The sequence below is a fragment of the Eptesicus fuscus genome, chromosome 7 (assembly GCF_027574615.1).
Source record: "Eptesicus fuscus isolate TK198812 chromosome 7, DD_ASM_mEF_20220401, whole genome shotgun sequence".
Taxonomy (NCBI): domain Eukaryota; kingdom Metazoa; phylum Chordata; class Mammalia; order Chiroptera; family Vespertilionidae; genus Eptesicus; species Eptesicus fuscus.
The window spans coordinates 7958664-8030538 of record NC_072479.1 but is presented as its reverse complement, the minus strand read 5'-3'; the positions used below and the strand labels follow the sequence as shown (position 1 = coordinate 8030538).

At 43.1% G+C, this 71875-nt stretch overlaps 2 protein-coding genes and 1 pseudogene across 3 annotated transcripts in view; all 3 read left to right on the top strand.

Annotated features, from left to right (window-relative positions):
- The window catches only part of MEDAG (mesenteric estrogen dependent adipogenesis), a 16378-nt gene extending 16246 nt beyond the window's left edge, over positions 1-132 (top strand). The window contains exon 5 of the mRNA XM_008159460.3: positions 1-132. This exon is cut by the window's left edge and continues 1236 nt beyond it. The gene's annotated coding sequence lies outside the window, so the exon portion shown is untranslated.
- A 14298-nt stretch (positions 133-14430) lies between these two features.
- On the top strand, positions 14431-57612 carry TEX26 (testis expressed 26). Of its 2 annotated transcripts, XM_054719701.1 has the most exons (9): positions 14431-14516; positions 15730-15843; positions 18405-18486; positions 42160-42325; positions 43426-43512; positions 43592-43745; positions 49689-49865; positions 51905-52066; positions 57130-57612. In XM_054719701.1, the coding sequence occupies exons 3-9, from the start codon at positions 18437-18439 to the stop codon at positions 57189-57191; spliced, it is 858 nt and encodes a 285-aa protein (XP_054575676.1). In that variant the 5' UTR covers positions 14431-14516; positions 15730-15843; positions 18405-18436; the 3' UTR covers positions 57192-57612. The 2 variants fall into 2 exon arrangements, with proteins under 2 accessions (XP_054575676.1, XP_027992089.2); XM_028136288.2 differs by lacking the exon at positions 15730-15843 and having other exon boundaries at positions 14437-14516.
- LOC114228967 (neugrin-like) lies at positions 21769-26235 on the top strand (annotated as a pseudogene).
- Positions 57613-71875: the final 14263 nt, after the last annotated feature.

Sequence of the window (71875 nt, the reverse complement as noted above, 5' to 3'; positions counted from 1 at the left end):
TGAATCCCAAGTATACTTTTTCTATCCTTGAAAAAAAAGTCCTTGTATTTCAATAGCATTACCAATTGTCTTTTTTTATATTTGAAATGTTATGTACTATCTTTGTGCAATTAAAACTTTCTTATAATTCAACATATAATTGATTAAATTTGTGACCGTGTGTGTGTGTGTGTGTGTGTGAGAGAGAGAGAGAGAGAGAGAGAGTCTTGAGAGAGAGAGAGAGAGGGAGAGAGAGAGAGAGAGAGGTCTTTTCATTTGCTTTGTATATTTTCCTGGTATCTTATTAAATGACAAGGAGAATTGTGGTTTTCACAGCCACACTCCAGAGCCTTTTGAAGAGCTGGGCTATGCAGTATTTTGAGAAAAGAAACAAAATTTGATATGATCTTAGTAATAGAAGAGGATAAACAGTTGTTATTCAACTCAGTGCCAAATGAGTATTAACAATAAAATGAGTTTTATGCTAGGACAAACAAACCTTGGGTAAATATCAAATATTAAATGCTTTCCAAAGAAAATAAAAACTCCTCACAAAAATTGACAAAGAAGATTTTTTGAGAGTAGCTGAGTTAAGAAAACCCATCAGTAATCACTCCAGGAACGAACTAAAGGTCTAGACGTTTTCATTTATAAAAAACCAAAAATTTGTCAACTGTGAACCAAATGCATTCAGTCATTCAATATTCACTCAGCAAAATTTTATTGACTGCCTGTAAGGAAACATATATTGTGCTAATGTATTCTATTAGCAAATGTCACAGAGAAGTGATATTGGGCAATCTTTAAAATCGGATCTTCCTGGGTAAAAGTGGCCTCAATCTGGGTGTAAAATGGCCAAATTCAGCTATTTTAACAGTTTAAGATCAATGAAAATATACAGGACAACAGTGACCTAAGCAATTCATCTATTTCATTCATTCATTCATTCATTCATTTATTCATTCAACACATATGATTGAGCACCTACTACGTGCAGTTCACTGAGGTAGATGCTGGCATATAAAGGTACCTAAAGCATGGCCTGAGCTTCCAAGGAGCTTCCAGTCTTGTAAGAGAAGACAGGTGTATAAGCTATTAAGAATAATAAAATGAGTGCTATGAGAGAAGTTCAAAATGGCAAGCATCTACGATGCTTATGATCCAGTTTTGGAGATAAAATTGATGATGTATAACTAAAATTTAGTTTTAAAACAAATCTACAAGGGTTGATTTATCAAAATGTCTGATTTAGCTAAGCTCTCAGTGAAAGATTCACCTTGGAGGCTATTAATTTATTCCAACAAGAATGCAAATCTGAACATTATTTACAGAATGAGGGAGTGTTCTTCTCATTACCTTAGGGTGAAAGTTTGATTTTTGGCTGAAGGATAATATTGCCCAATGTGATTATCTACTTTAATCATCAGCTCAATTGTCTTTTTACTGTTTCAAATGCTCTATCTTCAAAGAGCAAAGTTATATTCCTCCTTAAGAAATTCAAGCCCTAGCTGGTTTGGCTCAATGTTTAGAGCCTTGGCCTGAAGGGCCCCAGTTCGAGTCCTGTCAAGGGCACATGCCTGGGTTGTGGGCTAGATCCCCAATAGGGGGCGTACAGGAGGCAGCCGATCAATAATTCTCTCTCATCATTGATGTTTCTACTTTTCTCTCCCACTCCTTCCTTTCTAAAATCAATAAAAATATATTAAAAAAAGAAATTCAAAAGAATGCACATCTATTTCTAAAGGGAGTCTATAAAGAATTTTAAAAATGCTACAAGTAATGGCAATGTCATTAGAATAAATTATTACTTTTGCAGAAGAGTGCATTCATTTAGATGGATAAATGTTGATTTAAAATGAGTGTTCACACTTGATATTCACCACTTGTATAAACTTTTTTTAAAAAATTGAATTTATTGGGGTGACACTAGTTCACAAAACCATACAGGTTTCAGGTGCACAACTCAATCAAACATCTGCACACTGCATCGTGTACCCATTGCCCCAAGCAAAGTCTCCTTCAGTCCCCATTTCCACCCCCTTTACCCACCTCCCTTTCCCTCTGGCTATCACCATAATACCATTGTCTGTGTCCATATGCTATGTACATACATATTTTTTGCTAATCCATTCACTTTCTTCGTTCAGTTACCCTCTCCCCACTCCCCTCTGACAGCTGTCAGTCTGTTCCATGTACCCATGCCTCTGTTTCTATTTTGTCAGTTTATTTTGTTTCATTAGATTCACATATAAGTGAGACCATGTGGTATTTGTCTTTCTCTGACTGACATACTTCACTTAGCATAACAATCTCTGTGTTTATCCATGCTGTGGCAAAAGGTAATATTTCCCTTTTTATGGTTATACTAGAGGCCCAGTGCATGGTCTCCCAATCCGGGACCCCTCGGGGGATGTCAGACTGTAAGTTTTGACCCAATCCCCACAGGCCAGGCTGAGGGACCCCATGCACAAGGCCTCTAGTATGCATATAAGATCTTTGGTTAATCTCTTCCCATTGGCACTGACCAATCAGTAAAAACCACAAACTTGAAAGACCACACCTGGACCAGGCCTGCAGGGGAGGGCAGTTGAGGGGGACCAGGCTGGCAAGAGAGGGCAGTTAGAGGTGATCATGAGACTAAGGACACACAGACTCAGATTCATCAGTCTGTTCCATGTTTCCATGCCTGTGTGCTGAGCATCTGCCCCCTGGTGGTCAGTGTGCAACATAGCTACCTGTCTAATGGTTGCTTAGGCTTTTATATATATAGACTAGAGGCCTGGTGCAGAAATTCGTGCACGGGTCGGGTCCCTAGGCCTGGCCAGTAATCAAAGCATGAGCATTTGGCATGGAAGGGCAGGTCCCAGCTGACCTCTTGGACCTGGACAGCACCTGGGCCCCGTGTTCCCCCCTCCGCCTGAGTCACGACGCCCCACGAGGAGATGTGGTGAGCGTGGCCAGACAGCACAGGCTGGGGCACAGCGTGGGCCTCTGGGCAGCCCAGTGGCACTGTATGGAAGCCAGGTGGGCAGCACGCTCTCTCCTGGCTGGCCTCGCAGACCGGCTCCTGCACGAACCCACAGGGAGCCCAACTGGGCCTTGCAGTCCCAGCAGCTGCAGCCCGGCTCACCCAGAAGAGGCCACACAGGTGCAGGGTGGGCTCCTCACAGGTGCCCAGCACCTGAGAGCAGACACCCCACATTCTCACCACACCTCCATCCCTGTCACCCCCAACCCCAGGGAGCTTGCAAGAGGTCACAGCGCATCGCTGATGCTCACCATGTTCTGCACCAACCCCTGGTGGTCAGCTCACATCATAGTGAGTGATCGAACTCCCGGTCAAGGGGACAATTTGCATATTAGGCTTTTATTATATACTAGAGGCCTGGTGCACAAAATTTATGCACTGGGTGGAAGGGGGGGTCCCTCAGCCTGGCCTGCACCCTCTTGCAGTCCAGGACCCCTCAGGGGATGTCCACCTAAGCCAACAGTTGGAAATCCCTCTTGCAGTCCGGGACCCCTTGCTCATTACCACCCACCTTCTCACTGCACCTTAGCACTCAGCTCACTGCTCCTTAGTGCTGCCATGGAAACAGGAGAGGCTCCCACCACTACCACTGCACTCACCAGCCATGAGCTCTATCTTTCTGTGCACTTGTCTGGGGCCAACTGCTCTCTTCCTTCTCACTTAGGGTGAGCAGCATGTGAGGGCAGAGCATGCTGTCATGGAACGCAGAGGGCTGCCCAGAGCTGAGGGGAGTGGCCGGGCCCACGGGGTGAGAGGTGGACACAGAGGACTCTATCTCACCCAATTGTGGGGCGGGCTGGCTGGCCTTCATCTGCCTGACCCCACCCAGGGAGGGACCGAGCAGGGTGTCCGCCTCTCCATTCTCCATCCTTCTATCTGTGACACCTGTCACCCTTGCCAGGCCTCCCCCAAAGTGAGTTCAGCTCAATCTCTGAATGTAAAAGGGCACGGGGAGTGGGGGCCTCCACTCCAGTGCCCCCTGATTCCCAGTGACAGGACCTGGTCGACAGGACCTGATCTCAGGACGGTGGCCACAGCTGCAGAACATAGATCTGTTTCAAGATAAGTTGGGAATGCAGACTTTCGTATAAGCCCCTATTCCAAAAGGTGGCAGTTCATTCACATTGTGGCAAAGACACCTTCAAGAGTAACATAAGTGGGTAAAGTCAGGGCCAAACCGGGCCATTTCCTCACCCAATCTCTCTGAGGTGCATGGACAGAACCAAGTCTCAGCTCTTCGCAGGACACTTCTGGGTTTTTTTAAGCCTAAAGAACAGTAGTCTGTCTCCATTCTTGTTCTTTGGGATTTTTTCATCATCGGATAAAAGGATACGTACATTGGGGCAATCCTCTCGAGATACAATATTCCAGTTGCACCCATGTGATGATGACAGCACCCCTCAGAGGGAGGGAGCCGACAGATGGGGAGCAGGGAATTCTGAAAACCAAAGCGATGACAGAGATGCTAAGCCTTTCCTTCACGCATCTGACACCCTCCTCAGGCGGCCTGCAGGCCGGGCGTCTGCTGGACCTTTACCACTTGGTGTCCTGGCAGGCAGCCCGGGCCCTGCTAGGCGGTGTGCAGGGCCGCCTGGGCCCGGGGGGAGTCGCCCCAGCCACTCCTGGTCCAGCTCCTGCACATGGGCGCTGGTCTCCGGGGGCCACACCGGGATGGCAGTGTAGATGCCTTCCATCTGCCACAGCAGTGCCCTGTCTGCATGCCCGTCGTCCGCCTGGGCCCGGCCCCCGCCGCTTAGGCATCCCCGGCGCAGGCCAGGACCTCCACGAAGTGGCAGGGAACTTGCCCCTCTACAGCGTCAGGACCACTTCCGGATGTTCCGAAAGCCGGAAGCAGCCTCACAGCGTAGCAGAGCCTCTCCGTCCCTTTCAAGGGTGACCTCCTGGCAGTCTTTGTTCCTCGGAGTGCGGTAGGTGAGCACCCCCATGTCCTCATTGAACAGCTCCTTGGCCATGTGCCTGAAGATGTGTGCCAGGGACCGTCAGAGCTGGCCCCTCGTGGAGCCTCACCTCCTCCTCCTTCATGTCTCCAAACAGTGTCCACGGCGGCATCATTGGAGGCGAGGTCACTTTGCTCCATTATCTGGATAATTTCACCTGAGGTTCACATGCAGTCAGCACCCTGGGAACTATGGAAAGCTGTGGGAACATCTTCTCAAAGGGCCTCCAATTTCTTGACATAACACGGGGCCACAATGACGTGGAAAATCTTGTCTGGGCACAGGTTCTGCCGTCTGGTGAAGTAATCCTTCACCAGAGAGCCCATGATCTGCTGGGGAGACTTAGCCGTGCAGAGGTGGGGGTGATGGGGTGACCCAGCACACGCTCTGCATATCGGACCCAGCCGGGGCAGGCGGAGGTCAGCATGGGTAGCCGGGGCTCTTCCTCACGGTGCTGGCAGTACCGACGCACAAATTCCTTCTGACTCCCCAGGATGCTGAAGTCCACAGCTATCTTCATGTCAAAGACAGTGCACCCCAAGGCTTTTGAGAAAGCTGCAGAGCCTTCTGGATGCATCAGTGACACTGAGGCTGAATTTAGCAGCAAAATACGGCAGAGGCTAAGGACACAGGGACACTGCTAGCACCTTGTGCTGTGAGGTATCACATCTCTTATTAAGGTTCAGACACGGAAGAAGTCCTTGGTGTTCTGCTGAGAAACTTGGACTCCTTCCTCTGAGGTCACACAACTGTCACACACCAGGCAGTCACTCAGAAACATCTTGGCATCGGCCAACGTATGGAATTTTCCCTTCTCTCCGTTCTCCTGAGCCGGACTCTGGACGTTGACTGCGGCATTCTCTTGGTCATCGGTTTTTGTTTTTTTACTACATTCCTTCGGTGTGCAGTGATCGGACTTCATCTGGAGCGGGACAGGAGGGGGCTAGAGTGACCTGGAGGAAGCACAGGGAGAGCAGTCAGTCACCACTGGTCGCCCCTGGCGCTGCTGGTGGTATCCTTTCTTCCTTGTGGAGTGTCTAGGGAGGGGAAGCGGCCGCAGTGCCTGAGGCTGAGTTCCAGGAGGCTGGCAGTGCTGTCGGGATCGTGCTGGAGGCGCTGGTCCGTTGGTGCCTGGCCTGTCCTCTGGAGATTGAACCTACAGGACTACTAAAGAAGCCAGTCCCCAGTTCTGCCCCGCCTCTGCCACCGATTGATTGGAGTCTGAGGGCCGAGAGGAGGGACCAAGAGGCCTGCCTTCCAGCTATTGCCAGTCCCCGCACCACTCATTCCCTGTTAACCATCCCTTGATCAATGGGAGCCTGCGGGCGGGGGGAGGGACCAAACGGTCTGCCTTCCACCCGCTCACCAGTCGCTACTGCCACGGATTCATTGGAGCCTGAAGGACCCCGGTTCCCCCATTAGCCATTCCCTGATCAATGGAGCCTGAGGGCTGGGGGATGGACTGGTCATCTGTTCGGTCGTTATGGAACCTGGGTTTTTATATATTAGGACTAGAAGCCGGATGCATGAAATTCGTGCAAGGGGCTTGGCCCTTGCAGCCCTGGCTGCCTCAGCTGGCCCTTGCAGCCCTGGCCATCCCTCACAGTCCCTCGCAGCCCCAGCTTTGTCTGGAAGGTCATCCAGATGGTTGTTCTGCTGTTCAGTCTAATTAGCGTATTATCTCTTTATTATATAGGTTATACATACTAGAGGCCCAGTGCATGAAATTCATGCACGGGTAGGGTCCGTAGGTCTGGCCAGTGATCAGGGCCGATTGGGGCCTTCTGGCTGCCAGCCGGGGTCTTCGCCTTCCTTTGTTCGGTACCACCCCCTGGTGGTCAGCACATGTCATAGTGAGCAATCGAACTCCCGGTCTCCCAGTCAAACTCCCAAGGGGACACTTTGCACATTAGCCTTTTATATATATAGATAAAGAGTATTCCATTGTGTAAATGTATCATAGCTTTTTTATCCACTCATCTATTGATGGATATTTAGGTTGTTTCCAGATCTTAGCTATTGTAAATAATGCTGTTATGAATATAAGGGTGCATATATTCTTTTGAGTTAGTGTTTCTTGGGATATATTCCCAGAACTAGGATCATTGGGTCAAAAAGTAGTTCATTTTTAATTTTTTAAGGATCCTCCATATTGTTTTCCATAGTTGTTGCTCCAGTCTACATTCCAACCAGCAGTGTACTGGGGTTCCCTTTTCTCCTCCTCCTTGCCAGCACTTATTGTTTGTTGATTTATTGATGGTAGCCATGCTGGCAGGTGTGAGGTGATAGCTCATTGTGTTTTTAATTTGAATCTTTCTGAAGATTAATGATGTTGAGCATCCTATATAATAAAGAGGTAATATGCAAATTGACCATCACTCTGACACACAAGATGGCTGTCCCATGTGGTCAAAGATGGCTGCCCCCATGTGGACACAAGATGGCCACCACAAGATGGCCAGCCGGGGAGGGCAGTTAGGGGTGACTGGGCTAGCAGAGGAGAGCAGTTAGGGGTGACCAGGCCTGCAGGGGAGGACAGTTGGGGGGGACCAGGCCTGCAAGGGAGGGCAGTTGGGGAGGGGGGCCAGGCTGGCAAGGGAGGGCAGTTAGGGGTGACTGGGCCAGCAGGGGAGGACAGTTAGGGGTGACCAGGGCGGCAGGGAAGGGCAGTTAGGGACAATTGGGCCAGCAGGAGAGCAGTTAGGCATTGATCAGGCTGGCAGGGGAGTGGTTAGAGGGTGATCAGGCTGGCAGGCAAAAGCAGTTAGGAGCAATCAGGCAGGCAGGCAGGTGAGTGGTTGGAAGTCAGCAGTCCTGGATTGTGAGAGGGATGTCTGACTGCCCATTTACGGGGCCTAAACGGAGTGGGATCAGGCCTAAACGGGCAGTCAGACATCCCTCAAGGGATCCCAGATTGGAGAGGGTTCAGGCTGGGCTGAGGGACACCTCCCCTCCCCCATGCACGAATTTCGTGCACTGTGCCTCTAGTTTTTTTATATGTCTATTGGCCAAAGATTTTACAGAGTAATGCATTGGTAATTACCCAGTGGCTTACCTGGCCAGCTTACTTCTTAAGAGTTCAGAAATGAGAAAAATACAAGAATCTAAAGTAACAGGATGGTTCAGGAGAGGTGACATTTATACAAGATTGACAAGAATTTGATAGAATCAATAGTCTATACTTGCTGTTATGGCTTTATTTGGATAAAATGTAAGTTTAGTGAATGGCTAGTTAAAAGCATAGTTTAGACTTTTCCCCACTACATTGGATTGTCCCAATAAAATAGAGAGTATTATAGAATTTTCTGAATTTTTAAATAAAAAGTTAGCAGTCATTCTTGGACTCCTTCACCATAACCTGTGCTAGTGGCATGTAAGAACTAGATGACTCAGGAATATCTGAGTCTGAAATGGTTAATATTATGGGTCCAATTGGCTAGACCATAGTGGTCAAACATTATTCTGGATGTTTCTATGAGGGTGCTTTTGGATGAGATTAACATTTAAATCTGTGGACTTTGAGTGAAGTAGATTGCTCTCCATAATGTAAGTAGGCCTCTCCCATCAGCTGAAGGCCTGAATAAACAAAAGAATGACCTCCATTGAGCAAGAGTGAATTCGGACAGATAGCCTTTGGACTTGAGCTTCAACATCAGCTCTGCCCTGAGCCTATAGCCTGAGACCCACTCTGCGGACATTGGACTTGCAGACTCCACAGCTATGTGAGCCAATTTCTTAAAATCTCTCTCTCTCTCTTTCTCAGTTCTATTTCTCTAGAAAGCCCTGAATAATACAGAGTTCATTACAAAATTTCAGAAAATGTTTTATGAGTTAATCAGCTAAAACAAAGGAGAAAAGGTAATATACTATTTTTATATGAAGACAGTCGAGTAAAAGCATTGTGTACTGCATAGTAACAGAAAGTCTTTTGTGCAAACATAATGACCAAGCCAGAGAAACTTCACTTGGAACATTCATATCCAGAGTATGTGGACATCACTGTAGATTGTCTGTGACCTCTTCTCTTGCTTGTGAAAAAAGAGGCCAGGATTTATTTAAAGTTCTGACCTGACTCCTTCACTCTTTTGCTTAACCCACTCCAGTAACTTCTCCTCACATTCAGGGAAGTCCAAGCCTCTCAGCAGGGCCTGTAGGGCCTTCTGCTCCAGCTGTCTTTCAGCTTTCTCCTCACTCTTTACAATCTGGCAATGCCAAGCCACTCAGGGGCTCTGGCGTACTTGGGCTGTTCCATGCCTTCCGGGGCCCTGTACAACCTTGTAGCACTGAGACAGGCCAGTAAGCCATGCCAGTAAGTGGAATAGGGAGATGGAGTCAGATAGCTGAACAAGCTGGTTGATCAATTTACAGCCAGATACAGAAGGTCACTTCCTTAGAGGAAACATTTAGGCCTCAGTTATATTTCAGTTCCAGGCCCAGAAAAGCAGCAAAACCAGGTGGGCAATCCCAGGACTAGCTGCAAACTAATGAGTGACCCCCACTACCCTGGCACTGACCAATCAGTAAAGACCACAACCTTGAAAGATCACACCTGGAAAACTGATAAAAATTCGGCTAAAACTCTCCCCTGAGCCCTCTCCTAAGGTTCCCACCTGTAAGAGAGAGATAAAACCCTCAAGACAAAGAACCTAGCAGGACTCAGCATGTGCTCTCCCTTTCCCCCCACAGGCATGCATCTCCTAAACTCTAAGGGTCCCCATGAGACTTGAAACCAGGGGAGCAATGGGCAGCAGCAGCTTGTCCCAGGCTTACACCCTCAACCTGTCTCCAAGGCCCCCTTTTCTCTGACTTCATGGTGAGCTAAAGCAGCCCAGCCTGGGCTCTCCTGCTGCTTCTTCTATGCTAAGCCCTCCCTTGATTCACTGTCCCCAGCCTTAATAAACATGCCCTCATAGTCACCTCGACTCAGGTTGTGAAATCTTCCCTATATGAATTCAAGAACCTGCACACTACAAGACAGCCCTGGGCAGACCCACTAGGGCCAGGTCCCCTTTTTGGTAACAGTGACCTCTCCCTCTTCCCCTGGCTGCCTCCCAAGCATCTGGGAGAACTCAGCTAAGACATTTCCTCTTCTAGAACAACCTCCCCAAGCTCCCATAATACCCAGGGTGTTGCCCTTAATGTCATATGCAGCTCATTCTAGTGCATAGTCGGTGTTTATGGACAGAAAGAAAAAAATGAAAAAAACAAAAACACAACCTACTTTATCATTGAAAGGGGTTGCTTCAAGCAATCCAAATTCAAAAGCAGGAGGCCTCCTGCCCTGTGCTGTAGTGCTTACAATAAAATATACCTGTCCCCAAAATCCATTTTAAAGCAGAAATAAATGATAAAAAGAATGAAGATCACAATAGCAGTAAGACAGAGGAATAAGACCTTAGGTTGGTGTGGCTTTACAACTTATAAATTACTAGAGGCCCACTGCACAAAATTCGTGCAGGGGAGGGGGCAGTCCCTCAGCCCAGCTTACACCCTCTCGCAATCCGGGATCACTGGCTCCTAACGGCTCGCCTGCCTGCCTGCCTGATTGCCCCTAACCACTCTGCCTGCTTGGCTCATCACAGCTAATCATTTGCCTGCCTGCCTGATCGCCCTTAACCACTCTGCCTGCCTGCCTGCCTGCCTGATCACCCCTAATTACTTGCCTGCCTTCCTGATCACCCCTAACTGCCTCTGCCTCACCCCCCGCTGCCGCAGCTTCGTCCAGAAGGACATCTGGAATGATGTCTGGAAGGTCGTTCAGCTGTCCAGTCTAATTAGCATATTACGCTTTTATTATTATAGATAAGAAATATTACTGATGATTACCTTTATTCTAAGAAAATTCAAATGGGAGCAGATCACCTAGAGATGGAAATAATGGCTGATGAGGCATTGTGCCTCTCTTTTGGGAAAGTGACAGTATCTTCAATTATTTAAGGGGTATTTGTGTGACCCTGCTATTGTTCCTGGAAGTTTAATATAGGGTAAAGGGTGAGAATAAATGCCGAATAGGCAAAGGGTAGGCTTTGTCTGTTGGCTCAGAGCTCCATCTATGCCCTCCTGTGCTTTCCTGTAGTTCAGGGGAAACTGCGTTTCCTAGATGCCCCTGGCAGCTAGCTTCTCACTGCGGAGCATGGACGCAGCGGAGAAGCTCCACTCTCTGCTCCTCACTGGGCTCAGCAGGGGCAGGGGCAGGGGCAGGGGCAGGGGCAGGGACAGGGGCAGAGGCAGGGACAGGGGCAGAGGCAGGGACAGGGCAGGGACAGGGGCAGAGGCAGGGACAGGGGCAGGGGCAGGGACAGGGGCAGGGGCAGGGGCAGGGGCAGGGACAGGGGCAGGGGCTGGAGCAGGGACAGGGACAGGGGCAGGGGCAGTTGCAGAGCAGGGGCAGGGACAGGGGCAGGGACAGGGGCAGCTGCAGAGCAGGGGCAGGGGCAGGGACAGGGGCAGAGGCAGGGACAGGGGCAGAGGCAGGGACAGGGGCAGAGGCAGGGACAGGGCAGGGACAGGGGCAGAGGCAGGGACAGGGGCAGAGGCAGGGACAGGGGCAGAGGCAGGGACAAGGGCAGGGACAGGGGCAGGGGCAGGGACAGGGGCAGGGGCAGCTGCAGAGCAGGGGCAGGGGCAGGGGCAGGGGCAGGGGCAGGGGCAGGGGCAGGGACAGGGGCAGGGGCAGCTGCAGAGCAGGGGCAGGGGCAGGGGCAGGGACAGGGGCAGGGGCAGGGGCAGGGACAGGGACCGGGGCAGGGGCAGCTGCAGAGCAGGGGCAGGGACAGGGACAGGGGCAGGGGCAGCTGCAGAGCAGGGGCAGGGGCAGGGGCAGGGGCAGGGGCAGGGGCAGGGGCAGGGTAGGGGCAGGGACAGGGGCAGGGACAGGGGCAGGGGCAGGGGCAGGGGCAGGGGCAGTGCAGTCCGCAGGCTGCTGTCTTCCGTGCAGCACCGTTCCAATGGCAGCAGCAAGTTCTCAGCAGCCTCAGCAGGTCATGGTCTGGCTCCCTCATCCATGAGAGTGAGAATGGCTTCTTGTAGCTATTAATCTCTAACTTCACTTTTTTTTTTCTCTTCTAGCCTTTCCTTTCCAACCCTTTGGTAACCTGTCCCCAATATTAAATTCTATCTGTTTGAAATACCTAGTGGGGCTCTATTTCTCCACTGATGCAGGTGAACCCAGAGCCCAGCCTATGCAAAGAATACTATGAATGGGGAGGAGGAGGAGATCATTGATAGGCCAGAAAAAAAAAAAAGAAGAAATCATATAATAGGACGTCAGGGACAACATGCTATGATTTATTTTTTTGTTTGTTAATCCTCCCTAGAGAATATTTTTCCATTGATTTTGAGAGAGAGAGAGAGAGAGAGAGAGAGAGAGAGAGAGAAAGACATCGATGTGAGAGAGACACATAAATTGGTTGTCTCCTGCATATGCCCTGAACAGGGCTGAGGATCGAACCTGCAACCCAGGTTTGTGCCCTTGAACCTGAGATCCTTCAGTGGGCAGGTGGATGCTCTAACCACTGAGCAACACTGGCCAGGGCCATGTTATGATTTCTGATGTTAGCAGTTGCAGGTGGTGATAAGGGTCAGAGTACAGCCTTGGAAATAGTGGCTGAGATGAAGTGAAAGTGTAGCTTCACTGTAATTGATGATTTTTTAACTGGGATGTGATGGTGCTACTTGGTTCACTCAAGTGACTGTCAAAATAAGGAACAATAATTCCAGGATATGAGATAGGGAGAAGGATGAGGGCATGTCAGACTGTGCCGCAGAGGCTCGGAGCAGGTGCTGTGTGTGTGTGTGTGTGTGTCCACTGGGGGCCTGCCCCCAGCTGCGCCGTGGAGGCTCAGAGCAGGTGCCCCTGTGTGTTGTTCTCTCAGGCTCAGGGCCACGCCCGGCCCCTCCTCCTGAGCTGGTCATGACTGTTATGGCGTCCTGACCTAATTTGCATATTTCTCTATTTCATATATATATATATATAGTGAGAAGTATTATTCATTTTACAGCCTGGTGAGGTAGGTGCTAATAAACTCATTTTACAGACAGAGAAACTGGGGCTCAGAGAAATCTCTGCTTTACCCCAAGGGCCCCCAGAGAGGAAATACAAGGAGTTCTCCATTCAGTGTGAACCCCACCACTTTACAGGTTACCCAGTAGGAGACAAATAAGACAAGTAAGATATTAATAAGAATTCACTTTTTAAATTCTATATACTCACTGCTCTATTTTAAGAAATACATTTCTCTTAAATTAAGCAATGGTAATTAGCTCTCCAATTCCAGACCTTGTTACTTTCTTAATTTAGATGCCACTACTAAGTCCTAACTTAGATTCATTCCTTTTAATAACATCGACAGAAGTCTATGCCTTCTAATGTGTTCCACCATTCATTGCTATAAAATTCGAGAGCCTAAAATATGTTCTATTCCATTATATGGATAAGACTCAACTCTCAGAACACGCCGGTTTTGAACATTTTAAAGAAATTCCCTGCATATCTACTTGGAATCCTTACTTTGATGCCTATTCTGTGTCCTTTGGCAACTCCCTTTGTTCCCCTAAGGTCCTGCATTAGAACAACCCTTTAAGGATGAGGAAAGGTGTGAATCCGTGGACCACTGGTGGTCTGTGAGGTCCGGAAGGTTGGCGACCGCGGGTGTAAATTACTTTCTAAACGTGCTGCCGGCAGTCTCACCTAATGTCTCCTCTTTACATCCAAGGGGGAAACATCTGTGTCCTCACCCGGAGGCATTCAATATTACTAAGCACCTACTATGTGTCAAACCATCAGCTAGTTGCCAAGAATATAAAGACAAAAACCTTCCACATTCTGGGAAAACTCTAACACATACGGGGTGAGGCAGTTTCCGCTGCAGCGGTAGAAGAATTACGAAACACGATGGATCCGCCCTACGGAGAGAAAGATCACAAGCTCGCCTGCTGGCTCCTGTTCCCAAGGACACTTTTCACTCTCCTGTCCTCTCCCAATTCCTGTGCGGGATGATCTGCCTGGGAGCGTGACATTGTCTCAGGAACTCTGGTTCTGGTTCTACCTGCACGAGATTCCCTGTGACTTTGTCTCCTGGCTCGGTTCCTACTTATTGCAAACATCTGTGACAATTTTGCCCTCTTTTGCTTAAACTGAAAGTTATGAATAAATGAAACTTTGCCATTGAAAACCTGACAATGCCTCTCTCTTCTATCTACTCCCCTTTTGTTCCTCTCCTCAAATACACAAGGCAGTGTTTAAGAAAGCTATATGAATTCATTAAATCAAGATACCCATATTATTGGAAGCACATCTTCTTGCTTTCCACACCCGGTTCCCAGCCTCTGCACTGCTTTCCTGGGCATGAGCATCACAGAACTGACCCGCGTCTCCATGGCGACGCGTCACAAAGCATCCAAGCGCCGGCAGCAAGCATGGAACGAGGGCCCTGACGACTCCCTGTTGAGGCAGGAATGGCGACCCTGACGACTGCCTGTTGAGGCAGGAATGGCACAGCCTGGGCCGGAGGTCCCCTACCCCTCTCAATGTGGCCGCAAGATTCGGCCTGGTAAGACTGTGGACCCTGCCAGCCTGCGCGGTAGGGAGGGATCTTTCCTGGAGATGGGATACACTAAGACTGCTTTGGTCTTTAAGGGTGTCTGTCTCTCCCTCATGGGTGGGACTCAATTTAAGGAGAGGCTGGGAGGGAAAATGAGAGGGTGTTCATGACATTGCCACTATCCAACCCATCAGCATTCTTTCTGCCAATCCCTTCCTAAAATGCTCAGCATAGCCCCATGAAATGCTTGGCTGGGGGATGGGGCAGGGAAAAAAAGGAACTAGTGCTTTTCCAGGGGGGGAAACCCAAAGGCAAGGCAGGAAGAGAGGTTGGGAAGCTCTGAAGACAGCAGACCCAGCAGGAGTCCCTATTCCCTGAGAAACAGTACAGAGAGTGGGGAGGTGCCGAATGCAGGACACAGCCCCCAAGGGGATCCACAGAGGCAGGAGTCACCCTCCCCTCTTTCCCCTCCCCGCTTCCACACACAGGTGGTTGTAGCAGAGGCTGAGAACTATGGCCTTCAGCTGTTGCTTGTAACCTTTGCTAATTGTTCTTTCAGAGTGATTTTGCATTTAACAGATGTAGTGCTTTTAAAACTAATTTTGCATGCAAATACGGCAAATTTACTAACTCAGCTTTTTGCATCAGTGGAGGGAGAGCCACTCTAGCTGTGATGCTGGTGGCACGAATTACTGTGTAGTCAGTTCCATTCTGGCCCTATGGCAATAACACCCCCTTGCAGCTTTCTAACTGGGTAATCGTAGTTCCAAGGTGGCTACAGAGCAATTGGCATTGTTCAACTGCAAATTCCCTAGAATAGTAGTTCCATGAGAATGAATGAAATCTGTTTTCCATTCCATTCAATCTCTTTTTAAATTGAGGATAGAAAATGAAAATAATTAAGAACAAAAATATGTGAGATACCCAGTTTCTATATGGTGGCAGGGCAAAGAGCAGGCACCCTGTCTAGGTTTCTTTCACTGTCTTCTCTTCCCTTCTTGTTGGGAAATGTTGGCATCCTCCAGATATACCCTTCTCAGTTTCCTTCCTCTGTGAGTGGCCATCCCTACCACAGGGCTTCAAGTCCACAGGCTTTCTAGTCTTGACTCTAACTGGGATGTTCCTTTTCAAACTAAAATATTCAGCTATCTACCAGATCCATTTGGAAGTCATGAAGGGTCTCAAACTCAGCATGCACAAAATTATTCTCCTGTCCTCCTAGACTTTGTGAGCTTGTTAAGAGGGTCCCAACTGCTCAGGACAGAGGCCAGCTTTTTGACACCTTGATTTGATCACCAGGCCTCATTCGTTCTGCTCCAAAGTTCCCTTCCCCTGGGTGAGTTTCCTCTTCACATTCAGACTGGGATCTCTCATAGCCACTTGTGCTACTCCATTTTCCCTTACAGAAGTGGCCCCCTTCAAAAGGTGGGCCTGATGTGTCACTGCCAGCTTTGTCCCCAGGTAGCCTGAGGTTGAGGATGCCTGCTATGGGCTAACTACTATTGAGCTATTACTATAGATTGATCTCTTAAGAATTGTGTTACTTCCAAAGACAGCCATAAATTACCACAAACTGATGACTTATCAACAAAAGAAATGTATTCTCTCACATTCTGGAGGCCCAAAAGCCCAAAATTAAGGTGTTGGAGAACTGTTCTTCCTCTGGTGTCTCTAGGGGAGAAGCCGTCCTTGCCTCTTCCAGCCTCTGGTGGCTGTCAGCATTTTTTTGGAGGTTCCACTCAAATGATGACTTCTTTGAAGAGCAGCACCTTCTCACAATTTCTTCCCACTTATTTGTCCATGCTTAAAATTCTCTTAACTTAGGATATTTCATTCTGCTGTTGGGATAAAATGCTTTAAAGCATAAAACGATTCTCACGAAAGCAGGAGTATCAAAGAATAAGGTCATTTCTCATAGAGTGGGATCTGAGCATGGATACCAGGAGTCTGTGTGAGCAGACATATCAAGTGTGACGTGTAGGGGTAAGGCTTTAGTTGGTTGGGGAAGCCTCTAGGTGGAAATGAAACTCAACCTGTATGAAGGCAGCAGGTAAATAGTCACATGAGATCCATTTGGATGTTATGGGTCCCGCTGCCCGGCTGGATCCATGGGCCTGTTCAATTAAACACAAGCCCTGGTTGGGAGAGATGGGGTGGTGAACAATAAGAAGTACACAGGTGTCAAAAATGAAATGTTTGGTCAGGGCTCTGTAAGCTCGGCAGTGGCATACAGATTTTAAGGATATTTGAAAATTTAAGAGGTATTTGAGAAAGAGCCTTGTCAGCCATTGTATTTAGGCTGAATGAGTGGGAGCAAACACACACTATGAAGTGGCTATAGTATTCTAAAGGTGAGATGATAGACCCCAGACAGTAGTTTATTCAAACATTAAAGGCCACATTTCAACCCAGTTTCTCCTGAAATGTAAAAAGCAACAGGTAACTGGCCAAATATGAAGAATTAGAGGACTGAATTAAATCTATATATATAAAAGCCCAGCAACCTGAATGGCGTAACGACCAGAATGACTGGTTGACCAGTTGCTATGATGTGCACTGACCACCAGGGGGCATACGCTCAACGCAGGAGCTGCCCCCTGGTGGTCAGTGTGTGTCCACAGTGGGAGCAGCCACTTAGAGGGCGAGTCCACAGCTGCTTAGCTGACTGTGATGAGCTGAGCGGCGCTCCCACAGTGGGCCGATCCCCGCAGGCCACGCTCCCCCACCAGTGCACGAATCTGTGCACTGGGCCTCTAGTTTAAAATATACTTTCCCAGGAAATTTGGTGGTGCTTTGTTGACAATGGGCAGGTAGGGCGGATAAATTCTGTTGTTGCTAGTGTCTGCTGAATGGTGAATTCTCAGTCCTCATCTTCCTGGACTCAGCCAACAGCACTTGCATACATGACCCCTTCCTCCTGTGAATACTTTCTTCCTTTGGGGTTCAGGACATTACATGCTCCTGGTTTTCCTCTTACCTCGCTGACCTCTTCTCAGTGTCCTTTCCTGGCTGCTCCTCCTCTCCATGTTGGCATGCCACAGGCTTCATCTCCTCTAATTATGCTTTCTTCTTTGTTGATCTCACCCACTCTCAGAGTTTTAAACATCTGTATCACAGAATCTTGCACAGTCATTACAAAAAATGAATTAGAGTTACACCGGCCGAGTTTGAAGAGTTTCCCATATTACACTGTTATATGACAGAGAAAAGGACACTTTGTGGGAATATGAGCCCACTTTTTAAACTTTTTTATTGAATTTATTGGGGTGACATTAGTTAATTATATAGATTTCAGAAGCCCATTTTTACAAACATTGGTGAAAACTAAAACCTCATACGTCAATGAATTTATACATGTATATGTAAACCAGTATATGATTATATCAGCAGGTATAAAAGTCTGTAAAGAAACAGCCATGGGCTACCTAGGAAGAGGGACAGGGAGGCAGGTGATGACAAGCAGGGAGAAGAAGGAATAAGGAGAAGGTTCCACACTGAAACCTGAAATAGAAACTCTGAGCCCCTTTGTGCATAATCATTTCATGTGTTTATAGCTTTGTCTAATGTGATGTATGAAAAGTTGGTCAGTAAATCAGAAATAGTGAGCATTTTAAGATGATAGAATTTCAAATAAACTTTCTGCTTTATATTTTCACGTATTGCTTAAAGGTTTTAAAAAAAGCATGTATGAATTCTCAAGAAAAACAATAGACTTATTTTTATTTAGGGAGAAAATTCAGATAATTAAATTGAGCTTTGTCTCTTAGTAGAGGCCACAAATTGGCTTTTATTCCTTTAGACTAAAAATTACCATCCAAAATGTTTTGTCTTGCAAAATTACTTTAATTATAAAATTGGTCTGACCCATTTAAAAGTGTTTTATTTTACCTTTGGCAGGTAATACCCACTGGGACTCCTATACTACCACGATGAAGACTGCATTTACACCTAAGACAGGAGCAATGCCTGCTTTAATTCGGTACATCCCTACTTGAGTCACACTTTAATTTGTTCATTTATATTCTATTAGGGGCCCAGTGCATGAATTTGTGTACCTTGAAAGGAACTGTGGGCCACGAGGCTGCAGTAGGCACAGGGATGGGTCTTGGCCCATCCTCCATGCCCCCGCCGGCCCCTCCCGCCATCTGCCAGCAGCCCCGCTTCCACCGCTTCTGCTCCAGCGCTGGCCCTGCTTGCATCTGCATCCGCTGAAGGCTGTAGGTTTGTCACAGAGCGATTGGGGCTGGTGCCAGCAGCAGGTGCAAGTGGGGCCGGCGCCATCAGCCGGTGCGAGTGGCAGCTGCTGCCCCGATCGCCCCTCAGGAGGACGGGGAGGTGGAGAAGCCCTCCAGGGTGATCGGGGCCGGCAGCCACTGCTTGCACCCACTGATAGCACCAAGCGATTGGGACTGGCGCTGGGCACTGGCAGCAGGTGTGGGCAGTGGCTCCAGTGCCAGCTGCAGGTGTAAGTGGGGCCATCGCCGGCAGCGGGTGTGATAGGCAGCTGCCAGCCCCGATCTCCCCTCAGGAGCAAGAGGAGGTAGAGAAGCCCTGAGGAGCGATAGGGGCCGGCAGCCGCCTCTCACACCCACTGGCAGCGCCGGGTGATCAGGGTCAGCACCGGGCACTGGCAGTAGGTGCTGGCAGCAGGTGCGAGTGCCGGCCAGGACCACGGCACACAGGAGCAAAGAATTTTCAGTAACTACCAGAGGCTCACCCTGATGACAGAGACCGGTGCCCCACCTTGTTCTGGTGTCTCCCCGCTCACCTACTCCACCACCCCACCAGGGCCAACACTCACCATGTTCCACGCATGTCTCCTGGTGGTCAGCGCACGTCATAGTGACAGGTTGTTCTGGTTGTTCCGCCGTTCTGTCTATTTGCATGTTAGCCTTTTATTATATAGGATTATTCAGAATTCAAAACAAATAGCAAGACTAACCAGAGAGAGCTTATGAAAAGTGCACTCAGGTAGGACCTACTGCATGCACAGTTCTCCAAGCACCAGAGAGCGAGAGTCCTCCTTTAAACAGTATCCAAAAAAACTCTTGCAGAAAAACTAAGAAAACGTACCCATAGGTTCTTCAAGTTACTGTGTGTCATAGCTTACAATAGAGTCATAAGTGTTCTAATAGAATTGTGCTGCCTAAACACTGAGAATGAATTGAATCTATTACCTGAGTCATAGTGGGCAGGCAATGACAACTGAATGAATGGATGAATAACTAATTGTTAGCATTTCTATCAACACTAGTGCCATAGTCCCCTTACTCTTACCTGCACTCTTCCACTTTTTGCTTCCTAAAGCAATGTTGGCTGGCAACTTCTTCAATTGCACCTGAATGGTGAGTGGGGTAATTTCCAACTTCACTGCTGCCTTTCTGAGCTCTCTGGTGGATGAGTGAGAGTGGTACTAGAAAAGCTCTGGCATCTTTCATGGCATCAGTGGCAGGTGGGAAATTAACAAGGGAACCCTTGACTTGCCTGTGTTTACTCTGTGAATTGTTTTCAATAAAGAGGATCTTTTCACCTTAAAAGTTCAAATTATCGAGAAGTCAGATGGAGTATTGGCAAAACCATGGCTGTGGAGTCAGGCAGAAATGGATTCTAACCTCAGCTCCCTGCTCTAACTTGTATCATCTCCACTACCCGAGGCAAGTAACAAGCTGTCTGGTCTGTGGCTCAGTGTTGTGGTTGGTGGTGGTTCTGAGAACAGAATGACAGAATGAAAGCACTGGCACAGTGACTAGAGCGAAGAGTTCCTCGGGGCTCCAAGACTTGACTTCTGAGTTATTGGCTGTCCCACTGAGTCCCATTATGTCCCTTCCATTATGTCCCTTCACTCGGAGATTTATCCTCTGACGGTAAGGATTCTGCCAGCTCCCAGATAGTAACTGTTGTCTAAAGAAAAAACACTTGGGATGAAAGCCAAAAACAAATGGGTACTAATGCAGTCTAGGTCAGTGGGCCTCACTCAAACTGAAATGTTTAAGTTTTCATCATAAACTTAAATAGTTACAAACGATAAAATGTCAAGCCCATCCTAAATATTGACATTAAAAAATAAAACTGTTAACTCATTTCTTTGAATATAACCAGGGGGTAATCTAAACACTTTAGCAGATTGATATGCACTATATGTTCCTTTTTTTATATGATCCTTTTAAACAATGCGCAAACAAGCTCTTCTTTCATAGATAATTGATTTCATTAATTTTCCTTCTTGAACTTTTATTCCCACTCTACTTCCTCCATAGAATTTTACCCTGCTGTAATATATTTTGGTTTAAAATCAATTTATTGATCACTTCATTATACTTCCTGGCAACTATCTATAATAATAATAGAGGAATATGCAAATTGTCCAGGACACCATCACAGTAACAGTAATGACCAAACAGCAGCAGGCTGTGTGGGGTAACCAGGCCAGCAGCGGGGGGGGGGGCAGTTGGGGGCGACCAGGCTGCCAGGGGGGGCAGTAAGGGGTGACCAGGCCAGTGAGGGGGGGCAGTTTGGGGCGACCAGGCTGCCAGGGGAGTCAGTAAGGGGTGACCAGGCCAGTGAGGGGGGGGGCAGTAAGGGGTGACCAGGCTGATGGGGGTAAGTTAGGGGTGACCAGGCTAGCAGAGGGGAGCAGTTGAAGGTGACCAGGCCACAGGGGGGCCAGTAAGGGGAAACCAGGCCAGCCGCTGGGGGTGGGGGGGGGCCAGTTACGGGCGACCAGTCAGGTAGGCAGGTGAGTAGTTAGGAGCCAGCAGTCCCAGATTGTAGAGCATGCAGGCTGGGCTGAGAGGAACCCCCCCCATGCATGGATTTCATGCACCGGACCTCTAGTTTTAGTATATTAATTGAAATTAATTTTTAAACATGTTGTGTTACCCTAACTTTTGAGTCATCACAATTATTTTTAGTACACACTTGCTGAAAGTAATACATACATTACAAATGTTAATAATTACTAAATACAAAAATAAATTTAAAAAATTTTAAAATATAAAAGTAAGTACATCTTAATGAAATAAAGGGGGCTATTTTGTTTTCAATTAGTTTATATATATATAGTTTTGAGTGCTACTACTTTTGGAGTGAGATTGCATTCAGCATTAATTTTTTACTGCTTCTTTGAAAAATTTTTTTAAATTTGTAGATGCTAGTGTTGAGAAAACTTGTTCACATAAGTAGATACAAATAGAAGGCATCTTTAGTGTCATTTACACTCTAAACTCTCAGTTATATTTTTAATGATTGATTGACTAATACCATGAGTGGTACTCATTCAATTTTATTGAAAGCAAATAATTAGGTGGTTTGTCATCTAGTTATTGAGTTAATCCCTTTCTCATTTTCTGAGAAGTGTACTGAGAAGGCATGTCTTAACAAATGATTATAAATTACACGTTACTCTTTTACTTGGAGGAAACCTGTTTACTATTATATACTCAAAAAGACGTAGAGCCCTGGCCAAAGCTCGCTGGTTAGAGTGTCAGCCCTCAGACTAAAGGGTAATGGGTTTGATTCCTGATCAAGGGTTCATACATTGGTTGCAGGCTTTATCCCTGGCCCTGGTCAGGGTGCATGTGGGAAACAACCAATTGATGTGTCTCTCTCACATCGATGTTTCTCTCTCTTTCTCTTCTCCCCTTCTCCTACCCTTCACTCACTCTTAAAAAAAAAAAATCAATGCAAAAAATATCCTTGGGTAAGGATTAACCCTTTGCACTCACTAGCTTTTTTCTCGATTCCTTTATTCTACTCGGGATTTAATTTTTTAAATACCCCAGATTTTACAAAGCACGGCAGTAGAATAAAAAACTGGAGTTTCTTTTCATACAAACTTATTTATTTGGATTTTTTTATATTTTAAATTATTGATACATTCAAAGAGTAATTTTAATCTCTATGCTAACCGTGTCGAGTCACACTCAACATCCAAGTGCAAAAGGTTAAAGAAAAAAAAAGAACTTAGAAAATTGGAACATTAATTTCAATAAATGTTTTCCAATACAATCTTTTTTTAAATAAAGAGCTTTTATCATCACATACTTAAAATATATTTTAATCAAAATCTTGGAGCTGAAGATTAATTCATACAATTTTCAGCATGTTTACTTTGTTGGTAAAATCAGTCCTTGTTGTCAAACCAAAAAGAAAAATTAGTTTACTTATAGTCAAAAGAAAATCTGACTCTATTTTCTGTTCAAATAAATGTATATATATTATTTGAGGAATATTTTGAAAACTACTGATAAATTATAGAATGCATATTTTAGGATTATTATTGAAAGTAGACAAGGAAGTGTAAAAAGATACAGGTGTAATATTGTTAATTAGAGGCCTGGTGCACGAATTTGTGCACAGGTGGGGTCCCTCAGGGTGGCTAGCAGGGATTGGCCTCAGATCACGCCCCCAGGATCACAACCCCAGCTCATACCCCCAGCCTCACAGCCCCGAGCCCCACCTGGCACCCCGCATGACCTGGCACTGCCCCTTCACCTGTTCCACCATCCCGATCACACAGTGCCTGGGAGCCAGGCAGTGACCCTGCCCCCTGCCAACACCACTGGTCTCCATCTGTGGGGCAATTGGTGGAGCGATCGGGCCCCCACTCACACCTGCCTTGGCCTGGCAATGCCTGCTCACCTGTTGCACCATCCCACCAAGATCCACTCTCATCAGGGCCCATCGGGGCTGGCAGTGCCTCCACTGCCACCCACTGCCAGCACCGCATTGCCAATGCCCACCATGTTCCACCCTGCCCCCTGGTGGTCAGCGCATGTCATAGCAAGTGATAGAACTCCCAGTTGAACTCCTGGTCAAACAATTTGCATATTAGGCTTTTATATATGTTGATTATATCCAAGTAATAAAAATAATGCAATGAAATATGTAAGTTGTCTATGAAGTGATAAGTATAATTAAAAAAATGTTCCTTATTAAATATGTTCTCAAGTATCTAGAACTTTGGTGCTTAACATTTGGGAATAATTAAATAATAATAATATATAGAAATCAGAAATAATTTCACTGAATTCTTTAGACACCAACTCAAAAATTTATTATGCATTTTAAAAAGATAAAGTTGTATGAGGTAAAAATTTATTGGTTTGGCAAGTTAGCATATATTGTTAATATTTTACAACATAAAATAAAATGAAGATTAGCTGCATTGGGGTAAATATTTCATAATATGATTGAGTTTAAAAATATAATTTAAATACCCTATTGAATGATGAACACAAAATCTGAAGAAAAATATTACAAGATTTTTAGGTGCCAGTTTTATCCAATGAATCTTTAAAAACTTAGTAGCTTTGGGAAAGAGTCCAGTTACATTTAATTATTTTATTTATTTATCTTATTAAATATATTTTTATTGATATCAGAGAGGAAGGAAGAGGGAGAGAGAGATATTAGTAGAAAAATCAATGATTGGCTGCCTCCTGCCCCCTACTGGGGATTGAGCCCGTAACCTGGGCATGTGCCCTTGTCTGGAATTGAACCTCGGACCCTTCAGTCCGTAGGCTGACGCTCTATCCTCCGAGCCAAACCGGCTAGGGCAAGTCCAGTTACATTTAAAAGAATCAGCATCACCATCATCTCCTGCTTCATCTACTCAGGAATCTTTTCTTTCCAGTGAGGACATATCCTAGAGATTTTTTAAAGCTAAAAAAAAAAAAAAAATGCTTTAAATATGTGGGGAAAGGAGAAATTTTAAGCATTCTACATTCTCTGCTCTCTTCCCAGAGGCTTCTCCCTGAAGAGGAATGAACATTTTATAATTTTTAGATGAAAAACTAGACATTACTCTGAATGATGCCACTACATGTACCTAAATTCAGCACATCCTGCACAGGCTTTAATACCTGGTGATAGCCTCACCCATCACTCTCTCAAAAATAAGCGTAGGAGCGGAAGACAGATCGGTCAACATGGGGAGTGCTCCGAGTCTCCTGCTGGGCCAGGTGTCTGAGGGTTCATGACCCAGGGGCTGGCAGGCCTGGGATCTACCAGCCTCGAGCCAGACCCCGGTTCTGGCTGGGAACCAGAGGAGTGGGAGCTGCAGGAGGTGGAGAGGTACCTGTTCCTTCCTGGGCCCTCAGCTGAAGCAGGACCTTGCGCCAGGTGCTCAGGCCATGGCCCTCGGCGGTGGGCATCCCGCCACCGCATTCGCAGCGGCCCTTGCTTCTTCCCTTACCAGAGGCACAGGGGCCGGTGTTCAGCTCCTTTGTGATGCGGGATTTGGGGACTGGGACACTCGGTGTTTTCCTGGGCAGGATGGCTTCCCGGGCTCCTTGCCCATTGGAGTCGAAGAATGAAACCACCGAGGGAAGATGGTACAGCAAAGGTGGAAATTTATTGAAGAACAAGCACAGGCTCCCACATGGGGAGGGGGAAAGAGTCCCACTAAGTCCCTCCTCCCAAGGTTTATAAAGGCTGCAAGTCCCTGTGTCCTGACACCCGCTCTGATTGGTCAATATTCCCTTTGATTTGGTCACTATAGCAACTCCTGAATTCAAGTCTCAGGTAAGGTTCCCTCCTTCCTCTCCCTTATTGTTCTTCCATTTTCTCTGCGCTTTTCTTCCTCCCTCTTTGAATGAGGGGCTGCCTTCCCTTTATTTTGTAAATGTGTGTCCTTTGCTACTCCCAGCTCCCTTGTCTTATGGAAATGTAACTTCTGCTGGCTCCGGGCTCCCTTGTCTTACGGAAAAGTACCCTTGTGTAATTCTGTAGCCCTGTGTTTTTTTTCCATAGACCCCTTAATTTTTAAAATTTCCTAAACCTGCCTATTTCCCCCTAAAATTCTTTTCATTTGGAAACACGGGTCTCTTCACTAGTACCGTATTTCATCGCCCGTTTAAAGAGTTCACCTTGCTCGGGGCTGGCTGTTGTAGGTGTAGGCGTTAGATTTCCAGGGCAGTGAAAAAGAGACGAGGGCTGAGTCTCCTTGCTTTAGCCCAAGATGCTTCAACCACCCATGTTGCTTCCATGCATGGCTTCTGCCATTGGTTCTCTCCCCCAGTGCCCTGAAATGACAGAAAAAAGCCATCCCTTTCCAGAACATTCAGAGGCAAATGGAGCCACGAGGGGCCCCGCCCAGGACTCTGACGCAGGAAGCCATGGAGCAGATCTGGTATTTACCTGAAGAATTTCCAGGGTCCTGGTCAGTTCCCAGAATGGCTGAAGTCTTTGATGTTAGTACTGATGTGATCAGAAGGGCTTTAGAAAAGCAAGTTTGTACCCACATAGGAGCAGAAACTGAAGCAGGATCAAAACGTTCTTAATAAAGCTGAGCTTGCCCACTCCCTCCACCAGCTTCCAGGCCCTAGAGATACCTGGAAGCTGCTTTCTTCAGGCCACCCTGTGTCAGGAGATGAAGCCTCATCCCAAGGTCAAGTTCATAGCACAGCTTTGAAGGTGATAGAACTGAATACTCAGAATAAAAACACACCAAGGAGACAGAAGGGAAGGAATAACGGAGTCCAGAGCCCGGAGAAGGAAAGCTTTGTGCCTGTTGCTGCAAGCCCAAGGTCATCAGAGAGAGCTGTAGAAGTACTCCACCAGTGATTGCGAGGGCACCAGAGGCACTGAGAGTGATGAATTGCCAAGTGCAAAGAAGCTGGAAGAGTTGAAGGCAAAAGAACTGGGTGACCAGAACTTTAGCAGCAAGGTAGTGCAGAGGCGGCGAGCGTTCTTTGATGACAATGGGAACTTCCTGTACAGAATTTGAACTGGAGATGTCATGTAAAACATAGCTGAGCCAGTATATTTGAGCTGTCTGGATTTCTGTGTATGGATTATCCACCTTGGAAATGATGAGCCTGAAAATGGAAATAGCTGCTTGGATTTCAATCTGACAAGAGACAGTGAACTTCACAGGGCAGATGTGTATGGAGGCATCATGAATAACTGGCTAGGTATAGCCTAGCTTCTGGAGCATGGCTCCTGGTCTGACCCATGTGGATATTCAGTACTCACCTTTTGTGCATGGCTTCTGCCATTGGTTCTCTCCCCCAGTGCCCTGAAAGGACAGGCTTAGGCTTTCTATGTGTCGAAACCAGCCCGTGTCACATGTGTTAGGAGTTTCTTGTACTTGCAATATGTGTTTGGGAGGAATTGAAAAGTTTTCCTTCTGACATCCTTTACTTCTTGATTAATGTACACTAACAGTTCTGGAGCTGCTTAGTCAGTTGGTTGTATTCATTATGTGCAAAATAAAGCAAAATGTAGCAAAAAAATAAAATAAAATAAGCATAGAACCTAGGCAAGTGTGTAGATTTGGATGATAAGGGGGCTGCCTTGAAATCTAGGACAAAGTTTCCCTCCACTGGGCACCTCTATGATTGGAGGCTTATCTTACCCAGGTGAGGTGTAATGCACCTTTGTAAGGCCCTATGGTGGAGTGGGGTAGGGAGAAAAGGCTGTGGGAAAGAAAGGACCCAGAGCTATGCAGGCTTGCTCTCAGGCAGGTAGGTGTCTGTTAGGAGAGTACACTTAGAAATGGAGATCTGAGCATCAGTCCCTTTAACGCTACTTGTGCTCTGTTCCCTTTGGAGAATCTCTGTGTATCTGTGATCACTTCCATTTGATTTAGGCCACACATCTGGATGACAAAATAGTCCACCATCCATCTGTATCCCACTTTCTAGGTGTTTGGTTTCTTACGGACATAATATGAATCTAACCTAGCCTTGTTTTTGAAAAATAGTCAATGTGAAATATTTCAGATATATACAACAAATCAGCTATCGCCCATCTTCAATAATCAAGAACACATGGATACTTTTTATGTGCACCCTCCACCCAGCCTTTCCCCTGGGTAATGTTGAAGCAAACTCTAGACAGCATATATCATTTCACTTCTAAATAATTCTTATGTATCTCATAATTTTAAAAATATGTAACAATACTATTATCTCACCTGAAATTTTTTAATATCAAATACTAGTATAGCCAATCAGCAAACAAGTTTCCCCAATTGTGTCAGAATTTAATAAAAAATAGTTGGCTTGAAATTGAATCCAAATATGATCTACATTTTCCATTTGGTTATTATATCTGTTTATCATTTAATCTACAGATTTCCCCTATTTTTCCCCCTGAAAATTTATTTGTTGAAGAAATGAATTATTTTTCTGCATTTTTCTGATTTCATTCACATCGAGTTTTAAAATATTACTTGTTTCATGTATTTTCTGTCACCTGACATTCCAAAAACTTCATCAGACTCAGGTTGAATATTTTGTCAAAAATATGTAATGGGTAGTATTGTATATGTCCGTCCAGCACATCACACCTCGTGGTTCCTCTTTTTGAGCTATGAATGAATATTGCTGGTCACCACCTGAGTGCATTATTTAACCAGGGACTTGCAAACCAGTGATATCCTAACTCTTACATTTCTTCCTTTTCCTAACTGGAATACATCTATAGAGAGAAACTTTTCTTCGCTGACTATTTGGTGACACAGAAGTACAGTTTTTACAGGAGGGTACTCAGCTCTGTAAAAAATAAATTAAAATTAATGAATTTCCAATTGTTCTTTTAAAATCTCATTTTAGTCCTCTCATAGATTCATCCTAAGATGAAGGATTGGTTCTCTTCAGGGAATCTGGAAATTAAATGATTTCTGGTCCTTAGTTTATTTTTATTTTTTATTTTTTTTACTTTGCCATCTTTTTAAAAATGAAGTCTATTGGGGTGACATTGGTCAACATGAACATATAGGTTTCAGGTGTGGGTTTCTATGTTATAAGACCTGTATACTGTTCCATGGGCTCACCACCCAAAGTCAAATCTTCTCCTGTCACCTTATATTAGGATCTCCTCTATCCCACCCCCTTCCCTCTGGCAACCACCACACTGCTGTTTGTGTTCATGAGTTTCAGTTTTATGTCCCACATATGAGTGAAATCATATGGTTCTTAGCTTTTTCTGACTGGCTTATTTCACTTAGCATAATGTTCTCAAGGTTCATCCATGTTGTTGCAAATGGTGTTATTTCATCCTTTCTTATAACTGAGCAGTATTCCGTTGTGTATATGTACCACCTCTTCTTTATCCAGTCCTCTATCGCAGGACACTTTGGTTGTTTCCATGTCTTGGTCACTGTGAATAATGCTGCAATGAACATGGGGTGCATATATCTTTGTGAATACATGATTTCAAGGTTTTCGGTTATATACCCAGGAGAGGGATTGCTGGGTCGTATGGTACCTCTATTCTCAATTTTTTGAGGAATCACAAGACTGCTTTCCATAGTGGTTGTACCAGTCTACATTCCCACCAGCAGTGGATGAGGGTTCCCCTTTTTTCCACATCCTCTCCAACACTTGTTATTGCTTATCTTGTTGATAATAGCCATTCTAACAGGTGTTAGGTGGTATCTCATTGTAGTTTTTATTTACATTTCCCTAGTTGCCAGTGAGGTTGAACATCTTTTCATATGTCTATTGGCTGTTCGTATGTCTTCTTTAGAGAGGTGTATTTTCAGGTTCTCTACCCACTTTTTGATTGGGTTGTTTGTTTGGTGTTAAGTTTTATGAGTTCTTTATATATTTTGGAAATTAAACCTTTGTTGGAGATACTGTTTGCAAATATCATCTTCCAGCTGGCTGGCTGTCTATTTGTTTTGTTGTTAGTTTCTTTTTTTTTTTTTTTTTTTGAGATCATATAGTTTATTCTAATCTTGCAGATGAGGATACAGACAGATGTTATGGGAATTTTTCAAAGGCATAGAGTCAAGTAGTAGCAGAGCCAAGGTTACAACTTGCATCTTCCTTTTTATTTATTCTTTAGTTTAAAGTATTACATGTAGTATTACATATGTCTCCTTTTTCTCCCATTGACCTCTTCCTGGTCACACACACAAACCCCAGCACATGCCCTCACCCCCCTAGTGTCTGTGTTCATTGGTTATGTTTATATGCATGCATGCAAGTCCTTTGGTTGATCTATAACCCACACCTCTCCTCTCCCCTGCCTTCCCTATGAAGTTTGACAGTCTATTTGATGCTTCTCTGTCTCTGGATCTATTTTTGTTCATCAGTTTATGCTGCTCCTTATATTTCACAAATAAGTGAGATCATGTGATATTTATATTTCTCTGACTGTCTTATTATGCTTAGCATAATGCTCTCTTTGTCCATCCACGCAGTTGTGAATGGTAAGAGTTCTTTCTTTTTTGCAGTAGCATATTATTCCGTTGTATAGATGTATGACAGTTTTTTAATGCATTTTACGTTTAAGAGTTTTATCCATTTTGAGTTTATTTTTTAAAATTTTTTTCCAGTTCCATGAGATTTTTTTCTCATTTTATTTATTTTTATTTTTTTAAATTTCTTTATTGATTAAGGTATTACATATTTGTTCTCAACCCCCATTACCTTCCCAACCCCCCCCGCCCCCCACTCATGCCCCTACACCCCTGTTGTCTGTGACTACTGGTTAGGCTTATATGACTGCATACAAGTCCTTTGGTTGATCTCTCCCCACTATCCCCACCCTCCCCTACCTTCCCTCTGAGGTTTGACAGTCTGATTGATGCTTCCTTGTCTCCAGATCTGTTTTTGTTCATCAGTTTATGTTGTTCATTATTTCCCATAGATGAGTGAGATCATGTGATATTTATCTTTCTCTGACTGACTTATTTCACTTAGCATAATGCTCTCCAGTTCCATCCATGTTGTTACAAATGGTAGGAATTCCTTCTTTTTTAGCGCAGCATAGTATTCCATTGTATAGATGTACCACAGTTTTTTAATCCACTTATCTGCTGATGGGCACTTAAGCTGTTTCCAGATCTTAGCTATGGTAAATTGTGCTGCTATGAACATAAGGGTGCATATATCCTTTCTGATTGATGTTTCTAGCTTCTTGGAATATATTCCTAGAAGTGGGATCACGGTGTCAAATGGGAATTCCATTTTTAGTTTTTTGAGGAAACTCCATACTGTTCTCCACAGTGGCTGCACCAATCTGCATTCCCACCAGCAGTGTATGAGGGTTCCTTTTTCTCCGCATCCTCGCCAGCACGTGTCGTTTGTTGATTTGTTGATGATAGCCATTCTGACAGGTGTGAGATGGTACCAAATTGTCATTTTGATTTGCATCTCTCAGATAGTTAGTGACTTTGAGCATGTTTTCATATGTCTCTTGGCCTTCATTCTGTCTTCTTTCAAAAAGTTTCTATTTAGGTCCATTTCCCATTTTTTGATTGGATTGTTTATCTTCCTTTTGTTGAGCTGTATGAGTTCCCTGTAAAAGTTGGAGATTAAACCCTTATCGGTGATAACATTGGCAAATATGTTCTCCCATGTAGTGGGCTTTCTTGTTATTTTCTTGATGGTTTCTTTTGCTATGCAGAAGCTTTTTATTTTGATGTTGTCCTATTTGTTTATTTTCTCTTTATTTACCATTGCCTTAGGAGCAGTATCAGTGAAGAAGTTCCTTCGGCATATGTCTGAGATTTTGCTGCCTGTGGATTGCTCTAGTATTTTTATGGTTTCCCGTCTTATGTTTAAGTCCTGTATCCATTTTGAGTTTATTTTTGTGTATGGCGTAAGTTGGTGATCAAGCTTCATTTTTTTGCATGTATCTGTCCAATTTTCCCAATACCATTTATTGAAGAGACTGTCTTGACTCCATTGTATGTTCATGCCTCCTTTGTCGAATATTAATTGGGCATAGTGGTTTGGGTCGATTTCTGGTTTCTCTATTCTATTCCATTGATCTATATGTCTCTTCTTGTGCCAGTATCAGGCTGTTTTGAGAACAGTGGCTTTGTAATACAACTTGATATCTGGTATTGAGATCCCACCTACTTTGTTCTTCTTTCTCAGGATTGTTGCAGCTATTCGGGGTCTTTTTTTTTTATTACAGATGAATTTTTGGAGAGTTCATTCTAGGTCTGTGAAATATGCCATTGGTATTTTAAAGGGGATTGCATTGAACATATAGATTGCTTTGGGTAGTATGGACGTTTTGATGATGTTGATTCTACCAATCCATGAACATGGTATGTTCTTTCATCTGTTTATGTTTTCCTGTATCTCTTTTTTTAGTGTCCTGTAGTTTTTTGCACATAGGTCTTTTACCTCCTTAGTTAAATTTATTCATAGGTATCTTAATTTTTTTGGTGCAATGATAAATGGGATTGCTTTTTTAGTCTCTCTTTCTGTTAATTCACTATTGGTGTAAAGAAATGCCATAGATTTCTTGGCATTAATTTTGTATTCTGCTACCTTACCGAATTCATTTATTAAGTCTAATAATTTTTTGATGGAGTCTTTAGGGTTTTCTATCTACAGTATCATGTCATCTGTGAATAAGGACAGTTTTACTTCCTCTTTTCCGATTTGGATGCCTTTTATTTCTTCTTCTTTTCTGATAGCAATGGCTAGTACTTCCAGTACTATGTTGAACAGGAGTGGTGAGAGTGGGCATCCCTGTCTTGTTCCTCTTCTTAGGGAAAATGATTTTAGTTTTTGCCCATTGAGTATTATGTTGGCTGTGAGTTTGTCATATATGGCTTTTATTATGTTGAGGTATGATCCTTCTGTTCCCACCTTGCTGAGAGTTTTTATCAAAAATGGGTGTTAGATTTTGTCAAATGCTTTTTCTGTGTCAATTGATATGACTATATGATTTTTCTCCTTCAATTTGTTTATGTGGTGTATCACATTTATTGATTTGCGGATATTGTACCATCCTTGCATCCCTGGAATAAATTCTGCTTGGTCATGGTGTATGATCTTTCTGATGTACTGCTGGATCTGATTTGCTAGAATTTTGTTGAGGATTTTGGCATCTATGTTCATGAGGGATATTGGCCTATAATTCTCTTTCTTTGTGTTGTCTTTATCTGGTTTTGGTATTAGGGTGATGCTGGCTTCATAGAATGAGCTTGAAGTGTTCCTTCCTCTTGAATTTTTTGGAATAGTCTGAGGAGGATAGGTTTTAGTTCTTCCTTGAATGTTTGGTATAACTCTCCTGTGAAGCCGTTTGGCCACGGACTTTTGTTTGCTGGATCTTTGGAGAATTTGTTCTAGGTCTTTGAAGTATGCCATTGGTATTTTAATGGGGATTGCATTAAATCTATAGATTGCTCTGGGTAGTATGGACATTTTAATGATGTTGATTCTACCAAGCCATGAACATGGTATATTCTTCCATCCTATCTAATAAAAGAGTAATATGCAAATTGACTGTCACTCCAAAATACAAGACGGCCACCCCCATGTGGTCAAAGATGGCTTCCCCCATGTGGACACAAGATGGCCACCACAAAATGGACAGCAGGGGAGGGCAGTTGTGGGCGAGCAGGCCAGCAGGGTAGGGCAGTTGGGGGGGACCCAGACCTGGAAGAGAGGGCAGTTGGGGGTGATTAGGCCTGTAGGGGAGGGCAGTTGGGGGGGACCAGGCTTGCAGTGGAGGGCTGTTGGGGGGGGACCAGGCCTGCAGGGGAGGGCAATTGGGGGGGACCAGGCCTGTAAGGGAGGACAGTTGGGAGGGGACCCAGGCCTGCAGGAGAGAACAGTTGGGGGTGATCTGGCCAGCAGGGGAGGGCAGTTAGTGGTGACCAGGCTGGCAGAGGAGGGCAGTTGGGGGCAACCAGGCCTGCAGGGGAGGGAATTTGAGGGGGACCCAGGCCTGCAGGGGAGGTCAGTTGGGAGGGACCAGGCCTGCAGGGGAGGACAGTTGGGGGCAACCAGGCCTGCAGAGGAGGGCAGTTGGGGGGGGGGGACCACGCCTGCAGGGGAGGGCAGTTAGGGGCAACCGGGATAGCAGGGGAGGACAGTTGGGGGTGACCAGGTCAGCAGGGGAGGACAGTCAGGGGTGACTAGGCCTGCAGGGAAGGGCAGTTGGGGGTGACCAGGCCTGCAGGGGAGGACAGTTAGGAGTGACCAGGCCTGCAGGGGAGGGCAGTTAGGGGCGTCCAGGCTGGCAAGGGAGGGCAGTTAGGGGTGACCAGGCTGGCAGGGGAGGGCAGTTAGGGGCAATGGGGCCAGCAGGGGAGCAGTTAGGCATCGATCAGGCTGGCAGGGGAGTGGCTAGGGGGTGATCAGGCTGGCAGGCAGACACAGTCAGGGGCAATCAGGTAGGCAGGCAGGCGAGTAGTTGGGAGCCAGCAGTCCTGGATTGTGAGAGGGATGTCCGACTGCCCGTTTACGCCTGATCCCTGTGCGATCTGGCATAAACAGGCAGTTGGACATCCCTTGAGGGGTCCTAGATTGGAGAGGGTGCAGGCTGGGCTGAAGGATACCCCCCCCCACCCCATGCATGAATTTTGTGCACTGGGCCTATAGTTTGTTTGTGTCTTCCTCTATCTCTTTTTTTCAATGTCCTGTAGTTTTCTGAGTACAGGTCTTTTACCTTCTTAGTTAAGTTTATACCTATCTTGTTCCTGTTCTTAGGGGAAATGGTTTTAGATTTTGCTCATTGAGTATGATGTTGGCTGTAGGTTTGTCATATAAGGCTTTTATTAGGATGAGGTATCATCCCTCTATTCACACTTTTCTCAGAGTTTTTATCAAGAAAGGGTGGTGGATTTTGTCAAATGCTTTTTCTGAATCAATTAATATGATTATGTGATTTTTATCTTTCAATTTGTTTGTGATGTATCACATTTATTGTTTGTGGACATTGTACCATCCTGGCATCCCTGGAATAAATCCCACTTGGTCATGGGGTATGATCTTTCTAATGTAATGCTGGATCTGATTTGCTATGATTTTGTTGAGGATTTTAGCATCTGTGTTCATCAGGGATATTGGCCTGTAATTCTGTTTTGTTTTTGTTTGTTTGTTTGTTTGTTTGTTTTTGCAGTGTCTTTATCTGGTTTTGGGATTAGGGTAATACTAGCTTCATAGAAAGAGTGTGAAAGTGTTCCTTCCTCTTGAAATGTTTGGAATAGTCTGAGGAGGATAGGTTTTAGTTCTTCTTTGAATATTTGGTAAAAGTCCCCTGTGAAGCCTTCTGGCCCAGTGCTTTTGTTTGCTGGAAGTTTTTTATTAGTGCTTCGATTTCCTCCATAGTTATCAGTCTATTCAGATTTTTTTATTCTTCCTGATTGAATTTTGGGAGGTAGTATTTTTCTAGAATTATGTCCATTTCTTCTAGGTTGACTAGTCTGTTTGAATAGAGTTGTTCATAGTATTTTTTTTTACAATCGTTTGTATTTCTGTGGGGTCTGTTGTTATTTCACCTCTTTCATTTCTGATTTTGTTTATTTGAGTCCTCTCTCTTTGACACTCGGTGAGCCTGCCTAGAGGTTCATCAATCTTGTTTTTCTTTTCAAAGAACCAGCTCTTGGTTTTATTGATCTTTTGTATTGGTTTTTTTATTGTTGTTGTTTGTTGGTTTTTTTTTTTGGTCTCTATGTCATGTATTTCCACTCTAATCTTTATTATTTCCTTCCTTCTGCTCACTCTGGGCTTTTCTTGTTGCTCTCTTTCTAATTCTTTTAAGTTGTAGAATTAGATAATTTATTACCAGTTTTTCTTATTGTTTGAGGTAGGTCTGTAATGCTATGAACTTCTCTCTCAGGACTGCATTCACTGAGTCCATTACATTGTGGATTATTGTGATTTCATTTTCATTTAGTTCCAGGATGTTTTTTATTTCTTCTTAGATCTCTTTGGTAACCCAATCACCTAAATATATAAAAGTCCAGTGACTGGAATGGTGGAATGACCAGAATGACTGGAATGTACGGTAGCTATGACATGCACTGTGGCAGCCAACCGGCCTGACCCAGGCCCTGATTGCCTCCCCCTCCAGCTGGCCCTGCCCCTGATTGGTCCCTCAACCCTGATTGGGGGTGGAGCTGGCCAGCCAATTGCCTGTAGCCCCTCCCCCTGGCCACCTGGCCCAATGGGCCCCCATTGGGGCTGGATGGCTGGACCCCACCAATGCACAAATTCATGCACCAGGCCACTAGTTGTTTAATAACATGCTAGTTAGCCTCCAAGTGTTTGAATTTTTTTATTGTTTTTATTGTCATTTATTTCTAATATTATGCCATTGTGATCTGAAAACATGCTTGATATGATTTCTATCTTCTTGAATTTGGAGAGACTTTGCCTGTGTCCCAATATATGGTCTATCTTTGAAAATGCTGCATGGCACATGAGAGGAATGTATGTTCTGTAGCTTTGGGGTGAAATGTTCTGAAGATGTCGATTAAGTCCATCTGATCTGAGGGAATAATTTAGGATTGATGTTATTTTGCTGATTTTTTATCCAGAGGATTTATCCATTGCTGTCAATGGGGTATTAAAGTCCCCTACTATGATTGTATTGCTGTTGATCTCTCCCTTGTTATCTTCCAGAAGTTTTTTTTTTTTTTTTTTTAATGTATTTGGGTGTTCCTGCATTGGGTGCATAAATGTTTACCAGAGTTATATCCTCTTGTATTGATCCCTTTAGTATTATGAAGTGGCCTTCCTTGTCTCTTGTTATGGCCTTCACTTTGAGGTCTATTTTATCAGATATAAGCATTGCTACCTTAGCTTTTTATATTTCATTTTAAATTGCCTGAAAAACACTTTTCCATCCCTTCACTTTCAGTCTGTGTTCTGAGGTGGGTCTCTTGTAGACAGCATATATTTGGGTCAAGTTTTTGTATCCATTCAGCCACTCTATGTCTTTTGATTGGAGCATTTAGTCCATTTACATTTAAGGTTATTATTGATAGGTACTTGTTTGTAGCCATTTTTATTCTTTATGCCCATGTTCTTTCTTCCCTTTCTGTTTCTTCTTTTTACAATAGTCCCTTTAGCATTTCTTGCATTGCTGGCTTGGTAGTGATAAACTCCCTTAGACTTCTTTTGTCGGAGAAGCTCCTGATTTCCCCTCCAATTTTGAATGATAAGCTTGCTGGATAGAATATTCTTGGATTCAGCCCCTTGCTTTACATCACTTTGTATATTTCATTCCATTCCCTTCTGGCCTGATGTGTGTCTGTTGAGAAATAAGTTGATAATCTAATGGGAGATCCTTTGTAGGTATCTCTCTGTCTCTCTCTCATAGCCTTTAAGATTCTCTCTTTGTCATTAACATTTGCCATTGTAATTACAACATATCTTGGTGTGGGTTTTTGGGGGGTTCATCTTGTTTGGGACTGTCTATGCTTGTGTGACTTTTTTATTCCTCATATCAGGGAAGTTTTCTGTCATTATTTCTTCAAATAAGTTTCCTAACCCTTGCTCCTCTTCTTGTCCTTCTGGCACCCCTATTATATGTATGTTACTTTGTTTTTTCATGTTGTCCCAAAGCTTCCTTAGGTTCTCCTCCTGCTTTCTATTTTTTTTCTCCAATAGCTGTTCAGATTGGGTATGTTTCTTTATTCTGTCTTCTAATTCACTAATTCAGTCTTCTGCTTTTTCTAGTCTACTGTTGAAACCTTTTATTGTGTTTTTTATTGTAGCTGTATCATTTTTTATTTCCTCTTGATTCTTATGTAAGTTGTTGATTTTCTCATCCATCCAGTTTATGAACAGTATGACCATTACTTTTGTTTTTTTCTGATATATTGCATGCCTCTGTTTCATTCTCTGGTGATTCCCCCTTTTTCTTTGTGGGTTGTTTCTTTGCCTCCCTATTTTTGCTCTCACTGAAGAGTCCAGGTGCCGAGTCATGTGGGACCTGTGGCTGAAGTGGAGGCCTGGGCAGAAGGGTCACACACCACAACAGTCACTGGAGGGCCCAGGCGTCGGGATGCACGGAACCTATAACCATAGAAGTGGGTCAGCAGGAGCGTTGCGCACCTTGAGAGTCACCAGAGAGTCCAGGAGCTGGGACATGGGGGGCCGCTGGCCAAAGCATCCAGTTGGCAGGAGGGTTGCACACCCTGAGTGTCAGTGGAGAGCCCAGTCATCAGGACATGCAGCACCTGTGTCTGCAGCGGCAGGAGGGTTGTGTACCCTGAGATTCACCAGAGTGCCCATGCACTGGAACATGTGGGGCATGTGGTGGCAGCAGCAGGTTGACAGGTCGGTTGCGCACCCTGAGAGTCATCAGAATGCTTGGGCACTGGGATGTGTGGGGCTTGTGGCAGCAGTGGTGCGCCGGCAGGAGGATCGCACCCTCTAGTACTCAGAGAAGCCTGCAGCCAGGGAGGCTGGTGTCTCGGTGGGTCTGAAACTGAGGTAGCAAGTCTTTAGCCAGAGTGGCTGTAGGGTCCCAGGTGGTGTCTAAGGCCAGTCTGGGTGTTGTTGAGGCTGGGCTCCTAGTCACAGCAGCTCTCCCCTTCAAGATGGCATGGTTTCTATGTGTTTTTTTAAATCCATTTTAAAAATGCTTTGTAATTTTCAGTGTATAGGTCTTTCATGTTCTTTGTTAGGTTTATTTCTAGGCATTTTATTCTTTTGATTGCAATTGCAAAAGGATATTTTTTCATTTCTTTTACTGAAGTTTTATTGTTAGTATACAAGAAGGCAATGGATTTTTGCATATTGATTTTTGTATCTTGCAACAGGACTGTATTTATTTATTGTTTACAATAGTTTTTGGTGGAATCTTTAGGGCTTTCTATATACAGAATCATGTCACCTGCAAAAAGTGATATTTTTGCTTCTTCCTCTTTTATTTGTGTGCATTTTATTTCTTTCCCTTACCTTATTGTTCTGGGTAGGATTTCCATCACTGTGTTGAATAAGAGTGGTGAGAGTGGTCATCTTGTCTTGTTCCTGTTCTTAGAGAAAAACCTTTCATTTTTCTGCCATTAGCTGAGGATTTATTATAAATGGCCTTTATTATGTTGAGATACTTTCCTTCAATTCATATTTTATTGAGTTTTTTAAATCATAAATGGATGTTGTATCATATCAAATGCTTTTTCTGTATCTATTGTTAAGATCATATGATTTTTATACTTTTGTTAATGTGGTGTATTACATTGATTGATTTGTGCATGTTGAATCATCCTTGTTCCCCTGGAATGAATCCCATTTGATTGCAATGTGTTATTATTATTTTTTATGTTCTTTTGTACTCAATTTGCTAGTATTTTGTTTAGGAATTTTGCAACTGTATTTATCAGAGATACTGGTCTGTAGTTTCTTTCTTTGTGTTATCTTTGCCAGGTTTTGATTTCAGGGTTATGTTGACCTCATAGAATCTGTTAAGAAGTATTGCCTCTTCTTCAATTTTTTGGATGAATTTGAGAAGAATAGGTTTTAAATTTTTTGAATGTTTGGTAGAATTCACTGGTGAAGCCACCTCATCCAGGACTTTGGTTTTTTGAGAAGTTTCTGATGGTTGTTTCAATTGCCTCACTACTGCATGGTCTATTTAGAGTTTCCAATTCTTCATTATTTAGACTAGGAAGTTTATATAATTCTAGGAACTTATCCATTTCTCCTAGGTTATGATCCTTTGTTTATCTGAGATATCTGTGGTCATTTATCCTCTTTCATTTCTGTTTTTGTTTATATGGGTCTTTTCCCTCTTTTTCCTTATTGAGTCTAGCCAGGGGTTTGTCAATTTTATTAATCTTTTCAAAGAACCAGCTCTTTGCTTAATTAATTTTTATAGTCTTCTTGTTCTCTATTTCATTCAGTACTCCTCTAATTTTTATTATTTCCATTCTTCTGCTGTCTTTGGGTTTCTTTTGTTGTTCTTTCTCTAGTTCTTTAAGATGTGATGTTTGTTTGTGTGTTTGTTTGTTTGTGTGTGTGTGTGTTTACTTGGGGGTTCTCTTGTTTCTTGAGATAGGCCTATAATGATATAAACTTTCCTTTTATTACTGCTTTTGCTGCATCACAGATGCTTTGATATGTTGTATTGTCATTGCCATTTGTCTCTACATCTTTTTATCTCATTTATTTCTTACTGGACCCAGTCATTTTTTAGTAGTATTTTGTTTAATCTTCATGTATTTGTACCTCCTTTATGCAGTTGATTTCTAATTTCAAGGCATTGTGGTCAGAGAATATGCCTGGTATAATTTCAATCTTCTTACATTTTTTGATCCTAGTTTTATGACCCAACTTACGATCTATCCTTGAGAATGTTCCATGTGCAATGAAGAAGAATGTATAATCTGATGTTCTTGGAGGAAAGGTTCTATAAACGTCAATTGTGTTCATTTGGTCTAGTGTTTCATTTATGGCCGATATTTCTTTATTGATTTTCTGTTTGGTTGATCTGTCTAGAGCTGTCAATGGAGTATTAAGGTCCCCAACTATGATTGTGTTTTGATCTGTTTCTCCCTTTAATTCTGTGAGTAGCTGTTTTATATATTTCAGTGCTCCTTGGTTGGGTGCATATATATTAACTAGTGTTATGTTTTCTTGATGTAGTATTCTCTTTATCATTATAAAGTGTCCATCTTTGTCTCACGCTATCTTTGTTATCCTGAAATCTATTTTGTTAGATATAAGTATTGCTACCCCTGCTTTTCTGTGGATGCTATTTGCTTGGAGAGTCATTTTCCACCCTTTTACTTTAAATCTACCTTTGTCTTTGCAGCTTAGATGTGTCTCTTATAGGCAGAATATGGTTGGGTTTTGGTTTTTGGTCCACTTTGCTACTCTATATCTCTTTATTAGTGAATTCAGACCATTTACATTTAGAGTAATTATTGATGTATGAGGATTTTCTATAGCTATTTTTTCTCTTGTTTTCTGTTAGCTCTGTGCCTCCATTGATTCTTTTCCTTTGTGTTTCAGTCTGTTGTTTTTGTTTGGTAGTATTTCATACTTATTTCCTCTTTTTAAAAAAAAGCTATGTGTCATGGTTTGGGGATTTTTTGTATGGTTGTCATTAGGTTTGTAAAAAATAAACTTGCATCTATACCATAGCTTTTTTACCTATGAGTGCATCTGATCTTTATCTTCCTTTGCCAGTTCAGATCTTTACCTCCTCCCCTTTTATGTTTTTGTTGTCACAAATTATCCCTGCGTATGCTGTAAGTTTTTTGGTGCTCTTACTTGTAGTGTTGTGACCTTATGTTCTTTATTTCAGGAGGATAACTTCCTTGAGTATTTTTGCAGTGGAGGTTTTCTGGTTATTAAATCCCTCAGCTGCTATATGTCTGGGAACATTTTTATTTCTCCTTCATATTTAAAGGATAATTTTACTGGATATATTATTCATGGCAAATAATTTCTCTCTTTCAGATGTTTGAATATTTGGTTCCACTCTTTTCTGGCTTGTGCAGTTTCTGCTGAGATGTCAGATGAAATTCTAATGAGTTTTCCTTCTTTTCCTTAGCTGATTTGATAATTTTTTCTTTGTCATTAATTTTTGACAGCTTTAATACGAAGTGTCTTGAAGAGGGCCTTTTGGGTTGAAGTAACCCAAAAAGGCTCTATTCTGTTTGCTTCTTAAATTCAAGTACCTAATTCTTTCCATAGGTTTGGGAAGTTCTCATTCACTATTTGTTTGAATAGACTCTCTGTTCCATGCTCTCTCTCCACCTCCTCTGCAATGGCTATAATTCTAGTATTGATTTTTTTAGATGGAGTCAGATAGTTCTCATTTCTAGATTACTATCTTCAATATCACTAATTCTTTCCTCCATCTGGTTAGCTCTGTTTTCTTTGCTCAATGGTTTACTCTTAATCTCCTTAATTTCATGCTACATCTCCAGGATTTCTGATTGGTTCTTTTTTAAAGTTTTAATATTTTTGGTAAAGTTCTCATTTTGTCCATTGATTTGTTTTCTGAGTGCTTTGAAATGCCTGTCTGTATTTTCTTGCATAATGTTAAGTATTTTCAGAACTGCAATTTGCTGTCCTTTGCCTATGCATTTATCTCTGAAGAGTTCTTTCTACTATTTCTAGTAAATGGCACTGAATTGCAATATTTTTTTACCTCTCTTATCTCCCAGTCCTGAACCTCTGTGGCTTCTATAAGACAGTACAGCTGTACTGCTTGGGGATGGGGTTTGTTTTTCCCTCACTCTAATGGCGACCCCTGACCTTCATGGGATCCTACCCCAAGTTCTCCTCCTGGGAATCAGTCACAGGGGGAAATAGCCATTTTACTGTAATAGCTCTTGGTTTACAGATAACATGCTCCTGGACACAACTACAAGGGCAACAGGAGTCAAGTTTTTGGAGTCCAAGCAGTGGCAGGGCTCTGTGGTTCCATTTCTTTGTCTGAAACACCACCTCTGTCCTGATAGTGGAGAGGTGCACAGCAGAACCCCATTCTCTGTCAGACATCTGCTGATTCAGTCATTGTTTGCTCCTTCTATGCTTGCCCTGCTGGGCTGTCCCTCTGCAGCTCTCTGTTCCTCCTGGCCAAAGGAAGATCCTGCTACTGCCAGATTTCTCCCCTCTCCTGGCCAGCTGAGCCATTAGGCTGCAGGGTTGCATCTGTGGGCTGTCTGTGCTTTCCTCCCTTCTTGTCTCCCCATTTATTTCCAGTTGCCCACCTTTAGATGTCTCAATGCATGGGTCTCTCAGTAGTGTGTCTGTGTTGAGAAGGGATTTCTTTGAATTATAGTTGGTTAACTTGTTGAAATTTCAGGAGGAGAGGGCAAGGTTCTTTCTCACACCACCATTTCTCTGACGTCCAATAATTACTTTTTACTTTTGGCACTGAGTCTTAAAAAAAGATGTAACAACTAAAATCATTTGACGTGTGCTATTGTGAGACTTTGTATTTAATCCCTTACTCTAATTTACACTATCTTTTCTTGTAGTCAAAAAAGTATCCGAAGATTAGGATATACATATTCACTTAGCGATCCTCTTCACAATCGGACACAATACAACGATGAGTACATTTGGAAGTTACATTCTACAGAAGATTTTATCAAAGCTAGGACTCCAAGAGAGATTGGGAGTCACAATTCTCACTCCAGTCAAGTAAGATAATAACTACATATCTATTTAATTTAATACTGTATCAATAATCCAATACTGAGAGTTTGAATATATCACAAAGATCCTTCATCATCTACAGTTATGGTCTTTCTTAAACTATTTTATCCACCTTTTTACATTTATTTCTAACTACTTCTTCCCTATCCCTTCATTTTAAAATGAAAAAATTAAAATGAAATTTACATAGAGAAATTATAAGGGAAAGAAGGGGATGGAGAGGGAACTTGAAAATTAAAAGAGACTTGAAAGACAAATTTGACAGGGGACAGTGAGTATTCCTTATATTTTGAGGGATTTCAGTGTAAAGGCAAACTGAGAAATATTTTAGTAACTAGAGGAGAAATAGGATGAAGAGAGTTTTCTTTTTAATATAGGAGAAATAAAGGCAGGCTTGGGTACTGATGATAACCCCCCAGGAGAGAGGGAGGAATGGAAGTTGCAAGAGAGAGGTGAGAATTGTTGGGTAATGTGCTGGAGTAGACTAAATGCAGGCTTTAGGGTACGAGGTGGGGTCAGGTCCTGCTTGGGTGACCCAGCAACTCTGTCAACACAGATGTAGTAGCTGGCAGGTGATGTGGGATGCTGTGTAAGTTCTCTTTGTTGGCTTCAATTTTCTCAGGGAAATAGGAAGCAAGAAGGAAGAGAGAGAAGATAGAAAGAGGTAGGGGAAGTTATAAGTTTTATAATCATAAATCTCTTTGGAGACAAATAGGAGAGAAGACTTGGGGCTCCCAAGGCAAAACAGCAGCTGTCTTACCTGTGGCCAGAGCTAAAATTCATGGGTCTTCTCTTCCTTTGCTCTTCTCTGAATATTTCTAGTTGGAGGCACAGTTCTTTGGATTTTGCAATGATATATTTTTCATTAGCATAAAAGTTAAGGAAGTGATAAAGTACCTGTGTAAACTGATAGCTTTGTAAACTGGTACTTCCTGTGGACAGGCACAGAACCTGCATGGTGCACACAATGGGACATCTAGCTGAACCTGGGAAGACTTAAAAGAATATGTACACACATGCATGCACACACGAACCACTTGGTGAAACCATGTGGATTTTCTTGAAAATTGTGTTTTTATTCATAGAACTTCTTTCACTGGACACTACCTCCATGTCACTCAACACCAGTGAAGAGCTACCTCCCTTGGAAAGTTGCTGCTTCGATGGATGAGGTCAGGAAGGCTGTATCAAATCAGTTTACTTCCCATACTAGTAGAGATTTTGTGGACAAAATTGTGTTTTTATTGATAGGACTTCTTTCACTGGACACTACCTCCACTTCACTCAACATCAGTGAAGAGTTACTTCCCTTGGAAAATCGCTGCTTCCATGGACAAGGTCAGGAAGGCTGTATCTAATCAGTTTATTTCCCATACTAGGAGAGACTTTGTGGACAGAGCTGAAGGTAAGTGTACCCATTTCTCTTCTTTACTGCTAATGCACTAGGGACTGGAGTCCCACTTGTCTCTTTAGTCAAGTAACTCACAGGATAGACATGGGAAAACTGCAATTTACCAACAGAAACAGTCAAGTATAAAATGCAACATGTTGTGAGAAGTGCAGGATGCTGTAGGTATGAGCAATGGGACATCTAACTGGACCTGGGGAGAGAGTCCAGGAAAGGCTTCTTGGGATGAAGGACAAAGACAAGTGAGCTAGGTGAAGATGAAGGTGTTAAGTTAAACATCCTATTTCCAATTCTGAACTGCTTATTTGCTATTCTTTAAAATTAGAACTTTTATTAAACCAGTTCATGAATATACTTAAAGATAGTTCCCTACAAGCTCATAATGAATAGCAGCAGTTTCTTTACCCACCCCTCCATGCCCAGTCCTACTACACATGGATAATCATTTTCAGTCATTTCAACTGTTTTTTCTTATGTCATCCTCTGTATTTTAAAATACTGTGCTCATACTGCTATTTTTTGGTCCATCAATTTTAAACATTATTATTTACTTTTCTGTATGGCAGTTGGGGATTTGTCTCTCCTATAACTCTTCCTCACTCTTCCTCCATCCATCCTCTCAAAATAATTATATTATAAAATTTTGGTTAATTAAAATGTTAGGTGTTATATTATGATTATGATACGATATATTATAATATGTAAATATTTACTACTGAGCCAGGTGTTATTTTATGATTATGTTTCTTTTTACTTTTTTTCTACAAGAATTAATAACCTTTTTTTTTCATTTGTTTAGTTTTCTATGCGCCTGTCACTAATTTTTTTCAAATACTTTGTCACACACTTACCAAGATTTCCCCCAAATATAGTTCCAGACATTGTATCAGTTTGATATTTTACTGGAGAGCTGATATCTTCCATGTCCTCTAATCTAGAAGAATTGCTCTGTAAATTTGCCGCCCAACTGTGTCCTGGTACTTTTTCATTATTCGGGCATTTCTTTGGTCTCTTCCTGCCCTGAATCTCATTTCCTGAGTCCACATATTCCCCCTCCCTCATTTTGTTAAAACACATCTTCTAGTAGCTTACTATTACAGCGGGTGTAGGAGGAACAATATGAAAATGTATTTTTTTCTTTCATTATATTTGTTGATAGTTTGTCTGAGTATAGAATTCTAAGATGATAATCATTTTCCCTCAAGCCCCTCAAATGACTTCTAGCCCCCATGTCTGTTACGTAACAGACATGTCATTTTGATTCCTGATTCTTTCATATATTTTCCTGGAAGTTTTTATGATCTTCTCTTTATTCCGGATACCGTAAAATTTAACATTATCATGCATTAGTGAGAATCTCATTTATTATGTTGGACAATCAGAGATTTTTTAATCTAGAGACTTATGACCTTTGATTTTAGAAATTGTTCCCATATACTTTTCCCCTATTTTTCTCCCATTTCTTTTCTCTGTTCTCTTCTTGGACTCCTATGAGTTGGTTTGATCCTTCAATTTTCTTACATTTCCTCTCCTAGTATCTTTCTCTTTGTATTTTTATCATGTTTAATTAAAATGTTTTTTACTTTTTAATCCAATTCTTTATGTTTTAAATTTCCAAGCTCTCTTTCTTCTCCTCTCTGATTATTTTCTAAAAATAATATGCTGTTCTTGTTTTGTGATGCAGCAATTCTCATAAATTTTAGGATATTTATGATATACTTTTAGTGCTTTTATCTGTTCTTTGCTTAATCTCTATTTTTCTCTGTGTCTTAATGGTCTAGTGAAAATCTAGGGGCTTTTTTGTTCACATTTACAAGGGAGTGAAGGTAGATTTACTATGATGCTAATAAAACTGAAGTCTCACTTTTGTGGACTTTTTTTTTCTTAAAGTGTATTTACTTAAAATATTAACCTACAGGGTTCACAAAATCTACAAGGGAGGTACTCAAATATGATTGGAAACTACATACAGAGATGAGGCTTGTTGGTTGGTGCTTGACTTAGGTGGTGAGCTCTCTTTTTTGTTGGGAAACCCCTACATGCCAATATTTGTAGATCAGTCAGTTTTTCCAGAAAGGTAAACATTGGTTATTGGTATTCTAAGAGCAGTACTGGGGGAGGGGCTGAGAGCTTCCTGCTTGCTGTGCATACTCTTCCTGAGTCCCTCCTTTTTCTCTGGTCCAGAATCTCCCTACACCCTTCTCCTGTTACTGGTATACTGGAAACGAGAACTTCTTTGGTTCAAGTTTGCACTAAATAAATCTCTGGTTAAGAAGGAGATAAAATCAAAATATCTCCATATTGCAGATAAACATTAAGGGTCATGGAATAACATCTGAAATGCCAGAATTCTTTAAAAAAAAAAGTCATTGAGCTTCCCATCAAAGTTGTCCTTTCAGTATGCGCAAATTACCATGTGTTCTTGTGTAAATAAATGCTAAAGACCTGTCAAGACACACTCCTAAATCTCTTAATTCTATTTGCTTCTCTCTCTCCCCATAGCCACTGCCTTAGTTCAGGCTACCAATATTTCTCCCTTGAATGACCTCTAATCCAACACACTTTTCTGGTTTTGTCTCCTCTAGTTCATTGTCCATCCTATAGCCAAAGTGAGTATAAATTATATCACTTTCTAGTTTAACATCCTTCAATGACTCCCCATTGTCATCAGGGTCCTGTGCAATCTGGTCCTTGCCCACTGCTCCAGCATTTCCCCTCACCAGTCCCCACACTATGCGACTGCTTTCCATCCTCCAGACTCACCAAGCCCCCTGTAGCCTCACACCTCACACACACTGCTGCTTCTCTCTGAACTGCCTCTCCCTTTCTTCTTTTAGCTCATGTCCATTCATCATTTAGGTCTAAATGCAAGCTGATTTTTCTCCCAGGAGTCTTCTCTCATCCCCCAAGTTTGGATCAATGGCCCTCCCATATGTTTTTATAGTTCCTCTTCTGCAGCATTTATCATATAGTATTATAATTATCTCTTTTTTTTGTATCTGTTTCTCTAATGCAATAATTTAAGTTTTGGAAGCTCAGGGATCACATATTACCTGAATGTACTCATAATTGAATTATGGTGAATGAGTGAGAAGCACTAAAAAGTACTTTTTTCCTCAAAAAATTCAGGCTTGGAGAACTCTGGTTAGATGACTTAGAATAGCAAATAAAAGCAACAGAATTGGTTCTCACTTGGCTATAGATTATGTGCTAAGGGTCCTAGTGGTTTTAAGTGGTCCCTGCTGTGGGTTCACTTTTGGATTGGACCTTTCAACAGATGCCACACCTAATCTTAAAGGAGCCAGTTTCTCTCTTTGGGCTCTAAGTGATGTAGTATTTGTCACCATTATCAAATGGAAAAGAAACCAGTGGGACCTGAGCTCCTAGGAGAGGGATGATTCTGGCCTTGGAGGGGTGGTTAGCTTTGGGCCAGGTTGTCTTGTCTGTCAATACTTCAGTACCACTATAGGGAATTCAGGTGTTGGTTGGGCCCCTTTGTATCAGGAACTTCTCTCCTTAATAATGCTGAAGAAAATCATTTATAAAGGCAATGAAAGCATTCTTTGAGAATTAATAACTGAGAATTATTGTATGCATTTATTATATAGGCAGTCACTAGTGTGTGCTTCAGATTAATTGCTAATCGATAGCAATTATGTTCTAATTTTTCTTTTGTTCACTCATTAACTTAGTAAATATTCAATGAGGTCTATTACTGTGAAAAGTACTAAGGATCAATAAAGAATATAACTTAATCTTTTTCTTCAAAGAAACTCTGGGTAAGTCTCGGCCCCAATTATTGTATTTTCTGGGTCTTCATCTTCAATTGCTCTACTTCTATGTTGGTCCATTCTGGTCCACATAGACTAAGCCCTCCAGAACCTGGTTCCTAACTTATCTCTCCTGCTTCCCCCTCAGCTACTTTTCCCTGCCCTGCATACCTTCCACTCCCAGCCGACAGACTACATTTTATGAACACACTGTGCACTTTTTGCTTCAGTGTTGGTCCTTTGTCAAAGCACTCCTTTTATTATGTCTGCCTTTTAATTCTCATCTTCCTTCCCTTTCCATAATAGAGCTCATTACACTCTCTCTGGGCTTCTGTAGCACCTATTCAATGCTCTGAATCCGTGATTCTTAATCATATGAGAAGATTCTTCACAATATACTCTTAAGTGCCTGGTTCCCACTGCTAAAGATTCTCGATGTCTGGGATGAGGTTCAGCAGATACAATTTGGAAAAATCATCCCAATTATTTCTGGTGCATGATCTCCATGTGATAATTATTGTTCTAAGTGTTATGCTTGCAAGACATCACATTCCACATGTGTTTGTACTGTATCTATCTTTCTAATCATACTTATTTGAGGTTATCTTAAGGTAGAACATTGGCTTAATTATCTCTAACCTTGGCACAGAGCACATATAGGAACTAAACACATTTGCTTTTGAGTAGGAACATCAAGTATTTCAACAGGAATTTGTTTTCCTCCTATGAAGCTCTTAGTAATTTATAAAATCCAAGTTATAGATGGTGTTTACTAGGAACAGTGCCAGATGATTTTCTAAAATATTTTAAGGATCTCTGATTTTGAGCTCTAGAGTTTCCTCCTCTCTATAACCTTGTATTCTCCTAAGGCAACTTATAGGTTCATTATGAGGGTCATTGAGTACCCACATCCTCTCTTCCTGAGTCATATAAATTAAAAGCATGCTGATCTGTACAGAGATAATTTTTAAAAAAATCAATAATAAAATGCTCCTGGGTGCCAGTAGATGACATCACATATTGTATGATGTACAATGTACATTTGAATGTATTTTGAAAAGACCTATTGAAAAACCTCAGAGAGAAGACAGGGGGGAGGGGTTAGAGATCAACCAAAGGACTTGTATGCATGCATATTAGCATAACCAATGGACACAGACACTGGGGTGGTGGGGGCTTGTCCTGGGGGATGGGAGTGGTGGGGGTGTGTGTCAAATGAGGGGGTGGGGAGGAGACATAAAAAAGAAAAACTAATTGGGAACAAGAATTGACTTTAGTTTCAATAGTAATTGGCACTCTTTGGACAATGCTTATGACATCCATGGTTTTAACATCTTTTTCCTGAATAAAGTTGGGAGTGTGTACTTCTGAACTAACATTTTGTAGCAAGAATTAAAGGTGAACTCATCTAAGTGAGATGGTTATGACCATCTCCTCTAGAATCTGGTCGAGTGCTTATGGAACCTAGCATTCAATTAGTGCTTAATAAATATTTAATGATTATAGATAATGATTATAAAATATTTGTTAGCAGAGTTATTTCAAAGAAATAATAGTGGTATTGTCCACTAACAACAATGATTGTTACCTAAGCCTCCATCAGTAAGGGATAAGCTTTGAGTGGTTCTTTCCAGGTAATGGGGACGATATGCAATGCTCCATCTAGGGCTGCCAGGTGCAGCAAATGAAAATACAAGATGTCCAGTTAAATTTGAATGATATAAAGTAGATAAATACCAAGTACTTATCTAATGTTACACTAAAAATTATACATTATTTGAAATTCAAATTTAACTGGCATCCTATGTTTTATATGGCAATCCTAGCCCTATCTAAAACACCTCTCCCTGCTCCCTAGCCTTGCCCCAAGGACAAGGCAGGCCTGCTGGAGTGAGGAATGCCTTTTGAGAACAAAGAGCACTCCTAAACAACAAAACTTGTATTCATTAGAAACTGCTTCTAATCACTTGAGCATATACTTCCTGTGCCTGATAAAGCAGAACATAATTTCTTGGTTGAAATTGACCATACCACTAAATATAAAAAGAGTGAGGTTTAGTGTGATAAAGTGGAAGCTACTGCCAGAGGCTAAATGGAATGAAAATATGACGCTATTTAGAAATAACTAACTAGGAGTAATCATTGCCTTTCGTTTCCAACCCCACCCCAGCTCAGAAGATTAAGCAAAGTTCTCAGATGTTTCTGGAATGGAAAAAGTTACTTTCCCACCCCACAGACACTGAATTTCGACGCAATTACCAAGTTCCAGCTAAAATTCCTGAGTTTCAGGATTTTACTTTCAAATATGGATGCTACTCAAGCCTACCAGTTGCTTCTCAGGGTCTAGGTAAGTGCACCTGTAGCTTTTATTTATTTTATTTTTCACATGTAGCTTTTAAAAATTTTTTACTTTCTTCTCATCTGCTTTCACTTTTGTTGTTGTTGTTGTTAATACTCACCCAAGGACATTTTTCCATTAATTTTTAGAGAGAGAGTGGAAGGGAGGGGGAGAGACACAGAGAGAGAAACATTGATGTGAGAGAGACACATTGATTGATTGCCTCCCTCATGCACTCTGGGGCCTGGGATCGAGCCTGCAACCGAGGTTCATACCCTTGACCATAATCAAATCCATGACCCTTCAGTCTGTGAGCCGATGCTCTATCCACTGAGCCAAACCAACTAGGGCTCACCTGTAGTTTTCAAGAAACTTTAGGGCAACCCACTTTGGGTCCCCTCCCTACTAGGGGGAGTCCATCTATCACTAAATTTTGCTTCTGCTAACAAAAAAAGAAAAACAAACAAAAATTAAGCAACTTCATAGATGTTATTCTCTTGCTTAAAGATTCCTCTTAATCTTAATAAGAGTCTCAGAGAATGCCAGTAATCCCTGCATGGAATTAGAACTATGCCTCCATAGTACCTTGCCTCAAATTCAGGAAATGAGTAAGTCTCAAAGAGAAATGACTGCTTATTCCAAGAGATGAGTGCATCCTCAGCCTGGGAGGGACAGGTGTTGGGATTGGGGGACACCCTCCTCCATTATAATATGAAAGGAAGGATTCAGTTTCTATAAATTTATAGGAAAGGAGATTAGGTGGGAATCAAATTGTTTGGTCAATTATTCACTGAAAGTTTATCCACAAGGCACACCCTTCAAGCGTCTTCATATTTAAGAGGTGTGTGTGTATGTGACTGAGATTTCTATTCCTTTTAATAGAAAAAGTTCCGTGACCCAGCCACCTCCACGCTGTTGGTTGAGAATTGGGTGTCATTTTGAGATAGTGATTGATTCCTGGCATAAAATTGGGACCAAGGAGTACTTTACACAGAAATCACAGAACAGACGCTCAGCATCTAGGGTTAGAAGGTAGCCGGGAAGTGACTTGTTCTAGATTCTCACTTCCTATGTGAGTCATTGCTAAACCATACTTGCCAAGGGGTGATATCATCCCTGCTCAGACTCTTCAGAGGAGTACTCATTCCCAAGGAGTTCCTTCATTCTTAGATATTTTAACTGTTTGAAAGCTCTGAACAGTTAGAATCTTTCTTGCTCAACTTCTAGCAAATTTTTCTTCTTCCCACAGAGTATAAATCTATTGTTCTATGAAAAACTTAATACATGGCTTCTAAGTCTCCTGCACTAGAAGCATTTTCAGACCCTAAAAATACTTCTCAGATGTGGTGTCCAGTCCCCTCACCTACCCAGTCCCTCCATCTGGCCAATGGTTCATTTCAAGGAGGCAACTTGGAACTGAAGCAGTACTTAAGGTGTTCTCCTGGTTTACAAAGATTGGACAAATTGTGGACAGATTCTCACATCATCTTAATTGCTTTCATTTATTTATTTATTTTTTGGTAACTCCATGACTACTAGAACTTACATTCAATAAGCAATGTTCAGAATCAAATGTAAGTGGCCTGCACCTCACACCTTCATTAGTCTGAATGTGCAATGAGTGCTGACTGTAGATGCCATCCTTGTTCCAAACTGCTCCTCCTATGGCACCTGGCGGAGGCCTCTCTATGGGTGAGTACCAGTCTGCCCAGGAGATGGCATGAAAGGGAAACAAAGCAGGAGGTGAATGCTATCATCCTAACATGCTGACCTGCAGAAAAGTTGATTCCAGGGAAAACTTCTTTTCTGAAATTAGTGGTCAAACTCAACCTTCTGGTCATCATCTCCAGCTCCTCCCACTCCCACAGCAACAGTGCTAAGTCCCAGCCACTCTGCCTGCCCTAGTCGCTCACACAATGGCTCCCATTCCAGCACCATTAAGTAGACATCAGGTTGGACTCAGGGCTGTCGGGGTGTGCTCAGCCAATAAGGGAAGAGTGCCTTGCTTCGTGACAACCTCTGTCTTTCCTTCCCTGGTGTCTCCCTAGTTCCTTCCGTACTATGCAGCCACATGAAGAATCAGGACCGCACAAAGAAGCAGACCATCTACCAGAGTGACTACGGGAAAGCCTACCTGGATTTCTTAATGATCTTGAACTCATTTACTCCCTCTCAAATAACTGAGTACCTGCAAAGTGTCTCCAGCAAAGGTAAGATGAGGTCTTGAGTTACTTGTTCATGAATTTACAGGTCATAAATCATTGTTTTACACCAAATAGAAATTATTCCAACTTCCAGACACTGTAGTTAAATGGTCACAAGAAAAAAATATTGCCTCAAAAAATCCATAGTTTTTGTGCACACCTAACCCATAGAAAATAAATTTTCCTTAAAAGAGGCCCCAGTAACTATATTTCCACTTATTAAAAAGAAAACAGAACTTTTCATTCATTTCTGACCTTACTTGCCTGTGGCTGAATTGTTCCAGTGTGACTTTTGCTTATAGTTAATGGTTTTCTCCAGTGGTTGTGTGTACTGTCTCATAGATTTATTTTATTTTGTGTAATCTTTATTTCCTGTTTGGTAGTACTTTTCTGTGACAGGCATTTTAGAGTACATGAGTATTTTCACATGTCATATCCTCAAAGAGAGAAAGTGCCATTCCAAGTACCTTGTTGACCCACTCCACGTAACAGGGACTTATCCCAGGTTGGGGCCTAGTGACAGGAATCTACTCGGAAACATCTCAGGGCAACTGGCCAGTCCGAACATGGAAAGTGTGAACTCAGAGAATAGGAATTGGAGGGGTGGAAATGACACTCATTGACAGCTGCCTCTCAGCACCCAATGCTAGTGTTAATGCCCTATGACTCCTCATCTTTAAGCACATGACCAATGCAGACATGTATATTTATTTAAAGTGTATACATATACCACTAAACTAATGTGTTATGTATATTATAAATCAGAAAAAAATGTGGAAGGAGAAAATAAGAGCAAATATAATAGAGGTTCTAGTATTTCTCCTTGCACCCAGTGGACCATCTCGTTCACCCTACCTGTGTTCTAGGCTATGTGGTGGTCACTGCCTTGTTCCATGCCCTGTGGTCAGGCTTGAACTCAGAAGAACCTCTTCCAGCTGCTCAGTAACCTTCCACCTTCTCTTGGGTCCCCAATTTCTGTCAGCAGCCATGATCAGAAGAGCTTTTTCTGAAATCCTTGATGAAACTCTTTTATCTGTGGATCTGCTGCCCCACACCAGACTGAAACCCTGCTGGAGGCAAGACTAAAAAGGGGATGTGTGTGAATGTGCTTGTGTGTGTGTGCTTAGTTATATGGTTGTTGTTGTTTGTTTGTTTGTTTGTTGTTGTTGTTTGTGTGTGTGTGTGTGTGTGTGTGTGTGTGTGTGTGTGTGTGTGTTTGGGGGCAGGAGAACATCCCCCGCCTCACAGTCTAAGGGCTGATGCCCAAAAGGCCCTTAAAAGAGTTTGAGTGTTGGGTCTCAAAAAGGTACCAGCAGCAGATGTCCTGCCTCACTCTAAGGCAGAAGCAAAAGTCTGTATTTCCCATCGGGAACTTCATTCCTGTTAACAGATGCCTCTGGGCCAGTCTGACACTCAGAAAGACATCGAGGGGCTCCTTGAAAGAAAGAGTCCACTGCTCAAATCTTCCCAGGAGGCAGAGCAGATGTGTGCAGTGGGCCAAGCCTGCTCTTTGAGCCTTTCGCCAGTTTTGGTTCAGATGTATAAAACCATCATCTGCATTTTATCAGGGTTCCGCTAACCTATAGAAGCCACCATCTGTTTGACCCTGTAGATAGAGTATCTCTGTCTTCCAGAAGCAGATGCTCCCATCTGCCCAGAACTTGGGACACAGATGGAGCTGTCCCTTCTCTGCCCACATGGAAACCATGCAGGCTGCAAGTCCCCTCTCTTCTTGTCTGTGTATCATTTGCAATCAGAGCCTCAGCCATGTGTCCTGAGTGTGACTAAAAACTCCTTAGAGTGCTTTGGCAGTCTCTGCTCCACTTGGATCAGCCTCTGCTCCACTTCCTTGGGTAAACTGATCCTTCACAGAAACACTGTCCCCAGTTGAGCTTTTCTCCCTGGACAGTTGAGACATGACAAGGTAGCTTTGGGGCCAGTCTAGGTATTGGTTTCTTCTTAGCTGGCCTGCTTCCCTAGTTCCCTTGAGACAACACAGAGGGCAGGCACCCCAATGCTCAGGCCCTGCAGCCTTGCCATTTTGCACTGACTTGAGTCATGTAAGATTTGCTTCCACTGGGTTCTAGTTTTTCTTTCTTAGCTTTGCTTTGGAGTGGCCTACACATCAATGCCAGCTGTGCCAGAGGCTGACAAGCAAGTAGGAGGCTCCCTTTGAGTTCTGAAGCCAAAACCTCTTGTCATGTCCACTGTCTGGGATGACACTAATACTTTTCAGCTGGCAAATACCTCAGCAGAGCTCATTTGTGTCAGAGCTGACCAGGTATGCAAGAGAATGCAAACTGGGCAGGTATTTTAGGCTGATTTATCACCACAGCTTAAGTTATTTTATGGGATTATACCTCTTAGCACAGGAGCCCATTCAGGTATAGTTTGAAGGAGAGAGGAGAAGGGGAAGGATCAGCATAATGGCCTAAGGCAGGGGCTGGGGAGGTGGCGGGGTGACGGGGGACTGAGAAAACTCCAGGAGGACACAAAATAAAGCCTGAGAAGAAGGAAGGAGGGGCAGCTGATGGTGAACTTTTTGTTCCTGCTAATTCCGTGTGTAGCTCTTTGGTATTGAGTTTCTGTATTTACAACTTGAGGAAATTGAACTAGATGTCTGTAGTGGCCATTCTGTTTTCAAAATGGGTTTAATCTTCAAGTGATTCAAACATCATGAGCAGCTTACCCTTTGGGCCTCTGTTATATATTGGTAAAGACAGTCATCTCCCCACTTACTCACCCTTGAAAGACAAAATTATCTGAAATCTGCTTTTCAGAATTTTCAGCTAAGATTCTCCCCCCAACTCCCATCTGTTCCTCCAATTAAAAGTTCTATGAATATGGCTATTCAAAGGGTTTTTCTTCCTAAGGTGTATTCAGTATTGTTAAAAATGCATTTATTTACTCATTCAATCAGCATCATTAATTGAATACCTATAACGCTCACTTGTTACAAAGATACATAAAAAATAAACCCTCCTTCTTAGGGGGAGACAATGCATAGTTATTATGGCTTGTCAATCAAATACTCTGTAGGTCCAGTAGAAGCCTGTGAGGGGTACTCTCAACCCATTGGGCTGACAGTGGTTAGGGAAGGCTGCTCAGAGGAGGCCTCCTTTGTGTGACAAGGATGAATTGGGTGACAAGGAGAAGCAGGGCCATTCCTAAGAAGATGGAACAGCATAATCAAAATCTTGGGGTCTAAATCGGCATCTATGCATAATAAATATGGATAGCATTTGGATTACAACTGGCAGCCTTTTTGAACCATTTTAAATTGACATTAAGTTTGACACAATCTCATCCTTTTTATTAATTTATGCCAAACTTGATTCATCTTATATGCTTATCTTTGGTATCAAAGATATTATTTTTTGTTTCTCTTAAAATCAACTCTTTGATAAAAGATTAAAAAATAGAGACATTTTAGGCTGAAAATTAGGACTGACAGTAGCCAATATTGGCACCATGGAGCAATACATTGCTAGTAGTTGTACAATAGTACATTTACTCTGGAAACAGATCTGGAAGTTTCTCATAAAGTTCAACATATACCTACTCTATGACCCCGAAATTCCACTTCTACATACTTACCCCCCCAAAAAAAAAACAAAAAACAAAACAAAATCAAGGCCCACAAAAAGACTTTTACAAACATGTTTAGAACCATTGTATTCTTAATAGTCCCAAACTGGATACACACTGAATCTCCATCATCAACAAACTGTGATATACTCGCATAATGAAGTACTACTAGCTGATAAAGAATGTATTATTGATATATTCAACAGAAGGTATGAACCTCAAAAGCAGTGTACTGAGCAAAAGAAGCCAGACACCAAATAATATATTTTATATGATTTAATTTATTCTAACGTCTACAACAGGCAAAACCTATCTATGAGGAAGGAGATCCTAGAACCTTAACTATCTTGGGGTTGGAGGTATTGACTGGGAAGGAGAATGATGGGTTTTTTGGGGGCAGTGGACATGATCTACCCTATGATATGGGTGTGGGTTACACATATGCAGGTGTCAAGCCATTGAATTGCACTGGAAGATTAGTACATTACACTTTTCATAAAGTATAAATTTTCATAAAGTGTGAGATTTCAATTTAAAAAAATGTTGGGGTCCAAAGGTCTGGATAAGGTAGTGGTGGTTCAAAATTAAATGTGAGATCACAAAAACAACTAAATGCAAGCCTAATTGGAGAGAAAACAGGAACATGTGCACACACAAACACACATCTGATCTATAGACCTCACTGGCTTTGAAACATTGACCGTGATAACATGTGATCACCTGCATTATTCCTTTCTTTTGGTTCGTCTGGTTTGGGCTGCACAGGTGACAATTGTTAGGCCTGAGCAAAGTTTTACAGCTCCACTCTGTACTATTTAAAAATATGTAATTAGGATTAGGAACCACAGATATTCAGGCCAGGCAAGATTCTTTGTTTTCCAGACAGGGGAATTGAAGGGCCTTCCCATAGTCAAAAAAAGTAAAGCCTACTAACATTGGTGGAAAGAAAAACAGCCCTGGCTTCAAAGGAACTTTTGGAATAATGGTCTCTGTTATTTATCATCACTATGTACTACTATGAACCCAGTGATTAAAGGGTAAAGCTATAGTATTTATTGAATATCTTTATGGACCAGGCACTGTCTAGGTGCCTCACACACAGCATTCCTAACCATTCCCACACCTGTGCAAGGTAACTACTATTACCTGTATTCAAAGATAAGAAAATAAAAAAGGAGGTCAAATGACTTGCTAATACTTGCCAGTGCAGACCTGAAACCTACATCTGTTTCATTCCCAAACCCATGCTCTTTCCATAAAAACTTGCTAATCCCTTGAATATTATTTGCTCTATTTAATCAGTAATCATACAATTGTGCCTTTTTAGCCATTACACATAATATTCTTTGATTACTTTGGTTTCATCAAATTTTGTACATAGAGTACTATTATGAGATATTTGCCTCTCTCCTAGAATTTCTCTATTTAGCACTTAAATAGTTAAATGGAAATTTTCATCCTATTTTTCTTCATAATTTCAGACAGAAAAATTCTTGATCGCTTTATTCGCTCTTACTATGACATTGACAAAGGGATGGAATGAAAAAGGAAAACAGTCCAAGTGAAGAAAATCTGAAAATCAATGAAAGGGCCTATGGGGCCATTTTATAAAAAATCAAGGAGAAACAATATCCAAATTGTTCCAAATATGATATTCATGACTTTGTGTAATTTTGTTTTCTTTCAAGGCTATAAATCCCTACCCCATACCCCAACAAATCTCTTAACTGTATCTAGTAGGTTTTAATGTAAAGTGTTTTCAGACTCAGCCAGTTTGGCAGTCAATAGAGCACCCGCCCTCAGACTGAAGGGCTGAGGTTCCATTCCAGTCGAGGGCCCTAGGTTGCAGGCTTGACCCTCCGCAGGGCCCCTGTGCGAGGCAACTAGTCGATGTGAGTGTGTCTCTCACATGGATGTTCTCTGTCTCTCCTCCTCCCTCCCGTTCTCTCTAAAAATATCCTTGGTTGAAGCTTAACAAAATAAAATAAAATAAAGTGTTTTCCTATTCTCTATTGGGTACTTAATTTGTGATTTTAATTTAGACTTCCTCTTTGAAACAGGAATTATGTGGAAGAGGTTTCTTAATTTTCTAATAATTACAGGATTAAAAAATACTTTTAATATTGATTTTGTATTTGAAAGTACAAAAAACCTGCTTTGGGAAATTTAGCAAAGTTTTCTCTTATGCCAAGTACATAGTTAATTTGTATATTATATAAATACTAGTAGCCCGTTTGCACGAAGATTCGTGCAATAGACCTTCATTCACCTGGCTGCCTGCACCAGTTTTCTGCCAGCACCGGGGACCCAGGCCTTGGCTGTGGCCACCGCCTTCTGCCTTCTTTCAGGGTCTGGGCTTGGCCCTGGGCGGTGGCCTTGGGCTCGGCTGCACCCAGCGTCCCTGCGACCGATCGCAGGAGCCGACCCCCAGTGGTCGGCTCCTGCTACCGGCGCAGGCTCCACGCTGGCCCCAAGGCCGGGAAAGCCTCAGGCGGCTTTCCCGGCCTTGGGCTCCGCCACACCCCAAAGTCCCTGCAACGGTTTCCTGGTGGGCGGTTGATGGGCGTGGCTTGGTTGGTGGGCGTGGCTTGGGCGTAGCGAAGGTGCGGTCAATTTGCATATTTGTCTATTATAAGGTAAGATAAGAAAAGAAAAAATGTATAGTTTATTGTATTTTTCAAACCCCTTGTATCTGTTCTTTAATGATATACTTGAACTTTCAAGTTCTGAAAGAATGTTCTGAAAAACATTCCACAGTAAAAATATTTTCATCAATATCTGCTTATATTTCTGGGATTTTGCAATATTGTTCATCTATTAATGTTTATGACTTATACACAACTTGTTCATTGATTAACTTTTTCTCATTACATTTTTCCTCTTTCACCTTGTTAATGCTTTTGTCCTTGAGTTACATTTTAGTTGATATTAATGCTGACTTTATATTTTTCCCTTTGTATTTGCTTAGTATATGTTTGCTTTGCCTTAATTTCCAATCTTGCTTTGAAACTGTCTCTGTGTATTCCTAGAAATAACTTATGTCTGGGTTTTATATTATAACTAATATCAGAGTCTATGTCTTTCAAGTCTTTCAATCTATATATATATATAATCCTAATATGCAAATAGACCGCATGGCTAAACAACTGAACTAAACAACCGGTCGCTATGATGTGTGCTGACCACCAGCGGGTGTGCACGGAACATGGCAGGCATCAGCAGCAGAGAGCAGAACATGGCAGGGGATGGTGGAGCAGGTGAGTGGGGAGCCAGACAAAGACAGGGTGCCAGTCGCTGTCGTCAGGGTGAGCCTCTGGCGGTTACTGAAAATTCTTTGCTCCTGTGTGCTGCGGTTCCGCCTAGTGCATGTACCTGCTGCTGGCACTGGCCCCACTTGCGCCCTCTACCGGTGCCCGGCGCCGGGCCTGACTGCTCGATGCCATCAGTGGATGCAAGCGGCAGCTGCTGGCCCAAATCACCCCTCAGGGCTTCTCCACATCCCCCTGCTCCTGAGGGGCGATTGAGGCCAGCAGCCACTACTTGCACCCACTGCTGGTGCCAGCCCCAATCGCTCTGTGCCATCAGTGGGTGCGAGCAAGGCCAGTGCCTTAGCACGTGGGAGCAGCACTGGTGGGATGGGGCTGCTGCTAGACAGGGGACTGGGCGGGGGGAGGGGGGCGTGGTGGGAGGGGCCAGGCGGGGGCACAGAGGATGGGCCGAGACCTGCCCCTGGGCCCACTGCAGCCTCGTGGCCCACAGTTCCTTTCAAGGTGCACGAATTTGTGCACTGGGCCCCTAGTGGGAGAATAAGTCTTTAAACTTGTTGTATTTTGTTTAAAAATGCTTTCATGAATGAGTAGAAAAATAACATTACTTTTAACTGAAGATGACAATAATTTGTAATAAATAAATACACCACAATGGATCATATACAATTGACCTTTGAACAATGTGGGGGTTTAGGGTCACCAACTGCCCACACAGGTGAAAATTTGCATAGAACTTAAGGCAGCTCACTGCATATGTGGATTCTCAACCACCAGCTGACCCTTGAATAGGTTGAACTGTGAGGATCAATTGAAAAAATCCACATATAAGTTGACGTACAAAGTCCAAACCCACATTGCTCAAGAGTCAACTGTGTGGTTGACTGTTAATTATACAGTAAACCCTCGATTTTTCAGACCTTGATTTAATAGGCTTTGGACTTCAGATTTAATGGACAAAATTACTGGTCTGTATGTCATATTTGAAAATTAAGACCCTGTTAATTTTAAAATGCTTTTAACCAACATTTGCTTATAATTAATTAACAGGTTATTTTTTTGTTATTCACTTATTTTTAACAAATTTTAGCAAATGGGCCATATGTTGGAAAAAACACTGTAGTCATTTCACCGACATAAGTAAATATTACATATCTACAACTATAGTCTACATATTTAAATCCAAGAGTCACCACTTGTAAACACTGTTCAGCGAATGATTAGCACGTGGTCACACCACAGCACCTGTGGTAATTGCTTCTGTTGTTGCATAGTGTGACTTTCCGCAGCAGTTTTAATGCATGCCAGCTGATGCCATGTCCCAGCTTTAGTTTGTGTACTTTAGTTTACTCATGGTGATTGGAGAATGTACACATTTACTAGATCTATTCAGTATAAATTTAAAATTACAGTAGTACACATAGAAAACTTTGTGAAATTAAATTTTTCATCCATACTTAATTTTAATTACACAAATGTGTCTACATAAGTAAAAGCAGGTAAGCTAACTGATTTGTCAATTTTTTAACATATGCATTTGGAAAACCTACTTTACCATGTAACATACTTTCAGCATTGACAGACACGCCCTCACCCGAATTAGTCCATTATGTTGAGGGGTGACTGTATGCTGAAAACCTCTCTGTACAGGAGGTGCTTAAATCAGAGCAATGCTTCTCAGCCTTGGCTACACATGAGAAGGGCCTGGAGAGATCTTTAAATCCTGATGACATGAGAAATTCTGGGGATGGAGACCAGCCGCAGTCTGTCCTAAAATTCCCCAGGTAATGTCAGTGTGCAGCAGAGAAAGACCCACTGACCTAGAGGAATGACCTAATTGGCAAACGTACCTGCTAGGGTTAAGCTAGTAGTTCAGTCAAGGTCTAAGAGGGAAATAGCACTTATCCACCCCACTTGTTTCACATGATGGGGCTTAAATATAGGGGCTACGTCTGAGGGTGAGGTTTGCAGAAGCAGCAGGTGGAAGAAAGCTGGCACTGTCTGTAAGCCTGAATGGACACTGTGACTGAAGTTCAGTATGGAGGAGCTGCTGTCCCCTGAGAGCTGTAGTAACGAAGGAAATAGGCACAGCCAGAGAGACATGAAATAGGGAGAGAGGGGGAAGGAATACTCCACTCTCACTTTCTCCTTCCCTCTGATATAATATGACCTGCAATGGCTCCCATAACCAAGCCCAATGGATGCCCACCAGAAACTACCACGGGAGATGCAGCCCAAAGGGTCAGCCTCCAACAGCACAGAGCTGTCTAGAGAAGGTGTTAAAAGGGATTTGTAGGTAAAAAAAATACAACCAACAAAAGAGCCAGACTTTCTGAACCAAAAACAATAGAGTGTGTGCCAAGTAATGAATACAATTTCTAAATGTAATTTTATAAAACACTTTAAAAACATAAAATTATTTATGAATTTAAAATTTCATAAATTATTTAATAAAAATAATCATATTTTATGAAATTGGGATTGTTCTAGAAAATCCAAGGTGTAGGATTATGACAAATTAAACTTTATTCTTCATTCAACATTCATTTAAAAATACTTTTTAAAGGTCTTTTTGTGTCAGACACTGTGCTGTATTAGATAGAGAAATCAAAGACATGGGATCTATTCTTAAAGATTGGAGATACTAATGGAAAATAAAGACAAGGTAGCAAGTGTGATCTTTTATCATCCCAGAGCAGTATGCCTTACTTTAGGGATGGAAACCAGCAGCAGTCTGTCCTGCTAACTCCAAGCACATGGTGCTCACGTCAGCTGAAACCTCACTATGCCCTGTCCACATCTCTTCTCTGGCCACAGTCAGGGTTCAATCCCAGAATTTCCCCAGTGGAGATGTGGTAGAGCTCTCTTTCCTTTGTGGCCATGAGGCTATAAGAAGACACATCCAGAGGTGCCTATAGTCTTTCTTCCAGCTTCCTGGGGACAACCAATGCAAGAGAATGGAGACATGAGAGAGGACCCAGGAAAGAGAGGATCCTGATGAGACTGGCGTGTGTCCCTGAGGCCAGCTCCACCCCTGCCACATGAAACAATTCATTTCTCCATTTGATTAAAACTGGATTGAGCTTCAGCCACTTGGAATCAATAGCATTCTAATACAGGAAAATAATGTCGTCTAACTCTGAAGAGCAATATAATAGAGCCATGCGTAGGGTGCTAGGGAATTTCTGAGTGGCTTGCCTAACCCAGCCTGAAGGGTCAGACAATGTTGCTGGAACAGTGTAGTCTCCTGATCTTTACTAGAGGTAATGGCACTATAATTATGCTATTTTCAAAAGCAAGAGTCTCAAATTCAAATGCCTAAGGGGCCTGGCAGAAAACCTAAATGAGGGAAGTGGGCCAGGTGGGAGACCATAGGGTGTGGTGAGGCCTATGGTGAACTGGAGATCGTCTGGCATATCTAAAAGGGGCTGCTGAAGCTCTCTCTAGTCAACAGTTGCCCTATCAGACTGTAAGTTAAGTAGAATTTTTAGGAAAATCCAGAAATGCTTTTGTTTAATTTATATACAATAAAACTCACTCTTTCGGTGTACAGAGCTATAACTTTTGACAAATGCCTGAAGTACTATATCCAACAGCATAATCATGATACAGAAAAGTAACACCCCTAGTTTTCATCCTTTTGTTTTGATTTTTCTAGAATGTCCTAAAAAGGGAATCATACAATATGTAACCTTATGTGTCTGGCTTCTCTCATTTAGCAAAATGAATTTTAGATGATTTTTGTTGTTGTGTAATCTATAGTAATTTGTTCCTTTTTATTGCTGAGTATGGATGTACCACAGTTTATTCACTGGTTGAAGGACTTTGTTCACTGGCACTAGCCTCATTTCTAGGCTATGGGAATTCAGCAGGAAAGAAGAGAAATTTCTGTTCCAAAGGGAGAAAACTGATAACTAATAAACAAATGTATGCTATAATGACAGCTATAAGAATACAAAGAAAAATGTACATGTATTACAAATATGTATTTAATCCTAATATATAAAGAGCCAGGTGCCATCATGACCGAACAAACGACTGGTCACCATGAAGTGCATGGAGCACCTCTCAGTCTCCCTCCTCCCCCTAGCCCCTCTAGCCACTCACCCATGGGGCGGGGTGGGGAGGTGGCAGGTGGGACTGGGACTGTTGAGTGGCAGCAGCAGTGGCAGGCTGCTTCATGGGGTGGCAGCAAGTTCTGCGGAGCAGTCGCAGGGCAGGGGGAGCTTCGTGGAGCAGTCACTGGGCGGCAGCAAGTTTCGCAGAGCAGTGGCGGGGTGGAGGGAGTTTCACGGAGCAGTTGTGGGGTGGGGGGAGCCTCATGGAGCAGTGGTGGGGTGGGGGGAGCTTCATGGAGCAGTGGCAGGGTGGGGGGAGTTTCATGGAGCAGTTGTGGGGTGGGGGGAGCCTCATGGAGCAGTGGTGGGGTGGGGGGAGTTTCGCAGAGCATCCAGTGGCGAGCTTTGCCTGGCAGCAGCAAGCTTTGTGGAGCAGTCAAGGGGTGGGGGGAGCCTCGCGGAGCAGTTGCGGGGGGTGGGGAGGATTTCACGAAGCAGTCAAAGGGTGGGGGGAGACTCGTGGAGCAGTTGCGGGGTGGGAGAAATTTCACAGAGCAGTTGAGGGGCGAGGCGAGCCTTGCGGAGCAGTCACAAGACGGGGGGAGTTTCTCGGAGCAGTGGTGGGATGAGAGGAGCCTCATGGAGCAGTGGCGGGGACTGGCTGGCCAGGGGGAGGGGCCGCGGGAGGTTGGCTATGGGAGCGCACTGATCATCAGGGGGAAGCTCCTGCATTGGGCATTTCCCCCTGGTGGTCAGTGTGTGTCATAGCAACTGGTCGACTGGTCATTCCAGTCATCTGGTCCTTCGGTCGTAATGGTCGCTTAGGCTTTAAATATATAGATACTAATCCAATATTGAATTAAGAAGTATGAAGAGAAATACAGGGACTAAGGATAGTGAAGTGTGAGGGGTCACTCTTTTAGGCAGGGTGGGCAAGGAGATGGAAGATAGTATCGAGCTAATTCGTGACCGAAGTAAGGGAGCAGGGAAGAATCTTGTGGGTACCAGGAGGAAGAGCCTTCCACATAGAGTAGACAAGGGCAGAAGGCCTGTATGCTCCAAAACAAAGTCACCATGTTCCCAGAGAAGTGAGAGCAACAGAGTAGAGGTGAGGATGGGCAGGTAGAAGGACAGGTCACAGGAACTTCTGAGTCCATGGTTTTACTTTGAATAAGATGAGAAGCATGGCTGCATTTTGAATAGAGGATTGACATTATCTAACTTCTGTTTTTAAAAGATCACTTGACATAGAATGTATTGTAGGGGGGCGGAAATTAAAACAGGAAGACTAATTGGGACACTATTTCCCTAGTCCTGGTGAGAGCTGAGGGATATGCTGTATTTTGTTTTCCATCATCAACACTGATGGCTGTGATGTTGGAAAGATGGGGGATAATAGTCAGTTACTGCAGCATGCCACGCACCTACAAAACCCTGGTGGCATGGGGCAATGAGCACCTCTTATCCATGCCTCTGCAGCTTGGCTGAAGGGGCTCATCTAGGCTGGGTGTTGCTCTTGGTCAACTGGATTTGATGAGAGTGACTCTGCTCCACATTCTGGGTCCCAGCTGAAGGGCAGCAGCTACCCAAGGGAAGTTTTTCTCACAGTAATGATAAAAGTACCTGAGAGCCAGTGGGGACACGTGAAGCCTCTTAAAGCCTAGGCTCAGAACTGGCACACTGCCACTTTGGCTAGTTAGTCAAAGCACAATATCAAGCAAGGGCAGCACATCGTCAAGGTTAGCACATCATGCCTTGTATGGGAGGATCTACGGAGTTATAGGGCAAGGAGCATGGATTCAGGGAGGGGTGATAATTGGGGCAATACTTCAATCTGCTTGAGTGTACACTACCCATCAAAGAAAACAGAAGAGAAAGCTTAGCCTCAGCTTGAACTGATCAAGTCCAGGGTTCCTGTCTGCTTTTCACTGTTATTCAAAGTATACTTAATGGTCCCTTTAGAAGGGACTCCCCACTGTAAGTTCCATCATTCCCTGATCCATCCCATTTGTTATCTGTTCAGTTATGCCCAGACTACTTCCCAGGCTGGTGCCCTGAATATGTATTTCTCTAGTACGGTTGTTAGGAGAAACATTTCATTTCCCATCTGCTGACAGTTTGCTGTCTCTCTAAAATTGGGGTGGGGAGCGGGGGAGAGGAGAAAGAGAGACTCATACTCCAGTGGTTGTAAAGGATAATGAGTAATTTATTCAGAGCTATAAACAAATCAGGCTATCATCTTCTAGACAGAATCAATAATATAATTTTAAGCCCACACACATTTGCAAATGCTAACACTCCAGCACAGTTGGGTTGCCATGGGCAACCAGGGCATGCAGCTCATGGTCTGAAACCAGCCTGGTGAGCAAGTTCTGCAGACTGACTCTAAGGGAGCAGAGGATGCTAGTGTTGGCTGAGATCTGGCTGCCACACTAACGTACCCTGCAGTGATGGTTCGGATTAGTTTGGGTATGCACTGTTCAGCTTTTTAAAACCCCTATTTGCACAGGACTTCTATGATATTCCTTTTGTGTTTATGTCTAAGCAGGCTGGGGGCTGGAGTTGGGAGGCAAGGAAAGGAGCTATGTGGACTAGAGCAGGTGACAAGAAACTCCACTCTTAGCTGCTGGTGGCCACAGCAAAGAAGGGTGGTGCTCAGGTCAGAGATGAGGATCAGGCTGGTTGGTAAACAGGAAAAGTGGGCTCAATGGGTCTTCACCCAAAGAGGGCTTGATAAGATATTGGGGGCTGATGGTTGTTTGCTGGGAAAACAAGAGGAAGAAACAGGAAGTTGTTAAGGGAAGGAGAAGGTGGTCTGAGCAAATACAAACACTGGGACTGGGGTAAGGACAGGCAGGTTCCACTAAAATGGCTGGGGAAGAGGGGTGGTGGTGGGCAGGGTGAAGCACAGGAAGGGCCCATGGTGATTCCATTCAAATTTGTCCATACAAACCTAAATTCACTGTGAAAGGAGCCTGTCTCAGCTCTGGCTGCCATCACAAAATGCTATGGACTGAAGGCTTAAACAACAAACATTATTTCTCACAGCTCTGGAGGCTGGAAGCCCAAGCATCAGGGTGCCAGCATGAGGGGTTCTTGCTGAGGGCTCCCTTCCTGGTTAATAGTGACAACTTTTCCTTGTATCCTCACGTTATGGAAAGGGAGATAATTTCTCTCTTGTCTCTTCTTATAAGGACACTAATCCCATTCACAAAGGTTCCACCCTCATGACCCAATCACCTCCCAAAGGTCCCATCTCCAAATAGCATCACATTGGGGATTAGGGCTTCCACATATAAATTGGGGGTGGGGACACAAACTATGAATTATGAAATGTTCCTGGTGAGAGAGCTATGATAGTCCGAAGAATCATGAAAACATTTAGTGAGGAAGGAGGCGATGTTTGATGACACTATAATGTAACCTGTCTGCCCTTGCTGGTCCCAGTCCTGACCAGACACAGAAAAGGGCAAGCTGGTAAAGAGACCCAGGTGACATGCTACACCTGGCACATGCCTGGACTTGTGACTGAGGCTTCTACCTCAATTTACACACCTGCTGCACTACCTGGGGTGTGAGCACTGTGAGCAGAAGGTCTCAGGTGGGATTAGACTGTGTGTTCCTATTTGGGAAGGAGATCTGGATCAAGAGGGTTTGTGTGAGTTGGGGTTGGACCTGTCAGGAAAGTCTTTTTTTTGTGTGTGTTTTTATTTATTTATTTATTTATTTTGTGAGACCATTTAAGTTCTACTCTCCTACAAATTTCAATTATATAGCACAATGTCATCAACTACAGTCACATGTTATACCTTAGATCCTCAGACCTTATTCACCTTACAACGGAAAGTTGTACCCTTTTATCACACCTCCTTATTCCACACCCACCCCTGGCAACCACCACTCTACTTTCTGTTTCTGAGTTTGATTTATTTTTATTTTTATATTCCACATATATGTGACACCATATACTATTTGTCTTTCTCTGTCTGACTTATTTCCCTGAGTGGAATGCCCTCCAGGTTCATTCATGTTGTTACAAATGGCAGGATTTCCTTCCTTTTTAAGGCTGAATAATATCCTATTTTACATATACCACATTTTCTTTATCCATTCATCCATCAGCAGATACAGGTTACTTGACTATTGTGAATGCTGCTATTAATGGGAAAGGGGTGATGCAGCGATCTCTTTAAGATAATAATTTTGTTTCCCTTGCATATATACCAAGAAATGGGATTGCTGGATTTTTTAATTTCTCGAGGAACCTCCATACTGTGTTCCATAGTGGCTATACCAATCTGCATTCCTACCAACAGGGTTCCCTTTTCTCCACATGCTCACCAACATTTATCTCTTCTCTTTTTGATGATAGACATCCTAACAGATGTGAGGTGAGGAGACTAAAGTGCATCAGGGGAACCATACAAAGCCCCTAGGTCCGTGGTCGGCAAACTGCGGCTCGCGAGCCACATGTGGCTCTTTGGCCCCTTGAGTGTGGCTCTTCCACAAAACACCACAGCCTGGGTGAGTCTATTTTGAAGAAGTGGCGTTAGAAGAAGTTTAAGTTTAAAAAATTTGGCTCTCAAAAGAAATTTCAATCATTGTACTGTTGATATTTGGCTCTGTTGACTAATGAGTTTGCCGACCACTGCCCTAGGTGATCACCTAACAACCTCACTTTATAGAGAGGAAATTTAAGTTAAATGATAAGCCCAAGGTCAGACAATCAGAGAGTGGCAGGTATGCACCGACAGTGGGGCAATGGAGAGTCCCTGGGCTTCAGCAGAGGGTGGCATGAGAAAGAGGGCTTTAGAAAAGGAAGTCTTGGGTCAAGAAGATTAGGGAGACCCAGAAACCATGAGGTTGGGGTCACAAACCAGAAGATAACAGGAGGATTGATGAGTTGGTGACTGAGCAGATAAAGGGGAGGGAGGGTGAGGAGAAGGAAAATAATAAATAAATTTCTGAGTTTGGGAATCTTGTCAAATGGTGGTTCCATTTCCAGGAAAGTGGGGACTAGAAAGAATAAAAAGGGCTTGGGGCTCTGAGACTGGGCTATTGGTTAAGGCAGGTGGAAGTGGGGCTGGAGGGGCTTTTGGCATGCTGGGGTCCAGAAGCCAGCAAGACAACCATGAGGGCAGACCCTGCAGCCACTGAAGGCTGCCCTGGATCTTTAGGAACAGAGAGATCCCCCTATCTCCACCTCCCAAACTGCATGTGAGGGTGAGAACCAGAGTTTGCTTCTTGCTTTAGGCTCCCTGGTTCTCAAATCCTCTGGTTTTATGTTTCCCCAAACCTACCCCCTGTTCTGATCCTTTTAAATAAATCTGTGTGCACAGTCTCCTCTGCATTACTAACCTTGACCATCACTCCCTGTGCAGGTGGTTTTCAGTGACACCAATATTTCTGATAACAAGACACTCTCTACAAAAGCCTTTCATGAGTAGTGTTACTCTACAGTTTCCTGTTTTTATACTGTCTTGTGGAGGAGTGTCTTCATTTTCTTAAGGATAAAATCCAACCTCCTAAGTATGACACACACATTTCTTCAAGATCTGACCTTATGCCTCCTAGGCTGGCACCAAAATTCCCCTTCTGCTTACCTGCTTGCAGCTCCACAATGATTCCCAACATCCAGCTCATTTCTGCCTCACCATTGTTTTCCATGCTCTGCCTTTTCCTGGAAGGCACTGCCCATCTTATCTGCCTAGAAAACTAATATTCTTCCAATGGCTTCTCCCTTGGGAAATGCCACTGCTTCCCATCCTCTCCAGCCAGAGTTAAGTGCTTCTTCTCTGTGTTGTTACCGGGCTCTAATGAACACCTTTCAACGTGGCACTTTTCAGTATTAAAAGTATTGGCTCATGTGTCTGTCCTCTGCTTTGATTTTATAGTCCCAGCATCTAGCCCAATGTCTGGTATAAAACATGCTCTTAATAAATGCAGATCAAAGAAAGAGAATGAAGAAATAGCTTTGCAATGCTCTGCCACTATGCACACCCCCATTCTGAAGGGTCACTGCTTCCGGAACACAGAGTCTGACTCAGGAGAAAACCGTCCTCCTCAGACTAGTTGCAGGGTTGCGGGTATTGATTCTGCTAAAATGGATAAAAAGTAGTGTTTAGAACTGTCAACTGATGGTCATTGGTGCCAATTCAACACTAACAGGCATTCCCAATTTGAGGAGTGGAGTAGAAGGAAACCTAATTTAGTGCAAACAGCTCAACTGTGATTCAGCATAGCTGTGAAAAGAGCACAGCCATGGAACAGCTCAGTAGTGCAGCAGCAGGGCTGTGAAAACGGGCAGTGACGCTGCCCTGAGGGCCAAGTGGTGCTGCTCACTCTGGTGAGGTATCTTCAGTGTTTCAGCTCAGCCAGGGAGTCTCAGTCTTCTATTTTTTGGCTGAGAGGGAAAGTTTGCTATCTGAAGCGGGGAGGGGAAAGGGGGGGCTTATACAGACAAAAGTCCTCATCCCTTGTTCCTGATTGGTCTGTCCTCATGCAAACACATGTGGTTTGATCCAAAAAGCACTGTCCTGATTAGTCAAAATGGAGCCACTCTGATTGGTTGGAGCTGCTCAGCTCTGATTGGATGCTGAAAGTCTCAGTCCTATTGGTTGAAATAGGATTCCAGAAACTCCTTTATAAGGGCTGGCTCAAATGGCAGAATCACAGTGCAGACATGCAGTTCAGTGCCACTGGATGCAGAGGCAAGCAGTTTGTGCAGAGGCTTCTCTGTGAAGTGCATTTTGCATGAGAGGCCCCTGTGAAGAAATGGCTGCTTTTTTTATTTGAGCCTAGTTAGCCACCAGGAGCCCTTCTTAGTAGTGTAGTCTTTCCCCCACCCCCCAGCCCCTCCTCTCCTCAGCATTCACAGAACCCAAATAGAACCTAGAGAGTTCTAAGCCCACACTCTCATTTTAGGGACAAGGGCACATGACTGGATAGTGGGACAGCCACTGGATATAAAAGTGACTTAAAGTTCACTGGTCTTTCCCACACAAACTTTCTTCTTGTTGCAAATGAGTGGGCCAATTCTTGTGTATAAAAAGCATTTTTTGTTTACAAAATACATGTTCATTATAGAATAGTATATGTTAATTGTATAGATTCATTGTAAAAAATATATAGAATAGAACAAAAAATAAAATAAAATAAAATAGAAACCATGTGTGGATCCTCCACCAGTGACAATTTGTTCTTTCAACCTAGATCTTTTGGGTCACAAGGAACAGAAGTCTCCTTGAGGTAGCATAAGCCAAGGAGCTTTGTGGTGGGGACTCATGTGTAATCTCATGGAAATCCTAGGATAGGAGCTATCTGTGACCTGGACCTTAATGAGCTAAAGCAGGGAATGGCTATGGATGCAAAGGATAACTAAGATCCAAGGAACAATCGGTCAAAACATCTATTTTGAGGTCCCACTGTTCACATAATTCAGCTCATACAATGCTTCTTTCTGTCCTATTGCCATTCCCTGAACACTTTTCAAAAATCCTAGTTTAAACAGAGAGAGACTGGGCCTGGCCCAACTCATCTTTTCAATAGTTCTAGGGTTGATGGATATCTCATACTTCACCCAACCAGCTATGGGCAGGAGGGCCAGGGCACGTGATCAGCATCTTACAGTATAGGGCCAGGCCAGGCTGGCCTTAATAATAATAATACCAATAAAAGACTAATAATAGTTCACATGCATGGAGCACCTACTGTGTACCTTGCACTGCTCTGAAGACTTGACATACATTATAATATAGGGTATACACCAGCTCTCCTCCCCTCCCTTCACCTTACCCCAGAAAAACCTGGGTTGACTGTTGTGTAGGGAGTTCTATTAGAGGGGCCTTTCCTCCAGGATAGACTCTATGGTCTTTTGGTGACATGAAGTTTAGGGCACCAAGAGTAAGAGACTCTTCAAAGAGTTTCAGTCTCTGTAGACATGCAGCATCTAGGATGCTCTAAAAAGGGGGTGCTCTTAATCACCAATGATCCATGACACCTGCTGAGGCCCCAAGGTCTGCCTTATAGCCTATAGCAGAGCTTGAGTGGGATAGCTGCTCTATCTTTTGTTTCTTTCTCAGGGCCAAAATTATGGGCCCAATAAAATTAAATGAGATTACAAACTTCTTTTGCCTTATTTGGCAACCAAAGTTTCTCTCTAATCTCTATATTTAAAAAGATCCAATAAGCAAGAACTTTAAACCAAGGAAGGTTAGCCAGGGACTACCAAGTGTTACTCTGAGCACAGATGAAAAAGAGCAGATACTTTAGAAAAAAGCCTAAAATCTATTATTGCCTCTGTTTCTTTAAAATGGAAATACTTACATGGAAAACCAAACAATGTCAGGCACCTTTAGGAGATTTTCCTGAGCAGTCCCCATTACAAGATTGTAAAATTATTAGCAATAAGGATTATCATGACAGATTTGCTTTGTTGCTGGCTTTAATTACAATCTTAACTGGATTTTATACTAATAGCTTACTGCTTACTTGTTATGTTGTCTATTCAGAATGAGGATATTTAAGAAACTAGTAGTTCTGGGGATACATTGGACCTTGTTTGTTTGTGTTTTTTTCTCTCATTCTTTTATGTTGAAAGAAATCCTAGGACAGGAGCTATGTCTCCTTTTTCCCCCATTGACCTCTCCCAGCCTGTCCCCACCCCCTAGCAAAGGCCTCATCCCCCTATTGTCTGTGTCCATTGGTTAGGCTTATATGCATGCATACAAGTCCTTTGGCTGATCTCTTACTGCCCCACTCCCAACCCTCCCCTGCCTTCCCTCTGAGGTTTGACGGTCTGTTCGTTGCTTCTATGTCTCTGGATCTATTTTTTTCATCTGTTTATGTTGTTCATTATATTCCACATATAAGTGAAATCATTATCTTTCTCCAACTGGCTTATT

Excerpts from the sequence above, each read along its gene's own strand:
- TEX26 (XM_028136288.2), top strand. The coding sequence starts at position 14,456 with ATGGCACAGCCTGGGCCGGAGGTCCCCTACCCCTCTCAATGTGGCCGC. Across the intron at positions 14,517-18,404 it reads TGGCCGCAAGATTCGGCCTG|GTAATACCCACTGGGACTCC; the intron begins GTAAGACTGTGG and ends TACCTTTGGCAG. Across the intron at positions 43,746-49,688 it reads CTTTGTGGACAGAGCTGAAG|CTCAGAAGATTAAGCAAAGT; the intron begins GTAAGTGTACCC and ends ACCCCACCCCAG.